The 72,089-nt window shown below is 34.1% G+C and overlaps 7 protein-coding genes and 1 pseudogene across 11 annotated transcripts in view; 5 read left to right on the top strand and 3 right to left on the bottom strand.

Moving 5' to 3' along the window:
• The window catches only part of LOC108327387 (protein MAIN-LIKE 1-like), a 2,614-nt gene extending 1,287 nt beyond the window's left edge, over positions 1-1,327 (top strand). The window contains exons 3-6 of the mRNA XM_052872558.1: positions 1-233; positions 354-477; positions 565-1,146; positions 1,226-1,327. The exon at positions 1-233 is cut by the window's left edge and continues 186 nt beyond it. Coding sequence (XP_052728518.1) covers positions 1-233; positions 354-477; positions 565-1,146; positions 1,226-1,327 — 1,041 coding nt within the window. The remainder of the gene's footprint in view (positions 234-353; positions 478-564; positions 1,147-1,225) is intronic.
• Positions 1,328-13,687: 12,360 nt separating this feature from the next.
• LOC108327385 (probable mitochondrial-processing peptidase subunit beta, mitochondrial) lies at positions 13,688-19,087 on the top strand. Its single transcript, XM_052872299.1, has 9 exons — positions 13,688-14,587; positions 14,930-15,094; positions 15,225-15,362; positions 15,459-15,610; positions 15,730-15,838; positions 16,210-16,308; positions 17,341-17,406; positions 18,560-18,667; positions 18,765-19,087. Exons 1-9 carry the CDS (start codon positions 13,928-13,930, stop codon positions 18,849-18,851), a joined length of 1,584 nt encoding a protein of 527 aa, XP_052728259.1. The 5' UTR covers positions 13,688-13,927; the 3' UTR covers positions 18,852-19,087.
• A 5,962-nt stretch (positions 19,088-25,049) lies between these two features.
• On the bottom strand, positions 25,050-29,648 carry LOC108327384 (uncharacterized). Its single transcript, XM_052872557.1, has 6 exons — positions 28,253-29,648; positions 27,891-28,159; positions 26,850-27,815; positions 26,306-26,750; positions 26,017-26,165; positions 25,050-25,904 (listed from the first exon to the last, which is right to left on the bottom strand). Exons 1-6 carry the CDS (start codon positions 29,646-29,648, stop codon positions 25,050-25,052), a joined length of 4,080 nt encoding a protein of 1,359 aa, XP_052728517.1.
• Positions 29,649-34,257: 4,609 nt separating this feature from the next.
• Positions 34,258-39,111, top strand: LOC108327122 (uncharacterized). The gene is made up of 6 exons (XM_017560858.2): positions 34,258-34,452; positions 34,551-34,577; positions 34,678-34,740; positions 38,491-38,569; positions 38,650-38,695; positions 38,786-39,111. The coding sequence occupies exons 1-6, from the start codon at positions 34,411-34,413 to the stop codon at positions 38,793-38,795; spliced, it is 267 nt and encodes an 88-aa protein (XP_017416347.1). The 5' UTR covers positions 34,258-34,410; the 3' UTR covers positions 38,796-39,111.
• Positions 39,112-44,754: 5,643 nt separating this feature from the next.
• Positions 44,755-45,648, top strand: LOC108328479 (uncharacterized). The gene has a single exon (XM_017562352.2). It carries the CDS (start codon positions 44,755-44,757, stop codon positions 45,646-45,648), a length of 894 nt encoding a protein of 297 aa, XP_017417841.2.
• A 6,797-nt stretch (positions 45,649-52,445) lies between these two features.
• On the top strand, positions 52,446-53,642 carry LOC108327383 (CBL-interacting serine/threonine-protein kinase 5-like; annotated as a pseudogene).
• An 8,859-nt stretch (positions 53,643-62,501) lies between these two features.
• LOC108328053 (jasmonate-induced oxygenase 2) lies at positions 62,502-64,022 on the bottom strand. The gene is made up of 3 exons (XM_017561835.2): positions 63,459-64,022; positions 63,053-63,383; positions 62,502-62,906 (listed from the first exon to the last, which is right to left on the bottom strand). Exons 1-3 carry the CDS (start codon positions 63,926-63,928, stop codon positions 62,649-62,651), a joined length of 1,059 nt encoding a protein of 352 aa, XP_017417324.1. The 5' UTR covers positions 63,929-64,022; the 3' UTR covers positions 62,502-62,648.
• A 1,980-nt stretch (positions 64,023-66,002) lies between these two features.
• LOC108329582 (signal recognition particle 9 kDa protein) overlaps positions 66,003-72,089 on the bottom strand; it is a 9,185-nt gene continuing 3,098 nt past the window's right edge. For all 5 annotated transcript variants that reach the window (XM_052872774.1, XM_052872773.1, XM_017563851.2 and 2 more), the window contains 2 exons: positions 66,540-66,633; positions 66,003-66,315 (listed from right to left, as the gene is read on the bottom strand). In XM_052872774.1, the coding sequence (XP_052728734.1) occupies positions 66,239-66,315; positions 66,540-66,633 (171 nt within the window). In that variant the 3' untranslated portion in view covers positions 66,003-66,238. The remainder of the gene's footprint in view (positions 66,316-66,539; positions 66,634-72,089) is intronic.

Below are 72,089 nucleotides of genomic sequence, written 5' to 3'. Positions count from 1 at the left end.
AGTTTCCATCTCCCTATAGGGGAGATGTCGATTACTCTTGATGACGTCTCGACATTACTTCACCTGCCCGTGATGGGACAAATGTGTGATTTGGAGGAGTTGGAGTTTGAGGAGGCTCGTACAGCCCTTGTGCAACAGCTCGGCGTTGATGGTGGCATAGCAGGTGCTGAGATGGAGGATACACGTGGTCCGAAAGTCAGACTCAGTTGGCTTAGAGAGATATATGTTCAGAGGTGTGAGTCGTAGCATTGGGACTATGCTGCTAGAGCATATTTGTTGCATCTAGTAGGATGCACGATTTTTACAAATAAGAGTGCTAGTTCTATACGCGTGTCTTACTTATTGTTATTTAGAGATGTACACGCGTGTGACAGATATGCCTGGGGTGTTGCTGCACTCGCCTATTTGTACGAGCAGCTCGGGGATGCGAGTCTCGCCTCCACGAAGCAGATGGCTGGATATTTGACTCTATTTCAGGTACAGTTATAACTTTGACATTTATTTCATGTATTTATTTCCATGTTCAAAGATGGATGTAATTTAATTAAATAATTATTTTTTTAGAGTTGGATATACGAACATTTCCCTAGCATGGGGAGGAGGCGGTTAGTGACTTCTTACGATGATACCACACCACGTGCCATGAGGTGGCAGAGCCCTAGGCAGAGTTCCACTCTTGCAGAGATTCGGTCACAGTTGGATGCGCTGACATACAGTGGAGTTGTATGGCATCCGTATGAGGGGCATCGGGGCATTCGGCCATTCTCCGGCATCTGTATGTATTCTGGATGGATTCGGATTGGTGACACCCTTTGTCATCATTTGCCTGAGCGTGTGCTGAGCCAATTTAGGTTTCAGCAAGACATTCCACGATCACCGACTACAGTTCCAGATGCAGAAGTAGTGGCCATTGATCATGTTTGGTTGCACTTCAGAGCTCACGTTGTGAGTAATGTCAGACATGCAGCATCCCCTTCTGAATTTGTCGATGGGTACATTCAGTGGTTTAGGAGGGTTTCACATCCTTATATTATTGTTGCTGCAGATGACGCGCGACCGGCTCTTGCGCCTAGACAGTGCCCCGATGTTCCACAAGAGGCACGACCCCATCGTAGATCATCTCCACCTTCACCATCTGGCGCCCTGGTATGTTATTTTTCATTGCTTATATTATTAAATTTTGATCACCTTGTTTATTTAATTGTTTGATATAATTATAATGCAGGCTAGATTTAGGCGAATGGCGAGAATGTTACAGTCCTTGATATCGTGTCGTCATGTGACCGAGGGTACTGTTGCACATCAGGTGTCAATGGACCTGCTTTAGATTGCTAATGAGGACATCGACGAATATTCCCCGACTAGGAGAGGGCAGAGGCATGTGCGTGGTAGATGATCGACGTCTAATTGATAGGACTTTGTATTTCATTTTTTCATTATGTATTACAGGACTTTATATTTCCTTTTTCTCATTATGTATTATTTGACATCATATTTTCTTTGTATTTGTAATAGACATTTATAATTTCTTATAATTTCAATGTTTTCATTTTGAGTTACATGTTCTTTTATATTGGTTATATAGATGATCAAATATTTATATGTTTAAGTGGAAAAAAATAAGAACTTAATTAACAACAACTAATATAAATATCACGAATACTGATAATATAAATATTTTCATACATAAATAAATACTACATAAATATCACGAATAATAATAATATAAATATCACGAATACTGACAATAAGTACTTAAATAACAAAATATAATAGTGTATTTTTACATATCTTCATACATAATATAAATATCACGAATCACCTAAGTCAACATAAGATGTTGTTATGTCCATCAACTGTTCAAATGCGTGCATCCTACTAGTATAAATAGATGACCACGCTCATGCCTTAGGATAACAGTGGGTTGAGGACATGATATTCACCATGGGCAACGGACAACCTTCTTGTAGCTTAACCTACATTATACAAATTACAATAATTAATTGAGTGATAAGTAATTTTAAAATGAAATCATAAAAAAATGCACTTACCTGCACAAAATGACATCCATGAACATGTCCTATACAAATTAAGCGATGTTGAGTTATATCAAAAGGTGGCGTGGAACGTAGTGGGAAGATAGTATAATTTTGAGAGTATGACAAACACACTAAGATAACGTTATATTGGTTAGCAATTGCATAACCAATGTCTGGTAATGTCATCCACTTATTCATGTTAGCCTGTTATGAATAAAAGAAGTTGTTAGAAAAAAAACAAATGTAATAAATAAACTACATAAAACGGGAAACACTTACCGCCGATAGTGATTGCACCAACAAAGAGTTCCTCAGTTCTTCTAGTCTATCATAGCCTCCTACTAGGCTTGCATATTCATCATGCCATGCACTGAGTTCTTTGACCAACTCATTCCTGATAACGGGCCATGAATCTTCTCCGAGTCCCAACAACGCAGCAATGCATCTATACCCACAGTGACCATCAGCCACAACATCAACAACATCCACAATGAAGGGGTAAGTAGTAGAATGAAACTGGTCTATCATTGGAACTCTCTTTTTCTTCATTGCTTTTGGCTTTGATTGTAATTTACTTCTCAGAGATGAAGATTCTATGGTTGAATGAAAGGCGTCGACATACTCAAAATATGATGGATCCCGCGTAGTAGACCTTTCACTTCGTTTAACTTTACTTTTTTGTGCACCCTTTGTCTTGACTTTATGTAATGGAGGGACCATTGATGTCAATGTAGGAAAAACAATCTCAAGTAACTTCTGCTTGATGGTGACTTTACCGCCAATGTCAACCTCATTGAATCGTTCTTCTACTTGTTTCAACTCATCTTTAATGGATAACTGAGGCTCAGTTTCATTTAATTCAACATTTGAGAAATGCAACCTTCGCCACATGATATGAAATTCACCTATAGGGATCATCCTAGGATCATACCGTGCTAATTCACATGCACATGGGACACCAAATGTACGTCTCAATACGCATCCACACTTTGAGGAGTCCAATCCTATCTGCTGCACTATTTTCAATTCCTTAGCAATGAGATCCAATGTGATGGAAGAAGGAATTGGCTGATTCGGGTGGAGGAACAAATCAACCAAGCTCACCTCTGACTTGGACCATAGAAGCACCCAACAATGGAAGAGGTGCTTCGACAATGCAGCGGAATGGGTTGAAGATGATTGGAGGAAATAGAAAAGTGTTGAAGCCACTCTAAAGAGGTGTTCGGTGGTTGGATTGGAGAAGATGTAATGACTCAGTGATGAAGATAAGGTTGGAATGAAACAGTGGTTCGGTGAAGGAGAAACTGAAGCACAATTTCAAACGGTGGTGTTCTGTGAATTGGGAAGTGAAATGGAGGCAGAGATTTGGGTGCTGAAATGTGATGCGGATGGGTGGAGATATGCTAGTAATGGAGCCTAGCTAGGGAGAGAGGCTAGAGGAAACTCTCAAGCTCTCTCTCGGTGACCTTCAATAAGAAGAAAGTTCTGGACAACATCAACAGAAAACAATTCTTCATTCAAATCAAAGGTCTCGTTACAAGCAATGGAGCAAGGTATTTAAAGGAGAAACAAAGCTCCTGGTTCACGCCTACACTTAGCTACGTTAGCTATGATGCAAGGGCCAGCTGTGCAAGTGGAAAGAAAACGTGAGTAGCTACGTGGCCTATCAAACAAGAAGCTGGTGAAGAAACGTGAGTGGCAACTGGTGCATTTGTTGACGCTGGGCACAAACCCTCATCTGCTGAGCACTAGGCTTTCTTCAACTTCAACCAAGTTGCTGGTTGGAATGTGACTCATGTGGGCTTCCAAAGCAGCTTACTATGCATCCAAGTGAAGATTCCAACATTCCTCTAAATGAAGATTTGGCTTGCTTCTTCATTCTTGATGTTTCCTTGCTTCTTGATTTATCAAGTTTCTTGGCTAGTTGATCCATGATCTCCTAGCTTTATTAGACCCTACAAAACACATATAAACATACTAAAGAGAATCCTACTAAGCCTTAGAGAAAGAAAATTAAGAAAGAGTCTTTAATAGTTCTTCTTCACTTCCCTTTCTTAGCCTTAACTTAAGTTGATACTCCTTTGAATGGACTATCCTAAATGGGTTTCCATCACAATGCATATCGAGACACACGCCCAATAAGTTCTCTATATCTATAGCCTTTAAAATGGTCACTCGTGAGCAACAAACTACTTTCAAATGACGCCTTAATCTTGTTGTGTTGTAGGATAATGACGTTATGAATATTATCCCAACAAGAACACAAATCACCCATATTATTGCCCAGAACTTTCTTCAGGCTCCAATGAGCAGATTCAGCCTTGAAACAAAAAAAAAACCTTCAACAAGTGCAAATAAATATTTATCTACAAAACAAATAAATAAAATAACATTACAACATACCTATTTGTGGTTGTGTTCCCTAAATGCATTACTTTATTCGTCCAGAACTTTACAAAGTATGTGTTGTACGGAATAATCCAAGTCTGATTCACATATTCAAAGAACAAAGGCCATGAACTGCTTGCATATTGAAAACCATTCACATACTCAGCAAACAAGCTTTCATCAGCACAATCCATCACATTTTCCCATGTATCCATCAACACTTCCCAAACCTCAGTAGAATGAACTAACATTTTACATTTAGCTTTAACATTTTTAAGGATGTGGAACCGACATAACATCTTATATGACTCAAGGAATACATTTGCAATGGAATTCATCAAAGCCAAGTCTCTGTCAGTGACAATGACTTTAGGACCACCCTCAGATGTTAAAAATAAACCTTTCAGCTTTTCCAAAGCCCATGTGAAATTACTCTACCTTTCAGTAAACAAGAAAGCAAATGCTACTGAGAAGGTTAACCCTGTAGACGTCATACCCACAATCTCAAGCAACGAAAGTCTATATCTATTTGTTTTATATGTGGAATCCATCAAAAATACAACATTAAATGAGTTTAACAATTTGACCGCATCAGGATGTGTCCAAAACAAGTCAGTAACAACCTCTGAATCATCAGCACACCTACTCTAGTGAATGTACTTATCCCGATCCAACAACATCATAAGTTGTTGTAGTTCAGTTCTGGACCCTCTTAATGATCGTTTATACGCATGCCTTGCGTTGTAGATTTGTTTAATCGTTTTGACATTTCGATCATTATTTTGTTTGAGTGTTAATAAAATATTTGCAGGTGTAACTTTACTCCTTGTCATATCAACCAGTAATGACTTCTCACTTGTATTTAACCTGCCAGCATAAGGGTGACCAACTAAAGTTTCAGCCAACTCATGGTTGTGATGTCCACACATCACCTTCAACACCCATCTGGCCCCATCTGAACATGGTTTACCCTTTAATCTAAACGAACATTCACATTTACGAGTGTCGTATACACTAGCCACTACATCAGCTTTGTATTTCCTATATTTTCCCCATCTTTCACATCCAAGTATGACGAACGTTTTTCTTCCCCGTACACCAGTAGCAATGTCAGATCTTACTATTACCACAACAAATCCTAAATCATAAGTCATCCCTCTTACCCATTGAATTAAGTGCTCCCATGAACGAAATATTTCATTTGTTGTAAATTTAATTGTTAAATCTCTCTCTACAACTTTGCCAATTGATGAAGACAAATCAGATTTCAAACTACAACCAATTTGAGAATCCATATGAAGATATTCATCCATTTTAAATAATAATCACCTACAAAATTATAATGAGCCTTATTAACATAATTAATAATTAATCAAACAAATATAAAAATATTAATATAATTAAATTATATATTTGATATAAATAAAGTAATAAGTAATTTTTTATATAATTATAAAATTGTTAAAGAATTAAAGATACAATCATGTATAAAAAATATATATTTTACAAAATTATTACGTTTAAAAACTAATTATATATAACATCCAAAATTAAAAATTTAAATATAAAGTAATATAAATATACATTATTAAAATACATTAAAAATATATTCAAAAATAATAAATCAAAATATTTAAATTAAATTATTAAAATATCTAATAAAATAATAAAAACGAAATCTTTAACGGATGACATCCTTCAACAGATGTCAACATCCGTTTAAGGTTTCGTTTTTATTTTAGGGTTTTAATTGAAGGTTTATTGGAGTACTTGGAGGAAGCACCACACACGCAATGCACCACTTCACGCAATGCACCACTCCACGCACTACACTACTAGAGCAACACTATACCACCACAAGAGAAAGATTGCTTGATAATTCTTTCCACCACCACCAACCTTTGCAACTTGTAATATCTCACACCAGAGAGAGGAATAAGTATAATGTTAAAATGAAAGAAAAATATTTTACTCATGCAAGGGACTACATAGGTTATTAGTGAAATAGGCTATAAATAAGTAAAATTAAAAAATAATAACCCTAAAAATAAAATTTTACTAAGGGGCAAAATAGTAAAGGGGAGGTGGAGGGAGAAATGTGTGGTGGTGGAGGGAGCAACACCCTTAATGTAGAATCACATTTTACTCTTACACAATATCATTATTTTTTTTTTACTTTTTACTTTCTATACATACTAGGGCTAAGAGGGTTACTCCCTACACCACCCCACTTTGCTCCCTGCACCACCACATTTTTTCTAAATTCCAAAACTATCCTTTATATTTTAAAATATCCTACACCCCTATCTCTTTTCTTCAACGGATGTCAACATCCGTTGAAGAAAAAATTATTCAACGAATGTGGCGACATCCGTTGAGTTTCCTTTTTTTTTTTTTAATTTTTAGTTTTTTAATTTATTGTATTTTAAATTAATATATAAATATTATTTAATTTTTTTAAAATTATTACTTAATAATTTATAAATTTATTTTATTTTATTTCATAAAATAATTATTATTAATTTAATTTATATATTATTATTTAAATAATAATTAAAATATTTTTTATACATATATATTAAAACGAATGTATCACATCCGTTCGTTGAATTTTTTTTTTAAGTTTTTAATTTTTTAATTTTTTATTTTAAATTAATATATAAATATTATTTAATTATTTTAAAATTATTACTTAATTATTTATAAATTATTTTTATTTTATTTAATAAAATAATTATTATTAATTTTAATTTATTTATTATTATTTAAATAATAATTAAAATATTTTTTATACATATATATTAAAACAGATGTGCCACATCCGTTAACGGATGTGGTGACATCAGTTGAGTTTTTTTTTTAAGTTTTTAGTTTTTTTATTTTCTTATTTTAAATTAGGTTTAATTCCTATTTTGGTCCCACTTTTCGTAAGGTCTGTTCAAATTGGTCCTACTTTTTTTCAAAAGTTCACTAAGATCCCACTTTTCGCAAAAACGGTGCAAGTTAGTCCTTTTTGGTTACGGCGTTAAAAAACTAACGGCACAACTGCCCAGCTGGAAGAAAACTGATGAGCTGTACATTTTTTTGTTGATGTGGCACTGTGAATTGGTGATTCATCCTGAGAGCAGAGGATTCATGGCTGTTTTACCCAAATTGAAAAGCAAAGTTAGGGTTCTGAAATCTAAAAGCAGGAGGTTTCAGCAAAGTTAGGGTTCTGAAATTTAAAAGCAGAGGTTTAGGGTTAGGGATGAATTCATCACAGAGTTGTTCTTCCTGTTCGAAGGCAACCTCCAAAGGATTTTCGCAATCCTCACACGGTGTTGTTTCCAGGGGAGTTGGGATAACCCCTATTTGCCACTGTGGTGATATTGCTGTAATGAAAGTTGCTAGAACTTCAAGGAATGCTGGGAGGAAATTTTGGGGATGTCGCCATTACAAGGTGTTTTGAATAGCGTACTGTCCACTTCCATGTGTTTTGGATTTTATTTGTTACTGTAATACATATTAAGGATACCTGGCAAAAAACAGATATAATTACATAATATCACTACTTCCAAATATCACAACATAATATCAGTACAACTATAATAAGATATTTAATTAAAGTGCTTAATAAGAATTCAACATAGACAATGAAAGTGCTTAATAAGAATTCAACACACAATTAAAGTACTTAATAAGAGTACAAAATACATCCAAATACATCCAAATTAATGGTAATTAATGGGAAGGAGTTGATCAAATTCTGAGTGGGGAGATGAGTGTTGGTCATTGATGTAAACGCAAGAAGTGTGGAGTGACCCGTGATGAGTAGAGGGACGAAGTAGTGCAAGGGATGAGTCAGAGTGTTGAAAAAATGGTCTGGTAATCGTTTACAGAATCCTGGTAAACGATTACCCGAGAGAAAATTGGATTTTGTACATAAAGTCCAACATAGGTAGTCATCCAGGTGAACAGGGGTCACCATTGGAAAAAAAGCTTAGTTTTAGGCAGTTGTGCACCTGTCTGAGGCTGGTCCAGGTGTTTCAGTGGTGGGAGAGGGTGGTTGGTGATGTGATGTGAGTCCAATGAGTGTGGGGTGACCCCTCATTAGTTGGAGGAGCAAGCTCTGCAAGGGATGACTAAGAGTGTTCAAAAAAGGGCTTGGTAATCGTTTACAGCATCCGTGTAAACGATTACCCGAGAGAAAACTGGATTTTGTACAGAAAGTCCAACACAGGTACTCAGTCAGGTGAACTAGGGTCACCATTGGCCAAAAAGGTGAGTTTTAAGCACTTTTGCACTTTTCTTAGGGTGGTCCTGGTGTTTCAATGGTGGGAAGTGATGTTTTGGCACCCCATGATGGAGGAAAAAAACAATGTTTATGAGATGAGAAACTTGGGTGAGATAACATGCTGTCAACTTTGACCTTTGCTGGCTATTTTACTGATAACTTTTCCCACCGACCTCCAAATGATGTGATTCTTTTTTTATTAGAAACTAGACTCAAAAATCTTTCCAATGACTACTAATTTGTATTTTTTGGACATCTGAGTTGGTACAGTTTATTCTTTCAAGTTAGCGTTTCATATATTTTTGCCAACTCTGACCTTTGCTTGTTCTTTTGCTCATAACTTTCTCCACCGAACTCCAAATGAGTTGATTCTTGTTTTGTTGGAATCTATACTCAAAGACCTTTCGAATTATGCCTTAGAAATCAAGTTTACACCTTTTTTGACACTGTAATCGATTACAAGGACACTGTAAACGATTACCCGAGAGAAAACTGGATTTTGTACAGAAAGTCCAACACAGGTACTCAGTCAGGTGAACTAGGGTCACCATTGGCCAAAAAGGTGAGTTTTAAGCACTTTTGCACTTTTCTTAGGCTGGTCCTGGTGTTTCAATGGTGGGAAGTGATGTTTTGGCACCCCATGATGGAGGAAAAAAACAATGTTTATGAGATGAGCAACTTGGGTGAGATAACATGCTGTCAACTTTGACCTTTGCTGGCTATTTTACTGATAACTTTTCCCACCGACCTCCAAATGATGTGATTCTTTTTTTATTAGAAACTAGACTCAAAAATCTTTCCAATGACTACTAATTTGTATTTTTTGGACATATGAGTTGGTACAGTTTATTCTTTCAAGTTAGCGTTTCATATATTTTTGCCAACTCTGACCTTTGCTTGTTCTTTTGCTCATAACTTTCTCCACCGAACTCCAAATGAGTTGATTCTTGTTTTGTTGGAATCTATACTCAAAGACCTTTCGAATTATGCCTTAGAAATCAAGTTTACACCTTTTTTGACACTGTAATCGATTACAAGGACACTGTAAACGATTACCCGAGAGAAAACTAGATTTTGTACAGAAAGTCCAACACAGGTACTCAGTCAGGTGAACTGGGGTCACCATTGGCCAAAAAGGTGAGTTTTAAGCACTTTTGCACTTTTCTTAGGCTGGTCCTGGTGTTTCAATGGTGGGAAGTGATGTTTTGGCACCCCATGATGGAGGAAAAAAACAATGTTTATGAGATGAGCAACTTGGGTGAGATAACATGCTGTCAACTTTGACCTTTGCTGGCTATTTTACTGATAACTTTTCCCACCGACCTCCAAATGATGTGATTCTTTTTTTATTAGAAACTAGACTCAAAAATCTTTCCAATGACTACTAATTTGTATTTTTTGGACATATGAGTTGGTACAGTTTATTCTTTCAAGTTAGCGTTTCATATATTTTTGCCAACTCTGACCTTTGCTTGTTCTTTTGCTCATAACTTTCTCCACCGAACTCCAAATGAGTTGATTCTTGTTTTGTTGGAATCTATACTCAAAGACCTTTCGAATTATGCCTTAGAAATCAAGTTTACACCTTTTTTGACACTGTAATCGATTACAAGGACACTGTAAACGATTACCCGAGAGAAAACTGGATTTTGTACAGAAAGTCCAACACAGGTACTCAGTCAGGTGAACGGGGGTCACCATTGGCCAAAAAGGTGAGTTTTAAGCACTTTTGCACTTTTCTTAGGCTGGTCCTGGTGTTTCAATGGTGGGAAGTGATGTTTTGGCACCCCATGATGGAGGAAAAAAACAATGTTTATGAGATGAGCAACTTGGGTGAGATAACATGCTGTCAACTTTGACCTTTGCTGGCTATTTTACTGATAACTTTTCCCACCGACCTCCAAATGATGTGATTCTTTTTTTATTAGAAACTAGACTCAAAAATCTTTCCAATGACTACTAATTTGTATTTTTTGGACATCTGAGTTGGTACAGTTTATTCTTTCAAGTTAGCGTTTCACATATTTTTGCCAACTCTGACCTTTGCTTGTTCTTTTGCTCATAACTTTCTCCACCGAACTCCAAATGAGTTGATTCTTGTTTTGTTGGAATCTATACTCAAAGACCTTTCGAATTATGCCTTAGAAATCAAGTTTACACCTTTTTTGACACTGTAATCGATTACAAGGACACTGTAAACGATTACCCGAGAGAAAACTAGATTTTGTACAGAAAGTCCAACACAGGTACTCAGTCAGGTGAACTGGGGTCACCATTGGCCAAAAAGGTGAGTTTTAAGCACTTTTTGCACTTTTCTTAGGCTGGTCCTGGTGTTTCAATGGTGGGAAGTGATGTTTTGGCACCCCATGATGAAGGAAAAAATAAGGGTTATGGATGTAATATGAGTGAACAATCTGAGTTCGTGTAATGAAGTTCGTTTTAGTCCCCCCTTTGATTTAAAAATGTTAATTGTGGTCCCCCTTTGCTTTTGAATTTGTTCACGATGGTCCCTTTTTCCTTTAAAAATTGTTCAAATTGGTCCCTTACTATATTACTATAATACATATTAAGGATACCTGGCAAAAAACATATATAATGACATAATATCACTACTTCCAAATATCACAACATAATATCAGTGCAACATATTTAATTAAAGTGCTTAATAAGAATTCAACATACAGAATGAAAGTGTTTGATAAGAATTCAACACAGACAATGAAAGTGCTTAATACATCCACAATTAAAGTAGTTAAGAAGAGTACATATTAATACATCCAAATTTTCAACTAAATCTATGGATCTTTTCTTCTAATGTTTAACTTCTGCCTTTGTATTGGCTCACTTAAATCTCGGATGGAATCTTGACTTGGTTGTGGTGGTTGAGGAGATTGGGGACTTGATGGCTGTGAAGGTGCAATGGGTTGTGAACTTTGTGCCTGTGTTAATTGTGTTGGTTGGATGATGGCTGGATTTAAAGGGCACATTTTTTTGTTGTGCCCCAGTTCACGGCAGATACTACATCTCTTTCGCTGCCCACCAACACTCATCTTGTAATGGCGACATCCCCAAAATTTCCTCCCAGCATTCCTTGAAGTTCTAGCAACTTTCATTACAGCAATATCACCATAGTGGCAAATAGGGGTTATCCCAACTCCCCTGGAAACAACACCGTGTGAGGATTGCGAAAATCCTTTGGAGGTTGCCTTCGAACAGGAAGAACAACTCTGTGATGAATTCATCCCTAACCCTAAACCTCTGCTTTTAAATTTCAGAACCCTAACTTTGCTGAAACCTCCTGCTTTTAGATTTCAGAACCCTAACTTTGCTTTTCAATTTGGGTAAAACAGCCATGAATCCTCTGCTCTCAGGATGAATCACCAATTCACAGTGCCACGTCAACAAAAAAATGTACAGCTCATCAGTTTTCTTCCAGCTGGGCAGCTGTGCCGTTAGTTTTTTAACGCCGTAACCAAAAAGGACTAACTTGCACCGTTTTTGCGAAAAGTGGGATCTTAGTGAACTTTTGAAAAAAAGTAGGACCAATTTGAACAGACCCTACGAAAAGTGGGACCAAAATAGGAATTAAACCTTTAAATTAATATATAAATATTATTTAATTATTTTAAAATTAATACTTAATTATTTATAAATTAATTTATTTTATTTAATAAAATAATTATTATTAATTTTAATTTATTTATTGTTATTTAAATAATAATTAAAATATTTTATATATATATATATATATATATATATATATATTAAAATGGATGTGACGAATTTTTTTTTAAGTTTTTAGTTTTTTTATTTTTTTTATTTTAAATTAATATATAAATATTATTTAATTATTTTAAAATTATTACTTAATTATTTATAAATTAATTTTATTTTATTTGATAAAATAATTATTATTAATTTTAATTTATTTATTATTATTTAAATAATAATTAAAATATTTTTTATACACATATATATAAGAATGTGCGTTAGTTGAATTTTTTTTTTTTTAAGTAAACAGATGTCAACATCCGTTGAAGGTGAAACGGATGTTGACATCCGTTTTATAGAAGGGTAAATTAGGCATAGAGTGGTGCAAGGAGAGGTTGGTGGTGGTGAAGGGAGCAACTCTCTAGGACTAATTGATCAGTCCAAGAATAAATATTGTTGAGCCCAACACTTAAAACCAAACTATGAGTACAAATTAAGATTATTAAAATTATGTCAATGAGTAGTAATTAGACCTTTCAAAAGGTAAAAACTCTTTAAAAACAATATAGCATGTAAGTCATTGCACACTTTTGAATTATATGCATTTATCACATCTATTAAGTTCAAACGTTGACTTAAACTTTAAAGTATCTTTCACAACTCCCTAACTAGACAATTTTATACAAAATATCAAACAAGAAACGACACAAACAATAAGAAAAGATAAAAGAATTAAAAATTATGAAATAAGAAAAGATAAAAGAATTAAAAATTATGAAATTAAAAAACATATTCAATTTTATAAAAACACTTAATAAATAACAAACATAAAATTGATCACATGTGAGAAAAAACATTTAAGGGCATCACGTAAACTTATATTTTTTTATGATAAAATCGTAAGGAAGAAGTTGTGAAGAATTTATCATAAATATTAAGAAAACTACACTTGAGACATTTCTCATTAATTTTCATTAATGTAATTTACAATAATAATAAAAAATAATAATAGTAATAATTATTATTATTATTATTAACAGTATTGCTTATAATAAAATAAAACTTATGTAGTAACATTGTAAAATTACACTCTCATTCAATTATAAATCTTGAATCATAAACAATATTGGTATGTTTTTCAAAATAATTGTAAAAATGAATATATTAACAGTACATAGAAATTTATAAACTATTTTATATTAATATTAATTAATATACAATACAATTTTAAAAAAATCCAATAACAAAAAGTAAAACAAAACAAAACAGCCATGTGAAAACATATTTAGCTTTCTAAATACAGTGAAGAAGAATTTTCATAGAGAAAAAAAAAAGAAGAGTAAAAATCTTGCTCCTCTCCCTAGTGCCAAATGACAGATGTCCCCAATTCTCTCACATAGTAGAATACTTGTTCAACACCTTACTTCTATTTCTCTTTCTCGTACTCTTTCTCGTACTCTTTCATTCATTGGCCATTCTTTTCTCACCGTGAAACCCTAGATTCCAGCGCGGATCCATGTCCCTCAACCGCCTCCTCTCCGCGGCCCGCCGCTCAGACCGGCGGGCCTCCGCACTCTCCTCCTTCCGATCTCTCTCCGCGTCCCCCGCTCTCGCCCCCTCCGCCGCCTCCCCTCCCGCTCCACCGCCCCCCACCGCCATGGTCTACGACCGCGCTGCCGAGGCCATCAAGTCCAAGCTCCGCCAGCTCGAGAACCCAGACCCTCGCTTCCTCAAACACGGCAGCCCCCGCCCCACGCTCTCCGATCACACTCGCATCCTCGCTGCCCCTGAGACGCGCGTTACCACGCTCCCTAATGGCCTCCGCGTCGCCACCGAATCTTCCCTCGCCGCCCGAACCGCCACCGTCGGCGTCTGGATCGACGCCGGCTCGCGCTTTGAGACCGAGGAGACCAACGGCACCGCGCACTTCCTGGAGCACATGATCTTCAAGGGCACAGAGCGCCGCAACGCGCGTGAGCTTGAGGAAGAGATCGAAAACATGGGAGGGCATCTCAACGCGTACACCTCACGCGAACAGACCACATATTACGCTAAGGTTACCGATAGCGATGTCCCCCAAGCCCTCGACATCCTCGCCGACATTCTTCAGAATTCTCGATTTGAGGAAAATCGCATCAGCCGCGAACGTGATGTTATTCTCCGTGAAATGGAGGAGGTAAAGCAAACCTCTTTTCTCTGTTTCTAGTTTAGATTTCAATTATCTCTTTCTTTGCACTATTAATTAGAAATCATCAACATATTTTCATTCATTATCATATTCTGTGATTGAATATTGAACTGAGTTCTCAGGATTTATCTTATATCCACATTATATTAGTAAATAAAATGACATGATAAAGGGACCACATTTAATTGGGACAAAAGTATTTTGTACTGATGGTGTTTGTAAGTAAACCTTTTCCTTTGCATGTTGATTTTGTGGAAATTTATTGGGATGAGGCCGTTGTTGATGATGATGATGTGATATTAAGGGTTTATTTAATGAAACTGCTTGTAGGTTGAGGGTCAAACTGAGGAAGTGATCTTTGACCACCTACACGCAACTGCATTCCAATACACTCCTCTTGGAAGGACCATTCTTGGACCTGCTCAGAACATTAAGACAATCACCAAAGCTCATCTGCAGAGCTACATTCAGACACATTACACGGCTCCTAGGATGGTACGTGGAAAATTAATATGGTCATTTAATGTGTGTTCTTGTCAGTGATGGCTGCCCTACATATTGTTTATGTTTAACTCCAAAGACAGTCATTTTGTGACTTGTGTTCTGCGTGGGTTTGCTTTCAAAGGTAATAGCTGCATCTGGAGCTGTAAAGCATGAGGATATTGTTGAGCAAGTGAAAAAGTTGTTTACTAAGTTGTCGACAGATGCCACTACCACAGCTCAATTGGTTGCTAAAGAGCCAGCTATTTTTACTGGTTCCGAGGTAAGAACATTTGTGTTAGCTACGTTGGAAGACTTGGAACCTGTCTTGTTGGTATATTTAATTACCATTTTTGTCTACCTTTTGCCTGGAAAACAGGTTAGAATGCTTGATGATGATATTCCCCTTGCACAATTTGCGGTGGCTTTTGAGGGGGCATCGTGGAAGGACCCAGACTCAATTGCTCTCATGGTCATGCAAGCTATGTTGGGCTCTTGGAATAAGACTGCAGGAGGTGGTAAACACATGGGGTATGTGATTTGAACCATCCCCATTCTCCCTTTTATATATCTATATAATAAAAATAAAAGAAATAGAAATATGCCTCTCTCGATTCTCACTTGTTTGAATCCATTTTGACTGTGAACAGTTCTGAGTTAGCTCAACGGGTTGGTATTAATGAAGTTGCAGAGAGCATTATGGCTTTCAATACCAATTACAAGGACACAGGTCTTTTTGGTGTTTATGCAGTTGCTAAGGTAAGATGTAGTGTAGTTTTTCTTATGAAAATTTTCTTTTAAGACTTATCTGAGTTGAGTATCAGACTTTGTTTACTTTATATGAACTCCCACATCTCTCCGCGCCCCCACCCACACCCATTATTCATGAATGTAATGCTGTTTTACTTTATATCTTTTGAGGATTTTCTTTAGTATTGAAAATATAATGATTATTTGTGTCTCAGGAATGTGATGGATGATTTTATTGTCTGATATTTGCAAGAGTAGTTTATTAGGTTGTGTTATACCATGTATTTCTCTAGCTTTTCTAGTTTCATTACCATTGTATCCATATCTTCAATCATTTCTTTGATAAAACTTTTTTTCCTCTCGATTTATTGTGCTTTCAGCCTGATAGCTTGGATGATTTGTCATATGCAATAATGAATGAGACAACCAAGTTGGCTTATCGTGTTTCAGAAGATGATGTTACACGTGCTTGTAATCAGGTGGGTTTCTGTCTATTGATTCCCTTGTTTGTTAGTATAACATAGAATTTGGCTTATACTTTGTTTTTTTTGTCTTTTTTTATGTTAAACTTCACCTATGATGACCGCATTCATTGTCCAAGATAGAGTAGGAATTATAAGTTATTTTTACACAATTCTGTTACATACAATTTTATTCGGGATAACTTGTATTCAACTGAAATTTGTCATGTCATTTGTCTAATTCTTGAGGTAGTTTCCTTTTCAAAACTAAAATATTCAATTTTATATATTGTAATGAATTGAATTTAAATTATGTAATGACAACTGGTACATATTTTAAATGTTGAAAATTTCAGGTAAATGGATCTTATTATAGTATTTGTTCTGTCGCTCTGGATCTTTTCTTTTGATGCCATATTGTGTGCTCTTCATTGAACACCTTCTGTGTCCATATTAAAATAATGTATGAAAGATGTGTTAGTTTTTTAAACTTTCTGGATTATATGAAAGCAAATTTGTAAGTTACTAGTGTATGTCATACAGAATGAAAAAAGTGAAAGATGGGAATGTGTTACAGCTGAACAGCATTTTACTCTTCCATGGCCTTTCTATTTTTTATGTCATGTCGTGTTTTTCTGTTTTGTGAACTTTAAAATTGCTTTCTAATGTAAGGAGATAATGCTTACCATGTATCTTTCCTTGTGTGCAATATGTTAAGTTCAGTTTGCATGACAGTGCTGATATTTTCTTTTCAACTTTATGATAGTTAATATTTTCTTACCCTCTAAAAACATGCATTAAGAATTGTGAGTCCAATGTTAGTTTTTGCTCACATTGCTTCCATTCCAACAAAATAATTTTGGCTCACGTAATGCATATTTCCTTTGGCATGGATTGCTAAATGTGACATTCACCATCCTGAAATTTTTTGTTGCTCTCTAGTTGTACTTCCTTTCATCTTTATCATAAATTATGTTAGTGATGCATTAATTTTAGTATTTTTTTTTCTCGCTGTTATTACTGTTGTATTCACTTGTGTGTGTTTTGCAGTTGAAATCTTCGTTGCTACTACACATTGATGGAACAAGTCCAGTGGCTGAAGATATTGGCCGTCAGGTACAATAGATTTTACACATAACCCCGTGAAGAGTAGAGGGACATGGGAGAATGTTTTATTTAACTTCATTCTTTCCTATACTTGTCATTGAGCTCAAGCTGAAATGAGATAAGATGATAGAAAAATACTTCTCTTGATAGACAAAACTCTTAGTTTTGTTTGGATTAGTGATAGAAAATGGAAAAGAATAGATGAAAATAGTTTGGAATGAAACGAATAAAAATGTTATTCCATTGTTTGGATATTTTATAATAGGGTGAAGTGAGGATTTCCATTTTTATTTTGAAAAAAAACATTGTTAAGAACTTCTTTCTTTACTTTACTATTCCTCATTGAGCTCAAGCTGAATTGACACAACATAGATGCTAGCAAAATACTTGTATTGATAGACAAATTCTTGGTTTTGTTTGGATTAGTGATAGAAAATGCGAAGGAAGAGATAAATGAATAAAAATGTTATTTCATTGTTGGATATTTTATAATAGGATGGAGTGAGAATTTCCTTTTCTCTTGAAAAAAACATTGTAATTACTCATGTACACATTATTCTTATTTATTATTATGCTTCTTAGACTATTAAGGTTAAAATATTTTCGAAGCTAAAATAGTCATTTTCTAATCTGAAAGTTTGGTTCCATCAAGTGCATATGAAATTTAGAGTTAACCAATGAAATGAAATGAATCGCAACCTATCTTCTTGTCAGGTTTCGTTCATATTTTTACAAACCAAACAATCAAAACTTCTTTCACTCCTACTCTCCCCATTCTACCCGCTATCCACGAATTTAAACATAATCTCAGAAAATGACACTTTCATAGCATGGTTACTTATTTAAAGTTAGTATACGCATGTTGATTAGAACCATTCTGTATTAATGTAGTCATGAATTGAATGTGTTAGGAATTTTTAAAATGCAATGGTATTCACTTTCGTTCTACTATTATATGGGCAATGTCAATGGAGAGAATGACATCCTCATTGGCTACAATATTTTGACCTGATTCTATATATAAATTTATAGCTTTATATGCTGCGGTGTCAACCATTGGTGAATGCAATGGTAACACAGCGTTGAATAATTAACCTTTTTTATTATATTATACTTGGCCTCGTCTTTGCACTCTTTTATCCATGTTCGTCTTTTGTTTCAGCTGCTTACCTATGGTAGGAGAATCCCGTTTGCTGAATTGTTTGCTAGAATTGATGCGGTTGATGCCAGTACAATTAAACGGGTTGCAAACAGGTTTATTTATGACAAGGTAATAATTGAAACATATTTAGTGGTAGAGTCACCAATTTTATTCCTTGTATAGTTTACCATGGTGTCATGTCATTGTATTGTATGTTTCTCTGCAGGATGTAGCTATTGCTGCCATGGGTCCTATTCAGCGTTTGCCCGACTACAACTGGTTCAGACGCAGAACCTACTGGAACAGATATTAGTTTCAGTTCTTTTTTGTGTTTTTTGCTTCATCTCAACTTCATCAGGGAGGTTCGACATATGTTTTGATCAAATTTATGACATGCCTATGAATGACGGCTACCGCTGTTATTTTTTATTTAATTACGAGCCTCTGTTTTGTATCATTTTTGCAATAATAAGTATGCTGCTGTCACTGATGCAATTGACATCATGTTACTCATTCTTGTTGAAAATGGTATTGCTGAAAGTTGCCTTAGTTTTTCTTGCACTTCATATATTATATCGAGAAAATTATAAGATAAATGAATGTGACAGACACCAAAGTAGACGGGAGTTGATGAAATTAGATAAATTGAAGGATATTTAAAGAAAAGTAGGTTAAATCTGATTTTAAGTATGGTTGGAAATTGTTGATTTAATCTGACTAAATTTAATTGATAAATGATGGAACAAAAAGTTGGAATATAGACTTGTCTCTTGTGAAAACAATTGTTCTATGGTTTTTTAAATTTAGAATTTTGTAATTTGGAAAAATTGTGCATTTTTTTATGTTTTGTTGCAATAATAAATATATTATTTAATTGGAGAGAAAGATTAATGTCATTAATCTTCTAAGATGTTATTATACCTTGACTCATCTTATATGGTTGAGTTTTTTGAATTTAAAAACTTTATCATCTAATGCTTTTATTAGCATTTTCCCCATATGGTACTTAATTTTTTTTATTTTTATGAATGAATGATTTTTTGTGGGTTTGAATAAGACCTTTGGGTTATTAACTTAACATGGTTATTAACTTAACATGAGTTAATAGGTCTGGTATGCTCTAAGTTGGCTTGTGGGTTGACTATGTAACATTCCAAAAATTTCAAAAATATAGCTGCAAACTATATTGAAGAGTACTTATATTTATAATAAAATATAATAGTTATAGGAAATAAAGTTTTACTTATAGTTATCCTAAAATAACTATAAATTAAAAACTTTATATAAATCTACACTGATACGAATAATAAAAATAGATCGATCGGTCAAATAAGAGGATTATCAATCGAACGGTCCTACAACGATATATTACATCGAACGGTCTTATACTAAAAAAATAAAAACAAGCACAAGATCGAACGATCTTACTCTTAGCGGAATCTCTACTCTCCTACCAGCGCCTACTCCAGAATATCTTTTGCACACTCTGCTCACACCCAAAGAGTGATCATTGTAAGGACAAGGATGACCGAATGGACGACATGACAAGACAGGAAAATAAGGGTAAGCTAGTGTAATTTAATTAACTATGCAAACAGATAACTCACATAAATAGGATATAAATCAATAAATCCATTATGCAACAACCAATCATACATTGTCAACCATAACCATACAACAATGCATGCAATGACTGTTCACTTTACTCTGACTGTCCGAACTGTGTGAATTATGTAGCTACGACGTTCTTACACTCGTGGAAAGGTAATCTGGAAAATCATCAGAATTACCATAGTTGGAAACCCAAGCCACCACACGAGGTTAGCCCTTCATCCCTCACTGTAGCTGGAAACCCAAGTCTACACATGAGTTTAGTCCGATAGCTGGAACCCCAAGCTATACACAACCAGGCCTCCTACTATTCTCACCACATGCGCCACCATTCTCTACTTGAGACTCGATGACCATTAGAATGTCAGGATGAACGATAGCTTAGTCTGACCATATTCATACTTTACAATTCCATAACCATTTCTGAGATATTCCTCCTTGGAACACTTGTTCATATCCATATAATACAAATCACATCATACTTCTTCATATTCATACTATTCCATTCATATCACATTTTAAATACCATACCTCATTAACAAAAATATTTCCTCATCCATAACACCTTTAAATAACTTCAAACCGCACATTAAAACAACATCAACATTGAGCATAACTGACGTGGAAAATACCAACACTTATTATGAACAAAACCTAACGGTAGAACACCTCCTATCTGCGAACATGACCGTACGGGATATGGTTTCCCTATGGTGAACATGACCGATCGGGATATTATTTCTCTATGGTGAACATGATCGAACGGGATATTATTTCCCTATGGTAAACATGGCCGAACGGGATATTATTTCCCTATGGTGAACATGACTGAATGGGATATTATTTCCCTATTGTGAACATGGCCAAATGGGATATTATTTCCCTATTGTGAACATGGCCAAATGGGACATTATTTCCCTATGGTGAACATGACCGAACGGGATATTATTTCCCTATGATGAACATGGTCGAACGGGATATTATTTTCCTATGGTGAATATGGCCGAACGAGATATTATTTTTCTATGGTGAACATGACCGAACGGGATATTATTTACTAGACAAAATCCAAAAGATTTGACTGAATACTATTGAACATCTATAATTAGACATAAACAAATACTGAAGCTCATAACCAAAATCTAAGAGCCTAGACCGAACACTACAAGCTTAGTCTGAATCCTCTTAGTTACAATTTCAATTACATAATTTGGTAATATGATGACACCGAGTGCTTAGTACATCACCGAGCATTACTGAGACCGAGTGCTGGCATCTGGCCGAGCACTACCAAGACAGTTCAAGACCGAACGGTCAATAACAGTTATAACCTATGACGGACTGAACGCTGTTTACAACAAAAGTTATGTCTAGATCGAATGCTACATAATTTAAAATCAACACTAAACCGAACGGTCATTATCTGAAAATCCACAATACCAGAACTCAATTAAGACCAAGCACCAGATAAAAGCCAAACGGTCAATTAAAGACCTTCAACAACTACATAATTTTGTAGAATAACTACATAATTAAGATCGACACCAACCTTACCAATTTCACTTGACCATTGTTCCATAATCATACAAATACACAATCATCATAAACACAACATCAATATTCCACACCAACAACACTGAACACCCAATTCATCCAATTTTTACACTCATACAGCTTTATCCAAATCAATTTCATACACATGCATAATTATCAAACAACATATCCATACATCAAAACCAAGTAATTAAATTATCTAGCTTCCCTTACCTCTTAACCGGACCGAACAGCTCTACCATTTCAGAAATTTGCTCCTAACACCAGAATTCTTAAGAACCTACAATTCACTGATTTTTCGGTAACGGACCAACCCAAAATACTAGAAAAGTGATCAAAAATCAAAAGAAGAAGCTGATGAACACATGCAACCAGAAATGTGACTTGCATGTGTTAACAGTTTCAAAATCCTACAAAAACCCAAAGATTGAGACTTACTCGTTCTAAACGTTAATGTTGTGCTGTTAAAATGTGACTTGCATGTGTTACCAGTGATCAAAAATTAATGTAATTAAATGTGTGCTGTTAGAAGTAAACTAAAAATATAAGATAAATCGTGAGAAAAAAATGTAGATATATGCTATTAAATATGTTATTGTTAAAATTGCATGGTGAAAAAAATATAGATTTTTTATATTAAAAAAATGATAAGGGAATATATTTAATTATATTTAGCATAAAAACATTAATGTAAAAAATTAAAATTAAAATAATATAAAAGAAAATTTAATGCAGATCGTTTAGTGTGGATAGAGATAGTGACAAATCAGGTTTAGATTATTATGCATATCTACTTTGCGCTTCGTCTAAAAATAATCGTCTGAACAAAATATTTGTAAATTTGTTTTAATTTATGCACAGATACTTTTATATATTTTTATGTTTTATGTAACATCCCAAAATTTATACAGTCATCAACTATATACTTAGAATAATCACATATATTAATAATTCAAAACAGTTTTAAAGCAAAGGGAACGACAAAGACGAAAGTGGCCGAACGGCCGTTAATGTACATAATTCAACGAGCGTTCACAAAATAAAAGAGGACGAACGGTTTACAAAAACTACTACCGAACGTCCTAATATTACGCAATTAAAAAGAGCGCTCGCTCACAGCCGCTCGCTATTCTAACTACTATATCTAAAAACCGAACGCCCTCACGGTTCGGCCTTCACTTCTACCTCTACGAGGTTGGCGTCCTCCAAATTTTCTTCTTCCAGTGTTTCTTCAAGTAACGCCTCTCCGTCTGCTCACATCCACATGGATGATCATTGCATAGACAAAACGAAAGTTCATGGACGAACGACAACACAAGGAAATAACACAGGGTAAGCTTATTGAATTTAATTCAAGCCAAAACATACATTTCATACATATCACATATATCAAGTGAATCATAATACATACATTCAATTCATCCATAACTCAATTAAAATCCTGATACTAGACCGACTGTCCGGACTGTATGAATTCTGTGTAGCTACGACGTCCGTGCACCCAGGTGGGATAGCTGTAATACTCGTCAGCAACCACCTGAGGTAAGTCCGTTCTGTCCAAGTTACAGTTATGGACTAAGACCTCCTGCCATTCCCACGCATGACATACTCCTCTCTACTTGAGAACGAGCACTCACGGAATATCAGGATGACCCGCCAGCTAAGCTTGCCACATTCATACTTTACAATCTCAATTTCCAACCAAGAGTCGTTCCTCCCTGGAACGCTCGTTCAAATTTAATAATCATAATTTCCTCTCTTACACCATTCGCACATCTTACTCTTTCATTCTTATTCACACTTTCATTCTTAGTTCCACTTCCATAAAAAGACGAACGTCCAGTCCTCTTTGTAATAGAGAACAAACGTCAATAGATCGATTGGACGAACGCTATTTAAATCAGGACGGACGCTATTTCAATTCAGGACGGACGCTGTTTCGATTCAGGACGGACGCTGTTTAGATTCAGGACGGACGCTGTTTCGAATCAGGACGAACGCTATTACCGCTCGTTTGAGAATTACGGAAAGAACGAGCGTTCGGTGTAAGACCGAGCGCTACTTATTATTTACACTTTTTGGACGAGCGTTCGGTCTGAGACCGAGCGCCACTTAGAACGTACGCTTTTTGGTCGAGGTTATCCACTGATTCAAAATCATAGAAAATTTGGATTTATATAAGATGAGATACTTCAAGTTTATGTTCTAATAATTTGATCAAGAGTTCAAAGGTATAATTTCAGGCTTTTCAAATTCTCACAAACACTCCTGATGTTCACGTTTGGCCGAACGCTCAAACGTAAAGCTAAATAAAAGAGGGCGTTCGTCCTAACAAGGAAATCCTTTCCAAATGAAAGGGTTCGACTACCTCAATGAATTTACTATGAATACCGAACGGTCAATGACCGTTTCGCTAATGAATGTTCATTTTTCATATGATTCAAATCTTATAATTTATCTCCGCCATAAATCTCATACATTACAGAATTCATATTATCATACATCAGTTCATACTTTATACCTCATATCAAAATATCGAATTACATACTTTATAAAATCCTCATCAATCATTCACACCAAGCAACCATCAGCATACGAATGAACCAATGCATACCATATTCATTCATTGTAACAGCGATCGTTCATAACTAATACATCCGCATACATCTCATGCATACAATCCATATCAAACATGCATACAACACACATTATACATTAAATCACAATAAGCTTCCCTTACCCGGATTGTGCGTTCGTTCTACGGAAGGAAAACCAGATTCCAGTACACTCTTCTACACTTAACGTTCAGCCCCAAAAACTCCTTAAGCTAAAATACAGAAAACTAATATCGGTTCAGGGAAAGTGCATGCAAATTCAGAACGAGGCTTGCATGTAGCTAAGGAAGAACAATGAAGAGTATGGAACTTACCCGTTTCAGAATCCAAAACCGATCGGTTCCAGATGAAGCTCACGTTGCAGGGATCGTTCTCACGGTGCTGAAACGTGAACGGAGCAGAGAATGGTGAGTTGTGGAAGAGAGAAGGAGAAGAGTTCTAGAGAGAAGGTGGAGAATTTGAGATTCAGAAATCCTGGGGGAGAAGATGAATCGTGTAGAGAAAGGGGGAGAGTTTTCCAGAAATTAAGTTTCTCTTCCCAGGCAGGACGTGCGTCCATTCTTTGACTGCCACCCGTCTTCCATTAACGTTTTGGAACGTTCCAAAAATGACATCTGGCCGTCGCATGCAAGAGTACGTGCGTGTCGTTAATGGCACTGAACACGTGTCCCAGGCGTTAATGGAAGCAAAGTGGTGATTCAGCAGTGAATTTAATGGACGTGACAATCCCCCTAACTACAAAAATTTTCGTCCTCGAAAATTGAAGACTTACCAGGAAATAGATGAGGGTATAAGTCTCTCATGGCATCCTCAACTTCCCACGTAGAGTCGCCAGTCTTGTCGTCCCACACTACTTTCACCAGTCGAACGTCCTTCCTTTTGTATAACTTAGTACGAACGTCTTCAATGCGAACCGGCTTCATCTCCAGCGTTCGGTCTTGTCGAAAACGAACGTCCTCTAGCTCCAATATGTGTGAGGGATCCGATATGTATTTCCGGAGTTGAGAAACGTGAAACACCGGATGAAGGTTGGACAATTGTGGAGGCAAAGCCATTTCGCCTGCAACTGGTCCAATCTTCCTTGTGATCTGGTACGGCCCCACGAACTTGGGAGATAATTTCTTTGATCGTAACGTTCTGCCTACTCCAGTAGTTGGATTAATCCTTAGAAAAACGTGATCGCCAGCTTTGAACTCCAAGGGTCGTCTTCTCTTATCGGCATATGACTTCTGCCTGCTTCTGGACGTCTTCAATCTCTCTTGTATTAATTTCACCTTTTCAGTCGTTTGTTGAACGAGTTCTGGTCCAGTCAATATGCTTTCTCCTTCTTGAAACCAGCAAAGTGGTGTGCGGCATTTACGTCCGTAAAGAGCTTCGAAGGGAGCCATTCCAATGCTGGACTGGAAGCTGTTGTTGTAGGTGAACTCCACTAACGGCAATACTTCATCCCAAACGCCCATGTGATCGAGTACGCACGTCCGTAATAAATCCTCGAGCGTTTGGATTGTTCTCTCGGATTGACCGTCCGTCTGAGGATGGTACGCTGAACTCATTTGGAGTTTGCTGCCCAGTTCGCTTTGCAACGACTGCCAAAACCGAGAGGTGAATCTTGTGTCTCGGTCAGAGATGATGCTGGACGGCACTCCATGCAGACGAACGATCTCTTTAATGTAGAGCTTGGCCAAGTTGGTCATGGACATCTTCAAGTTGACAGCTAGGAAGTGGGCACTCTTTGTAAGACGATCCACTATCACCCAAATGGAATCGTGATTCTTGACCGTGCGAGGCAAATGAGTCATGAAGTCCATTGAAATGCTGTCCCACTTCCATTCTGGAATTTCCAGCTGCTGAAGTAATCCGCCAGGTCTTTGGTGTTCAGCCTTTGCACGTTGACAAGTCAAGCATGAAGCCACAAAACGAGCGACATCACTCTTCAATCCAGGCCACCAGAACGAACGTCGAAGATCTTGATACATCTTAGTCATACCAGGGTGTATGCTAAGACGACTATGGTGTCCTTCCTCCAAGATAATCCTCTTCAGGTCGCCATCATTAGGAACGCACGTCCGACCCATGTAACGTAACATGCCGTCCGTTCCAGTGTTGAAATGTTTGGCCTGATCCGTACCGAGCGCGCTTAAAATCTTCACCAAATCTTCATCCTCTCGTTGTTTCGTCTTGATACGGTCAAACACGTTGCTAGAAATTCTAAGGTTACAGCATTTAATAACATTCGCTCCTAATTCGAACTGTAACCTTAGGTCTCGGAAACTCTCCACCAAACTTAGCTCTTTAACCATCATTACCGAGACATGAACTGCCTTCCTGCTTAGAGCATCCGCCACAACGTTCGCTTTACCAGGGTGATAAAGCAACTCGAAATCATAATCCTTTAGGAATTCAAGCCACCTCCGCTGCCTCATATTCAACTCCTTTTGATCAAAGAGGTACTTGAGGCTCTTATGATCACTAAAGACTTGGAAAACGGATCCATACAAGTAGTGCCTCCAAATCTTCAGGGCAAAGACGACCGCTGCCAGCTCTAGGTCGTGCGTTGGATAATTCCTCTCATGTATCTTCAATTGCCGAGAGGCGTACGCCACTGCTCGTTTCTCTTGCATAAGAACGCACCCCAAACCTTGGTGTGATGCGTCACAGTAAACTTTGAAAGGTTTGGCAGTGTCCGGAATTACCAAAACTGGAGCGCTCGTCAACTTCCGCTTCAGCTCTTGAAAACTAGATTCACACCGATCGGTCCAAGCGAACGGGTGATCCTTCCTGGTCAGTTGCGTTAACGGTGCTACTATCTTAGAGAATCCTTCTATGAAACGCCTATAGTAGCCCGCGAGTCCCACAAAGCTCCTAACTTCAGTGACCGAGCGTGGACTTTCCCATTCCAAGACCGCTCGTACTTTGGCTGGATCGACTGAAATTCCATCAGCAGATACGACGTGACCAAAGAATTGCACTTCCTTCATCCAGAATTCGCACTTGGTAAACTTAGCGTACAACTCATTTTCTCTCAACACTCCAAGTACTAATCTCAAGTGCTCTTCATGCTCTTCACAACTCTTGGAGTAGATGAGAATATCGTCAATGAACACCACCACAAATCTGTCCAAGTACGGCCTGAAGATCCTATTCATGTAGTCCATGAAGACTGCTGGAGCGTTCGTCACACCGAACGGCATGACTACGTACTCATAATGTCCATATCGAGATCTAAAGGCCGTCTTCTGAATATCTCCTTCCTTAACAGGAATTTGGTGGTAGCCCGATCTCAAATCTATCTTGGAGAAGACGCTCGCTCCATGCAATTGATCCAGGAGATCGTCAATGCGAGGCAGTGGGTATCTGTTCTTGATGGTCAGCTTATTCAATTGACGATAGTCAATGCATAGCCGAGAGCTGCCATCCTTCTTCTTTACCAATAACATAGGCGCTCCCCAAGGTGACACGCTTGGACGGATGAACCTCTTGTCCATCAGTTCTTCAATCTGCTTTTAAAGCTCAACTAATTCAGCGGGTGCCATTCTATATGGTTGAACGGATATGGGAGCCGCGGTCGTTACCAAATCAATGGTAAACTCAACTTCACGAACGGGAGGCAATCCAGGCACCTCATCCGGGAAGACGTCCGGGAATTCGTCCACAACCGTTCGTCCTTCAGTGTACTTGTTGGACGAACGTTCAAAACTCTTATCCGTAACCTCTCTGTCTTCATGCGTCATGATCAAGAAACAACTAGCGCCTTCCATTATATCTTCCTTAATTTGACTGAGCGTCACACCCAACTCTTCTTCATATTCCTCAGGAAAAATTAACTCCTTAGCTCCACAATCTATGAGAATGCGATTGGTATTCAACCAATCCATTCCCAAAATTACTTCTAAATCTTTGAGAGGCAAACATATGAGGTTCACCTTGTACCTACGCCCTTCTACCTCAATAGGACATCTAGCGCACACAGTAGATGTCCTAATCTCTCCAGCTGCTGGGGTTGACACCACCAAGTCAAACTGCATGTCACTCTCAACTATCCCCATCTTATCAACGCACGCCTTCGAGATGAAGGAGTGTGTCGCCCCCGAGTCAAACAGCACACAACATTGCTTTCCATGAATTAAGCAGGTACTGGTGATGAGCGTACCTGAGCTCGCAGCTTCCGCTCCAGTGATCGCATACACACGCCCAACAGCTTGGGCTCGTCCACCTCTCCCTTGCTGATTCCTTCCAGCGTTCGGCGGTCTCATCAATGTACGTCCCCCCATATTACATTCGTTCTCTAGGTGGCCATGTCTTCTACAACGAGTGCAATATTTTACTCCTGCCAGTTGAGGACAAGCTGACTTGAAATGAGGTCCTCCACATTGAAAACACCTTACTGCCCCTGATTGTCCGGTCTGTCCAGCCACTACCACTGCTTGCGATCCACTTGACTGTCCTGGACACGCGTATGGAGTACTATTCCGAGTCAGATTTGGTCTTGTTAATATCGGCCCCCTGGAAGTCTGTTGCTTCTTATGCTGCTCAGCTTCAGCCATGTTCTTCTCCAATACCTTTGCTCGCTCAACCATTGCCGGAAATGAACGGATACACAGGCTGGAGATTAACACCTTTAGATCGCTCCTCAAACCATTCTCAAATTTCCTACACTGCCATTCCGCACTGGTTGCCATGGTATTAAAACGAACTAAGTGCTTAAACTTGTTCGTATACTCAGAAACAGTCATCCCTCCTTGTGTCAACTGTAGAAATTCCACCTCTTTGGCGAAACGGACGCTATCTGGAAAATATTCTTCATAGAATTTGCTCCTGAAAACTTCCCAAGTAATAGGACTGTGAGCGTCCGTTAATATGGCCCTCACGCTCGCCCACCAGTGGCTCGCTTCTCCCGTTAGAAGGTATTCTGTGAAGGCTAAACGGTTCTCATCTGGGTACATCTTAGCGTTGTAAATTCTCTCCATGTCACGCAGCCATTGGTCTGCCTCATCAGGAAGACACGTCCCACTAAACTTGGCTGGACGGTGTTGAAGAAAGCTTTCCAAACTCCACTCAACATGTGGTGCAGCATTAGAAGAGGACGCCCCCGGCGTGCCCCTGGTTGCAGCAAGAATTTCCATCAGTTGCCGCAGTGTAGTCTCAGAGCTGGCACGAGCGGCCTCCAAGCTCTGCATGGCGTTCTGATTCTGTTGCATCAGCGTGGCATTCTGCTCCATTAAAGTGGTATTTTGCTGCTGCAGTCTATCAATCACAGCCTCCATCAATCTTGCGCTGTTGGACGTATCGGGCTCGTTAGGCTGAGGAGGAGGAGGAAGTCTAGGCGCCATGTATTCTCTGGACCAGAGAAAACGTACGTTAGTTATGCTCAAGAGTTAAAAATAATAACTCATTAAACACACAATAAGCATACAGCTGAAACGCAGTGCAATCCTAACCTACAGTGTCCTTTAAGAGAACAAAACTGCTCTGATACCAATAATGTAACATCCCAAAATTTATACAGTCATCAACTATATACTTAGAATAATCACATATATTAATAATTCAAAACAGTTTTAAAGCAAAGGGAACGACAAAGACGAAAGTGGCCGAACGGCCGTTAATGTACATAATTCAACGAGCGTTCACAAAATAAAAGAGGACGAACGGTTTACAAAAACTACTACCGAACGTCCTAATATTACGCAATTAAAAAGAGCGCTCGCTCACAGCCGCTCGCTATTCTAACTACTATATCTAAAAACCGAACGCCCTCACGGTTCGGCCTTCACTTCTACCTCTACGAGGTTGGTGTCCTCCAAATTTTCTTCTTCCAGTGTTTCTTCAAGTAACGCCTCTCCGTCTGCTCACATCCACATGGATGATCATTGCATAGACAAAACGAAAGTTCATGGACGAACGACAACACAAGGAAATAACACAGGGTAAGCTTATTGAATTTAATTCAAGCCAAAACATACATTTCATACATATCACATATATCAAGTGAATCATAATACATACATTCAATTCATCCATAACTCAATTAAAATCCTGATACTAGACCGACTGTCCGGACTGTATGAATTCTGTGTAGCTACGACGTCCGTGCACCCAGGTGGGATAGCTGTAATACTCGTCAGCAACCACCTGAGGTAAGTCCGTTCTGTCCAAGTTACAGTTATGGACTAAGACCTCCTGCCATTCCCACGCATGACATACTCCTCTCTACTTGAGAACGAGCACTCACGGAATATCAGGATGACCCGCCAGCTAAGCTTGCCACATTCATACTTTACAATCTCAATTTCCAACCAAGAGTCGTTCCTCCCTGGAACGCTCGTTCAAATTTAATAATCATAATTTCCTCTCTTACACCATTCGCACATCTTACTCTTTCATTCTTATTCACACTTTCATTCTTAGTTCCACTTCCATAAAAAGATGAACGTCCAGTCCTCTTTGTAATAGAGAACGAACGTCAATAGATCGATTGGACGAACGCTATTTAAATCAGGACGAACGCTATTTCAATTCAGGACGGACGCTGTTTCGATTCAGGACGGACGCTGTTTCGATTCAGGACGGACGCTGTTTCGATTCAGGACGAACGCTATTACCGCTCGTTTGAGAATTACGGAAAGAACGAGCGTTCGGTGTAAGACCGAGCGCTACTTATTATTTACACTTTTTGGACGAGCGTTCGGTCTGAGACCGAGCGCCACTTAGAACGTACGCTTTTTGGTCGAGGTTATCCACTGATTCAAAATCATAGAAAATTTGGATTTATATAAGATGAGATACTTCAAGTTTATGTTCTAATAATTTGATCAAGAGATCAAAGGTATAATTTCAGGCTTTTCAAATTCTCACAAACACTCCTGATGTTCACGTTTGGCCGAACGCTCAAACGTAAAGCTAAATAAAAGAGGGCGTTCGTCCTAACAAAGAAATCCTTTCCAAATGAAAGGGTTCGACTACCTCAATGAATTTACTATGAATACCGAACGGTCAATGACCGTTTCGCTAATGAATGTTCATTTTTCATATGATTCAAATCTTATAATTTATCTCCGCCATAAATCTCATACATTACAGAATTCATATTATCATACATCAGTTCATACTTTATACCTCATATCAAAATATCGAATTACATACTTTATAAAATCCTCATCAATCATTCACACCAAGCAACCATCAGCATACGAATGAACCAATGCATACCATATTCATTCATTGTAACAGCGATCGTTCATAACTAATACATCCGCATACATACAATCCATATCAAACATGCATACAACACACAGTATACATTAAATCACAATAAGCTTCCCTTACCCGGATTGTGCGTTCGTTCTACGGAAGGAAAACCAGATTCCAGTACACTCTTCTACACTTAACGTTCAGCCCCAAAAACTCCTTAAGCTAAAATACAGAAAACTAATATCGGTTCAGGGAAAGTGCATGCAAATTCAGAACGAGGCTTGCATGTAGCTAAGGAAGAACAATGAAGAGTCTGGAACTTACCCGTTTCAGAATCCAAAACCGATCGGTTCCAGATGAAGCTCACGTTGCAGGGATCGTTCTCACGGTGCTGAAACGTGAACGGAACAGAGAATGGTGAGTTGTGGAAGAGAGAAGGAGAAGAGTTCTAGAGAGAAGGTGGAGAATTTGAGATTCAGAAATCCTGGGGGAGAAGATGAATCGTGTAGAGAAAGGGGGAGAGTTTTCCAGAAATTAAGTTTCTCTTCCCAGGCAGGACGTGCGTCCATTCTTTGACTGCCACCCGTCTTCCATTAACGTTTTGGAACGTTCCAAAAATGACATCTGGCCGTCGCATGCAAGAGTACGTGCGTGTCGTTAATGGCACTGAACACGTGTTCCGGGCGTTAATGGAAGCAGAGTGGTGATTCAGCAGTGAATTTAATTTAATGGACGTGACATTTTATTTTTTAATTTTAAATAAAATTATATAAAAACAAATATTTAGAATATAAAACTTAAATAAAAGATAAATTAAAATATAATTCTAATAAAATCATTCAATAAAATATTAATACAAATAAATTTAGTCTTTTTAAACATAAAATTCAAATCAGCTGTAGTAAAATACAAATTTAAAAAAAATAAAAAGAACTTTAATTTTATAAAGAAATAAAAATGGATGAAGTTATTTTAAATAATCATTTGCTGATTAATATTTTTTTATTAATAATTTTATTTTGATCACTTGATTTTAAAAAATTATTTAAATATAATTAACTAATAATTATTAGTAAGAAATAAATATTATCGAACACTATGATATTCGTACTCATTCTACCAGTAAGGGAGATAATTAAATACTAATACTAATAATGCATGATTATTAATTAAAAATATTCATTATATCCATCATAAATTTTACTATGTGTATGTATGAATATTTTTACTATCTTTTTTAAGTATGGAGTAGTATTGCTTTGTAGCTTTCTGAGTGAAAAAAAATTGTGTTCTTACTTATTTTTATCATAATTACTACTATTCCAATCAAATCGGTATAGGTGTCTTTTCCTATGTTTGAATTCCATATATTTTTGTCCCAAAAATCAAATTGGTCATATATTTGGTGTTTTAAGATTTAAATGTTGTGGTGTTTTTGAAGTTTTGGGATGGTGTGAAAATAATAATAATGATAATTAGGAGGAGATGTTAGAATTTGATTTTGTTGTCAAAATTAAGATATAATTTTCTTATAAAAAAATAAAATCAGAATTAATTTGGCTTAGTGACGATTATGGTGCATAGGGATTGTAACATCCTAAAAACAATAATGATACACTAATTTTAGATAGTTACTTGATTGATAATAGAGTTAATTAATATGTGTCTGTTTATTTATAATTACACTACATTACAAGTAATTCCAAATAACATTTTAGTGCAACAAGAAATATTTTTATAAAAAATTGAACTTACTCAGTTTAAGTTCATAATCTTCAACTAACTCATTGTATACATCATTAAGCAAATTCATTCATAGAAAACAATTCATTTCATTTCTAAAAAATCATTCAAAACCATTCATCACCTATATCAATCAAAATTTAAAATAAAAAACAAAACAATCAATTCTACATAATTACTCAGCTCAAAACAACTTTATATTACTACACAAGTATAAACATACATGTATCTAAGGTTGGGAAATAAACTACATTGTAAAAAACTATAGTGAACCAAAAAGTAAGTTTCTTGAACTAATACTTTTTAAATTTAATTTTAAAATTTTATATTTTAAAATAAATATTTTTAAAATGAAATTTTATCTTAAATTAAAAATTCAATTATTTTATCTAAAAAAGAGAATTGAAATGTAAAATACTTTAATTATTTTATTCAAGCAAATTATTTAAAAAATAAAGAGAATTCAATTATAAATAATTTATAAATATTTCAATTCTTTTAGAATTGTGGAAATATTTTATCCAAACACAATGTTAGGTAAATTTATATTCATTTTCTTCGAGTTTCATTTGTTTTTAAATATAAATAAATATATGAGTGAGTTTTTATGAAAAAAATAGGAGATTTTGAGTGTTTTATTTTAAGTGGTTTTTTGAGTTTGACTGAACATTGACTTTAAATTGTAGTATTAGGAGGTTAAGGTAAAGAAACCCAATCTTGTTTTAACTTTTTTAATTTATGTTATAATAATGGAGTTTAGCAATTTGTATCGTTGTTTAGTGATAAAACAAAATTTTGTTTTAACTTTTATCAGATAAAAGTAACTAAAATTTATACGAAAATTAAAATTAAATTTAACTTAATTCATAGATTAAAAATAAATTTAAATTTATTTTCTGTATTTAATAGAAATATGAAATTTTAGGTTTTATTAAAACAAAATATGCAGATATGTATATTTACAATTTTGATTAAGTAAACATAAATAACTTTTTTAAGGTGGAAGAAAAAGAAAAATACATGAGCCTGAAGAGATTGTGGCCTTATTCGTTCCTACAATCTTCACTCTCACAAAGAAGTTGCAATTTAGGGTTTTAACTGTGTTCTCACTCGTCTCCTGCAATCTTTTCCGACATTCGTTCCTCCATCTTCGTAACCATGGCGAGCACCAAAGTTCAGAGGGTTATGACTCAGCCCATAGTACCGTCCTCATTCCACACTCTTTTTTTCTTTTTCCCTTTTCTTTTGCTCTAACTCTAACCTAACTTCATTCATTCATTCCTTCTTTCTTTTTTCAGAACTTGATTTTCAGGTTTCTACAAAGCGTAAGTTTCCACCCACTCTCATTCTAGTTCATAATTGTTTCTGGGGGTTTGCCCCAATTTCCCCTGTTCCTTTGCTCTAACTATTTTGTAATTTACGCAGAAAGCACGCATTCAGATTTGGCTTTTTGAGCAAAAAGATTTGAGGATTGAAGGCCGAATCATTGTGAGTCTTGGTTTTTATGCTTGGTGTTTGACTTTATATGTATGTTATTATTATCGGTATATTGGATTGTGGGGGAATTTAGTTTAATGGTGGTGTTCTGTTGGTCCTTCAAAAAAGATGCTAAAGTTTTCTAGTCATACTGTCTAAAATGTGTATGTATTTTAGTCCATTGCAATATGGGTTTATATGCTCATATGTAAAATAGCGTGATCTAAATTTTGTTGGCTTCAAAATATTTTGTAAACCTTTTTGGTTCTGGGAGAGGAGAGGGGAGATGGGGATGAATGGTGGTACTTGTTGTAGACATTATACCCTTGTTAAGATATTGATCATTTGAACGATTATTGTTGATATAATAAAACTAGGTATATAATTAATCTTTTTTTTTTGTATAAAACACACATAGAGTAATATATTTATAACGAAGAATGGTACAAGGATATATGAAATCCAAACAAAATTGTGGTAAATAGAAGATATTGTTAAAAACAATATCTACCAATATCAAACAATAGCAAAAGTTTACATTTTCCTAATTAACATGAATCCCAATATGTCTAACACTCTCCCTCAAGCCGGTGCATATAAATCGTACGTACCAAACTTGTTACAAATATAATCAATTCTTGGTCCTTTTAAAGATTTAGTGAAAATATCTCCTAACTGATTATTTGAGTTAATGATGTCTCAAGATACAATCTTTTCTCGAAAGAAATTACAGTCAATCTCAATGTGTTTGGTCTTTTCATGAAAGACAAGATTAGAACTTATATAAAGAACTGTCTGATTGTCACATATAAATGTCATTTGAGTGACATCTCCAAATTGTAACTCTCTAAGCAATTTCTTAAGTCAAAGAAGTTTACAAGTAGCTAAGGCCATAGCTCTATATTATGCTTCTGCACTAGATCTTATAACAAAACTTTGTTTCTTGCTTTTTTAAGAAATCAAGTTACCACCAATGGAGACACAATACCTAGAGGTAGATCTTCTATCAAAAGGAGATCCTGCCCAATCAACATCCGAATAGCAAACAACTTTTGTATGATTATTGGAACCATATAACAAACATTTTCCAGGAGATCCTTTAATGTACTTTAATATACAGATGACTGCATTCTAATAATCTTCACATGGAAATTGAGAAATTGGCTCACCACATTGATTACAAAGGAAATGTCCAGATGAGTAACTGTAAGGTAATTTAATTTCCCAATCAATCTTCTATACTACTTAGAATCTGAAATAGGCTTCCCCTTATTTGGTAGGAGTTTGGTATTAGAATCCATGAGTGTGTCAATAGGTTTTGAATTCATCAATTGGATTTCTCCAAAATATCCAATGCATACTTCCTTTGTGATATAACAATACCATCATTGGATTGTGTTATTTCAATACCCAAGAAGTATTGAGTTTGTCAAGATCTTTGGTTTGAAATGGTGGCAAAGGTGTTGTTTCATTTGGTAGATGTCGTGGTGGTCACTGCCTATAAGAACAATGTCATCAACATATACTATCACATAGACACATCCAGCACTTGAGTGGCGGTAAAAGACTTAATGGTTTGCCTCATTTCGAATCATACCAAATTATTGAACCATTGCTAAATTTGCCAACCAAGTGCTAGGAGACTGTTTTAAGTCATATAAAGATTTGCAAAAACGATATATAAATCTGGAAGACTCTCCTGAGCAACAAATCTAAGAGGTTGCTCCATATAAATTTCTTCCTACAAATCTCCATTGAGGAAAACATTTTTGACATTGAGTTGATAAAGAGGTCATTGTTGAAGAGTAGCCATAGAAATAAATGGATAAAAGTCATCTTTGCTATTGGATAAAAAGTATCTCCATAATCCAATCCAAAAATTTGTGTAGCCTTTGGCTACAAGTCAAGCTTTGAAGATCAATAGTACCATCAGGACCAACTTTGATAGCAAAAATCCACTTGCAACCAACAACAGATTTCTTAGATGGTAATGGGACGAGCTCCCAAGTTTCACTATCATGAAGAGCACATAGTTCATCTATCATGGCTTGACGTCAACCAGGATGGGTTAAGGCATCCTTGACAGATTTAAGAATAGACATAGAAGAAATAGACGAAAGACATGTATAAAAAGGTGAAGACAATCTATGGTAACTCAAAGTAATATAATATGGAGAGGGATTATGAGTAGAATGTATATCTTTACAGAGGGCAATTGGAAGGTCAAACTTAGTTGTCAGAGTCGGAGGAGACAAAATAGTTGGCACTTGAAGTGAGTCACTTAGCGGTTGTTGGGAACAATGTCTTCGACTATAAACTTGAAGGGGAGGTGGAAGAGGAGAATTTGACGGTGGACTAGGCACAATTGGAGTCACATACAACAGGAATGTTAATTGTAGTAGACAGAGACATATAAGAAGAAGGACAATTAAAATAAAAAGAAGACTCATTGAAGGTTGACATATGCGAAAATAAAATAGCAATTAAGAGAAGGAGAGAAACACTTGTATCCTTTTTGTGATTGAGTAAATCCTAAAAGAACACATTTGTGTCATCTAGGAGATAACTTATCAAGACCAGGACTAAAATTATGAACAAAACATGTAGATCCAAAAAATTTAATAGGTAAAGAATGTAGAGGTGCATGAGAAAATAAAATAGGATGAGGAATTTTGTTATTTGAAATCGAAGATGGCTGCGGTTAATAAGATAACATGTAGTTTGAATAACATCACCCAAAAACCCTCACCATGAATTAAAAGTGTGCAAGTTGTTTCAACAAGATTCTATTCTTGTGCTCAACCAATATATCTCTCCCAAACTTTGGTCTTGTAAACAAACAAAATTTTTTGGAAAAAGAAATAACACAATCAAGAGAACAAGTTAGATGACTAATGGATAATAAGTTAAAGGATATTATCAATGGTTAAAGATGGAAAAATATTAACAGTACTAACTCCATGAGATAAGACTCTAGACCCATCAGCCATTGTAACCGTAGGTAAATTATCCAGAGAGGATAAAGAAGCAAACAAAGATTTATTACCAGTAATGTGATCCATGGCACTTGAGTCAAGAACCCAAGGTCCAAGAGAAGAAGGTTGAGTTAGGCCAACAAAAGATATACTTGTGCATGTAACAAAAGCACAAGAACTAGAGTTCTGACAATCCTCGTACCATTTGAGAAATTCATTAAAAAGAGAAAATTGGCCTGCACTATCAAAAGAAGCATCAGAAGATGCCATATAGAGAGAAAAATCCTAAAGCACCAAGGTTCTCCAATCAAGGCAACAAGCACAAATCTTGAAAGAGGAGAAAGAAGCGACTTCAGCATAGTTGATAAGTCACAATCTAGCAAATTGATAAGTCAATAAAGATTTGCCACAAAAATCTCAATCTTTTATAAGAACCAGTGTTCTATGACAACAACCAAGAAAATCCTTTCTCAATGAAGTCAAAATTCAATTATTGACCATCAAAAGCTTTAGATTCTAGATATCATGTTGAATATAGCAAAAGTAGGTATATGATTAATCGCGAGTCTAAAACACACATAGGATAATATATTTATAATGAAGAATGATGCAAGTACATATAGCAACCAAACATAAATATGGTAAATCGAAGATAGTGTTAAAAACAATATCAACAATATCTACCAATATCAAACAATAGCAAAAGTCTACGTTTCCTTAATTAATATAAAACGCAATATATCTAACAATAATCAAGGATAATGTGATTTTGTTCATTTCCAAACAGGGTTTTGATGAATACATGAATTTAGTTCTTGATGATGCTGAAGAAGTGAACATCAAAAAGAAAAGCAAAAAGACATTAGGTATGCTACCGTTTGTCAAATTTTGTTCTATTTATCTTAGCCACTTGTGCATTTTCTGAAGAATTTCATTTTTTGATCAGGGAGAATCCTTCTTAAAGGAGACAACATAACCTTAATGATGAGCACGTAAGTGAAATTAAATTGTACTTAATTTTGAGCACATAACCTTAATAAGTGAAGTTTATGAGACAACGAATTTTCTTCTCTAAATTTCAGGGGGAAATGATGAACAAGCAGGACATATGTGGACAATGCTCCTATCCTACAAGAAAGTAAAATTCTATTTCCCTTTTCAGTTTACTTCTTGTTTGGGTCGTTAACTTGTTGAATATGTTATCAGAGAAATATGATCTTGTATGAACACTAGATATATTTTTTAGTTTGGCAGCTTAACATGATGGTTAGTTAGTTTTCTTAATTTTGCCTTCAGTTTGCCTCTATTAACCCAATTCCTACCTGGAAGTGGATGATTTGATGATGTATGACACTGATATTATAACCCTCCCCTCATTCATTGGAATTCTCCTTTTATTATTTCTTTATATCATAATCAACATCTTACAGTATTCAATCCTTTATAGGAATTTGTCAGATTGATTTCTTTGGGATGCCATTTGTTTATATTTGCTAAGGTTTTACAAAAGGCAAATGCCTATTATGCAGGTTGTGAAATAGACTTTTGCAAGATTCACATTTAGATATATTGAATGGGACTGCTTTCAAATACTATGACACTAGCTTCAAGTGATTTAGTTATTTTGAACGGATAACCTTTTTGGTTTTTTCGATTTTCTGGCGCTTTGACATCATAGAGTTGGTGTTTTCTGTGAAAAATAAATATTTTAATTTACTTTAAACTTAAAACAAATGTAAATGCTAATATTTTATTTAGACTGGTAATCTTTAGGTTTTCAATTTAAATGAATTTAGTTGCCATATTTGATTAAATAATTTTGAAAAATAGTCAAATTTAGGTTAACAATCAATTTTGAAAGAGCATTTTTATGTTTATTTCTAAAAGGATCTAGTTTTCCGAATTAAACATATAAAGTTGTACAAGATGATCAAGAAACCTTCATGAAAATAAAATGCCCATTTGAAAATCTAAAATTTAAATTCTTAAGAAAGTTCGAACTTAAATTAAACTTACAACTTGAAATCTTAAAATTAGAACTGAAAGTAACGATATACGAGATAAATTTGCAAGAAAAAAAAATTGAAGGATGTAAAGATGTAAGTCCAAGAAAATTATATGAATTCAGTTCATAATGAATGGTTAAAGCTCCAATACGATTTATGCTATACTAAAATTCGGTGTAAACACAGAAGAATGGATATAGGACAAAACAAAAACACTGTAATCATTCAGAAAATTAAGAACTCAGATCAGAAAACTTATGTGGTTGATGCCTCCATCCCCAACCACAATCGCGAATGTGAGTTGCATCACGAATTAGAGATGCGAACAGTAACTGAACTCGATCAACTGATCAAGCTGAAAACGGATCCATTAATCTGAGTGTATTATACACCACGACACTGGAACAAGAACAGAAAAAGAGAAGTGAGTGTAAGTAAATATATAGCTGAAAAAGAGAAATAATAAACCAGAAGAATTTGAATACTTGATGTTTTTTACTAGTCTTTCTTATTTGATCTTGCAAATTTATTGATATTTTATATCAATTTTTGTCACACCTAATTATGTACATATATTTTCTTAGGATACTTCTTTATGACAAGACCCATGTATACAAGACTAGATTTTATACAAAGACACATGTTTATAAAGGAGGTTCGGCCTTTTAACCTTGTTTTGACTACCGTAACTTTCATTTCAATTAGATTTGTTAACGGAGAGTTGAATCCACCATGTCTCTTCCTCTTCTTTTCAAACCCTTCAAATCAACCATCTCATTCATTAACGTCTACTCAAATAGTTTGAAACATCTCACTTTATTTATGTTTCTCAATTTTTATTTTGGATATAGTATAATATTAAATACTGTTTGGTATTTTAAGTTGGAGGTTTCTTTCAGCATCCTCTAATAATTTTCACTTTCTCCATAAAAAGATATTTTTCAAATTGTGTAATTTAAGTTTTTTTTATGGACCTTCATTATTTCTATACAGCATGATAAAATAGTAGTGACAAAAAAAGTATTTATGATTTACGGAAACATAAATTATAAGAAAACTGATAAAATCATTTTTATTAGGAAAAAATATTTATTCTTATGTCAACATAAAAAAAACGTATTGATGATGAACAAATAATTAATTAAATCTCTCAACATCACCCAAAATTAGTAAAAAAAAAAAAACTATATGGAGACTAAGGTTCAAATACCTGGGGACTTAGATAAACTTCTGCAATGGAAAGTTAACATAATTGTTCACATCACTTTTAGTAAGAAAAAAATATTCATTCTCATATTAATGCACAAATAATTCATTTATTGTGATAATAATAATCACATAATTAACTAAATTTGTCAACATCATCCAAAATTTGTAAAAATAAAACTGCATGATTAGGTGGGTCGGGAGAGGTGAAAATAACTGGGAACCTAGAGATAAACTTCTGCACACGAAGGTTTACACAATTGTTGACATTATTTTTAGTAGGAAAAGATATTCATTCTCATGTTAGTTCACAAAAAAATTATTAATTTAACTAAATTTGTCAACATCATCCAAAATCAGTAAAAAAACTGCACAATTGGGTCGGGGCTAAGGTTCAAATAATTGGGGACATAGAGATAAACTTTTGTGCAAAAAGGTCAACGAAAATGTTGACATAATTTTTAGTAGGATAAAATATTCATTCTCATATTAATGCACAAACAATTCATCTATGATGACAATAATGACCACATAATTAATCAAATCTATCAACATCATCCAAAATCAATAAAAAATTGCACAATTGAGTGGGGACTAAGGTTCAAATAACTATTAAACCATATTTTGAAAAAACCATATTCATTTGCATGTTTAAGTAAAGGTACTATCCTCAGGCAGACGTTGTAGGCTGCTAACACTTTTTTTACGGAGTTGGTTTTCGTAGACCATGTCTTATTTTACGATTTTTTATAGTTTTTCTAAAATAAATTATGATAGCGACTCCAAAATCTCTTTTGAAACTTCATTCTTTTTGGTTCATCGTTCCGTCACGATTTTGATTGTGACAATGACAACAACATAAAAAAGAGTAGGGGCTAGGATCTGCAAGGTAGCTCCAAAGCGTTGAACTCCTTATTCTAGAAGTGAAGAACAATAGTAAACATGTTGAAGTTAAGATAGGAGAGGTTTTATTTTGACAACTCAATCAAATCGAAGATGTCAATTTTCACCTAGTGGGTCTTGTAAGAAGTATTAACCTTATCTAACCATTTTAAATGATTCCATGGAAGACAAAGTGTTTAGGGGACCACCAAAGCATAAGCAATGTTGTCAATAGTGTAAGGAATGAGTACTTGAGTCTCGCAAATCTTCTTGGACTTTTCTTCGAGACAAAAAACTAGAGCGAAGAGTTGTCATTGATTTTGACCATGCCAATGGATGAGAGGGGCAAAAGAAGTATTCTTGGAGGAGGAAGCCATAAAGCAATAAAGAAAGAAGTGTTTAGTTTGTTGAAAGAAAGGAATGTAGGGAAGATTATAAAGCAAGAGAGCAAGGCACAAACATTGAGCCCGAAAAGAGAAAGAAGAATATTAGAAAAACTTATAAGACTCAAAGACATTACAATTGAAATAATAACGAGCCCAAGCCCATTAAAGGAGAATATAATATTATCCTTGTAACAATCTGATAGTTATACTCAAGTAGGCGTTAGTGATGCATTAAATGCGAAGATTTTGAAGAGACAAGTGACAGTTTTAGCAATCAATACATAAGTGTGCAAGGCAAAATAATGTAGAGAGCCATGAGATTTAAGACTTCGGTGGAACATCAAGAGAATACTTGTTCATGAGAAGTGATGAAGCAATATTCTCTTAGGGGGCATTTGTAAGGGCATTGAGAAGTGAATTGAATCAAAGTGAGAGAAAAGGTCAACACAAGGAGATTAAAGAGAGTGAGATGATGAAGGAAGAGAGGAATGTATCAAGACACTAAAGATTGAGAAAGGGAATCAAAAGAAAATGCTACAAAGATCTGTTACCAATGAGAAGCATTGAAGCCTTAAAAGATTTTGATGATGATCACTTCAAGACTTAAAGGATAACTTACAATCTATGTTAAATAATTTTTGTTGTAGATTTCATTGTAGTAGGCTTAACTTTCATTTGTAATATAAAAAGATCTTGTATTTAATTTTTAAGTGTAGAAAGCTTGCGGCAATAATCAATTATCTCTTAGGATAATCGATTATCATATCAAAATTAGGAAAACACTTCTATTCAGCAATAATCGATTATCTCTCAGGATAATTGCTTATCACTTTAGATAATCTATTATCATTGACAGTTGAAAGTTGTCTATTCAGCTTTTGACTTAGCTCGAACCTTGGATTATATATATATATATATATATATATATATATATATATATATATATTATTTCATAGTTCTTAAAAGGTTTCTTAAATCAATACAAAGTACAGAGAAGTGTTTGAGGAAAACTTGAGGTTGGGTGCTTGAAGAAGGAAAAGCTAGTACTTAGGGTGTTTAAGTTGGAAGTGCTTCTTTGCTAAAAAGAATCAAGCTGTTCATTCCCTTGTGTGTCGATGGAAGGTGTTTTGTCATCTCTTATCAGTTAAGAGAGGTGTTTTCTGATCTTGTATTCATTGTTATATTGTATCTTGATTTTCATTTTGTTAAAAAGTTAATCATTCTTTTCAAGAAGGATTAACAATTGGACGTAGAATCTTTTTATTTGAATCAGTATAAAAATTACATGTGTGAATCTTCTCATCTTACTTTACTTATTTTCATCGAAAAAATTTCAAAAAAAAAATCGATTTTTTAATTAGAATCAAAAGTGTAATCAAGACAATAAATAAATCTAGATAAAGAGCTGTTATTCATAATAATTGTCGCATAATGTAAGAAGGATGGACACACCTAGCATACAATTTTAGAGTTGTTATTTTATTAATTTAATTTTTCTTTTCTTTTATCTTTAATTTAACTGTCAGAAAAGAGAAAATTATAGTTACAATTCAATCACTTTCAAAACCCACGAACAGGAGAAATGGAAAATCTAGTGATAAATATAGTAAGTTGGATGATTACTTTCATAAATTTCCTTTACCAGTTCCTCTTTTATCCTTAATAAATGTTTATAATATATATGTAATTGCCGAAAAAACGCAACAAGAGTACCTTATTGAAATACATATTATAAAAGACTTCAATAATTTAAAAATATTGAAAAATTAATTCATAACATAAGTGAATTGTATATCAAATTCGTGTTGATAATAAAGTTATAAATATGAATACCCTCTAATTCAAATTAAAAGTTATTAATTTACTAATCCATTAATAAAAGAATCCACTTAATTTATAAACACTTTAAGGATAAAGCAATGAGTGATTATTGGAAAGTGTTTATCCATTATTTTGGAGATCCTTCACCGTCTTTAGTTTCTTAGTACCACACTTATATATTTTAATAGTGTGGATATTTTTTTTATCAATTTTTTGTTATTTATTTGTCATTTAAAATTAAGTTAGGTAGGAGGTGCCACTTAAGTGAAAATATTTGTGTCTTTGAACGATACAGATTTATCACATTATTGATATTTGAGTTGGTTTTGAGAAATATTAAAAAAAAAACTTCACTGAATAGATTTATATAGTTCGGCATGTTTATTTTTTCTAAGAGCACTGGTATATTAATAACAGTTACACTTATTTATACTATTTTTTTAATAAAAAATAAAAATTAAAAAAAAAAACTTTTTTCTTCTTTTCCTGAACCTGTACTGCTTATCTGCCAATTGTACTTCGATATTAAATAGGATATGCCAACTTTTTGAAGCATATTATAAATTAATTTTTAATTAAAAATGGCATCACCAAAGTGAAAACTAGTTTCCACGAATATTCTCCAGGAAATTCTCTATTTTCCATTATTTCATTTCTCTTTCCCCTCTGTTCAAAACCACCACCTTTCTCTCACCACTCACCTCAAAACCCACTTCAAAAAATTCTCCCTTTCTCTCTCAAACTAATCCAATGCGCACTTTCCTAAGAAAGAAGCGAGTCACTGACCCCTTCGACGATCAGGCTCGAGCCCGACTCGTTGGTGCCGATCACTGGAATTTTAACTCCAGCAGTACCCAGTGTTCCGGTGATAGCGACTCTCTCTCCCTGTCTAATCTCGTCCACGGTTTCTTTGAAGAAGACACTAACGGCTGTAGCGAGGATAAACAGTTCGATGACTCCGACTGTGACCGAGTTGACTCAGTCAAAGACACCGATTCTGCAAGTAACTCAGCCAGTCTTGCAATCTCACTCTACAATGGGGACGCTTACCGAAACTTACTTATCGCGCATGTTTCTGAAGCAGTTGAAAAGTTTGCAATTCTGAAAGAACAAAACGCAACGCTCTTCCGTGGGAACGTGGCAGGGTTTCTCCGGGACAGACGGCACAACGCCGTGGTATGCGAGACCATACCGGACCCCTCTGGTGGGAGCCATGAGTTCATTGACGTGGTCCAGTCTGGAAGCACCACGTGGCGATACTTCGTGGACCTTGACTTCCACGCACAGTTTGAGATCGCGAGGCCGACGCAACTGTTCTCGGAGGTACTGACTGCCGTTCCCTGCATCTTTGTTGGATGTGCGGAGGAGCTGAAACAAACAGTTTCCAAGCTGTGTGAGGCATTGAGACAGTGTTTCAGGAGCAAGGGTCTTCCGGTTCCACCGTGGAGGAAGAATCTGTACATGCAGAATAAGTGGTTTGGTCCATGTCGCAGATCCGCAGAACCGGTTCGGATGGCTGCAGACCCGGTTCGGATGGCTGCGAATGGCGTTAGTTGCAGGTTGGTGGGGTTCGACAACACCGTCTTTGAAGCTGGAAGTGGTGCGCTGTTTGGACAAGATGATCCAAGTAGAAGTGTTTATTAGATTATGATTATTATAATTTAATAAAATAATCAGTTTTGTTTCTGCTATTCAGGGAAGAATCTATTTTGCAAAATTGTAGTGTAAAAGTTAAATTAGAACTTCCAGTTTATCCATTTTAGTACCATCATTCTATATAGTTTGAGTTTAATTTTTAAAGACTATGTTAATTATTTTTTTCTGCTAATATTGCTTCTTCAGTTGCGTTATGATGTTTTTTTTATATTATTATTATTATTATATATTAAAATGTTTAATTAACTAAAGGTAATGTAAGAAAACGGATAAGAAAGTGATAGTGTCATTGTAAATTTTGAAAATTATAAATAAATAAGACTTGTAAAAAATATATACTTGAAAAGAAAACAATGGAGTACTATTCTTTAAGGTGTTGTGATAAATTGACATGATAAACTTCTGGATCAAGTTGGTGAACTATCATATCTATTTTTTCAATTTATGAAAATAATATAATAGCAACAGTTGAATTTATAAAATAGAAGTAATATCTTTGACTTAAGAGAATGTTATTTATCATATAAGAATAATATTTGAATAATTTTATGTCGCTGTTTAAATACTCAGTAAAAAGATGCTTAATGCACAGAAATGCGGCGAATGAACGTTGTTGTATTCTGAGTACTGGATGGAATATTCGGAGGAACAAATATCACGTGTGAGCACAGCAGGTTCAATGTCGTATGTTCATATATTTCTTAAATTTTCTAAATAAGAGATGTGAATTAAAAAATAAGTTAAGAAAATAATTAAGACTACTGTTTTCTATTAAAAGTTCTAGAAGTATCATAATTTTTTTTAAAGAATATGTTAAGTGATAATTAGTTTATTCAATAACTAAAATAATAAAAATTATTTTCTTTCTTTCATTATATCAATATCCCAGATCTTATCTATTTTGAAGACACAAAAATTAAACATACTTAATAATTTTATTCATTATTAATTTTGTAATAAACAAAATCATGGGATGATGAAAAAAATAAAAAGATCTAAAAATATAATATTGAGAATAGTTATTATAGTTTATTTTTAAAAACTATGAAAAACAAAAAAAAACATGTATAAAAATATATGAAAATTTGGTTAAACATTATTTTTATTGTAATTAAAAATTGAAATTAATTTGTAAATATAAATTATTTAAGTAATAATACTATTACATATTTGTATTTTAAAAAAATAATATAAAAAAGTTAATGTTTTAAATTATTTTTTATTATGATTCTTAATTTAAAAATATATTATTAGACTAGCTCCCTTCAATTCTCTTTTTAGTCTTGTTAATTTGACGAGTTAAATTTTGATAAATTTATAAGTCATGACTTTGTCATTTCTAATTTAAAAATTAAAAATATATTTAATTATATATATACATATAGATTTTAAAAAATTAAAAAACATTTAAAAAAAAAGTTAGCTATCACCTTTATTAATTTTTGAGAAGTTGAATCACAACTTTTTAACTAGGGCAAGTAAATTCAACTCGTTTCAATTTTACAGGTCAAACTCAACCAAAACAAATCAAATTAATTCATCTATCACTATTATAAATAATATCTTTTCTTAATATCATTTACAAAAACCAAATCATCTATAATACAAACATACGTTAGAAAAATATTTACTTAATTATCTTTACTTTTCATATTATTATTTTAAATTCTCATGAATTTGAGAGTGAAATAATATTAGTATTAGTATTTGTCTTCAAAATAATTCAACAAAAAAAAATCCTTTCATTTTATAATTATTTGAACAAAGATATTTTTTTTTACTAAAAACAAATTCATTTCATTCCTCACCAACGGAATCTTAAAATACGTATTTTTTAAAATACATTATTGACTCAGTTCTCATAGCCTTATTGATTTAATCTACTTAATTATTGTTCAACATATCCATAATATATATATATATAACATAAGCCAAGGTACGTCATTTGGTGGTCCACTTTGAAGACCTTTCCATTAAAGTAATGATTTCAACATTTTATCTACGTACACTCGTCATAACAGTAATAGTCAAATTTGAATAATGAGATATGAGAAGTGTTGGTAACATTTTTTCAATGTACATTTTTTATGTATAAAAAGACTGTTTAATAGGATTTCTCAAACTCTTTCCTATGTACTCCTAATTATTTTATGGTTAATGTTCTCAAAGTGATTCAATATATTAGCCAGTTTTCATATCTAAATGCAAACATTAATAAATGTATTGACGCCACCAGAACATTTTTCCAAAGTTTATTTATTTGTTTTGTATTTTTAACATAATTTAAACAAAATATAGTAACATATACGGGAGTTTACTAACCACATCAATTATGTAGATATTGTCAATAGTTTAACAACAAGAAAAACTAATATCAATTATTATATTTTAATAAAATTTTTAAATAGTGAGAAACATGCAGAGAAAATTCTTAAGAGCAGAAAGACATCAAAGTTTAGTTCATAATGTTAACATGATGTCGACATGAGTGTTTTCCAGATTCTTGGTTTGATTTGAGTGTTCTGGAAAGCAAGTTACTTTTCTTCAATGATTTGGATTTTCTTTTGAAATCCACAAGCATTATGCTTTTCTTTTAGTATTGGACAGATTTAAAAATACTTCTTTTAAAATTACACTAATTTTAAACTAGTTAAGATATTGAGATATGATTTATTAATACAATGGAACTAAGTACTAATTAAATAACATTTTAATATTCTGTCATGTATAAATACATCAATACAGAAATAAAAATCAACTTTAATTTAAAATCCTATATAGTTAATATAATGAAAATAATTCATAATGATAGTAATAATAATAATTTTAAGACCAAGGCTTTTTTATTTTGCTTAAAATTAATTTTAAATATTTAAAATATCAAAGTTAAGGTTGAAAATAGCATCAATAAAATCAAATTAGTAATAGTAGAAGTGGATTTAAAATTTTAAAACTTATCTTGTATATAGTTCCAAATTTAATAGAACTACTCTAAAGTCGTAAGACTATATTTTTTATAGATTCCGTTAGTAGAGAATAATTGTTTATTACAAAAATCAAAGAAAGAAGATAATGTTATATGCTATCTTCTTTTCGTATCAAATGAAGGTTTTGTAAAGGATATATAAAATAAAATAATAAAAAAAACAATAATATTTAGGTTTAATCCTTTTCGACATCCCTATTTATGTACGAATGTCTCAATTGGGTCCTCGTTTTCTAAAGTGTATCAAAATGGTCCCTAATTTTGAAAATTGATATCAATTGAGTCTTTTCCGTTAAGTTGGCTGGACGGCGTTAAAAAAATTGATGAGTGGATACTGAGATGACGAATGAACGCTCGTCCACCAGCGAACGAACGCTCGTCCATCAGCGAACGAACGCTCGTCCATCAGCGAACGAACGCTCGTCGACCACCGAACGAACGCTCGTCCATCAGCGAACGAACGCTCGTCGACCACCGAACGAACGCTCGTCCAGTGTGGAACGAACGGTCGTCCAGCAGTAAGAGGTCGACGAGCGTTCGTTCTCTGGTGAACGAGCGTTCGTTCGCTGGTGGACGAGCGTTCGTTCGCTGGTGGACGAGCGTTCGTTCGTCATCTCAGCATCCACTCATCAATTTTTTTAACGCCGTCCAACCAACTTAACGGAAAGGACTCAATTGATATTAATTTTCAAAATTAGGGACCATTTTGATACACTTTAAAAAACGAGGACCCAATTGAGACATTCGTACATAAATAGGGATGTCGAAAAGGATTAAACCTAATATTTATATAGAGACCTTATTTGTAACATTCCAAATTATAACACATAACATTCCAAATTATTGCACTTAACCAAAAAAAAAGTAATAAGGTCTTTAATAAATAAGATAATATTGAAACCAAACTTTCTATTCTACACCTTAGCTTCATCGTTTCCTAGTACCTGCTCATTCTTGATATCATCTAAGCTCACACCATTAAGATGGTCATTGCAAAAAATAAAACAAACACATAAACAAACAAAAACAACAAAAGTAAACTAATATGAAAAGAATAAAACATAGAATTCACAAAATAACATATAATATTTTCACTTTCAAACTAAGCACAACATTTAAACATATTATAACATCTGGACTCAAACATCCGGATACATGTATTATTGTCAAGCTATGGTGGGTTGTGCACTTGTGGTGCGTCTACTACTCTACAAGTCATTGTCAATAGGTTTCATCCTACTACACACAAGGTTAGTCTGTTAAACGCCTTAGGCCCTAAAGCCTCTAGACTAGGACCTCATGCTATTTTCACCACATGTCTCACCCCTCTCTACTTGAGAATGAATATCCATTAGAATTTCAGGATAACCCCCAAGACTGAGCTCCTACAATAATACATACACTACTTGAAACAACCATCAAAATTTTTCCTTAAAAACTCTTTTCAAACCATACTTTAATACATACATAACCTCATGCATAAACCATAATGTAATTCAATAGATATTACTAAACCAACATTAAAGTATAAAAACATTTCCATTCATAAGAACCAAACCTTTATACAGGGCGCCCAACGCTAGAATCCTTGCGCTCAACACTAGAATCCTCGCGCTCAGCACCAGAATCATGGCACTCAACACCAGACCATGCTCACCCAGCGAGCTCACCTAGCACCGAGCGAGAGTGCAAACAAAGAGTTCTCCGAACCTAACAAGAAATTTCGCTCAACACCTGAAACATATAGTTATCCTTCACTATTAACTTGCCCAACGATCCTACCCTCACCTAGTGCTCAAAACCCATAGTAAAAATGTCGCTCAGCGCCAAAATGGAGTGCTTAGTGCCCCTGTGTTAAGACAAAATCGTCTATAAGACTCATATGTCTAAACACTTTCATGTTATGAAGTTTAATAAAATAACATTAAATGAGACAAGAATCTAAAAACATTTAAACCAGAAGAATAAGATACATAGAAACATAAGTGCTAGAAACAAGATTTCCAAATCATCCATTAACATAGGAAAACCTTAGGAAAACAACTAGGTTAAAAGCTTCCAAATGCAACGCTAAACGACTTACAAGTCAAAGTGTCTAATAGCGTTATGCTAAATGCGTAAGCTATTCTGTACTCAATGGTAATAAGTTGACCTCTTAAGAAGCAAAAAGGTGTCGAGACAATGTCTTTGATCACTAGTGCAAAAACATCGTATAACGTAGGAAACATTTAAACCAGAAGAATCTAAAAACATAAGTGCTAGAAACATTAAATAAGATTAATAAAATAACATTAAATGAGACAAGAATCTAAAAACATTTAAACCAGAAGAATAAGATACACAAAAACATAAGTGCTAGAAACAAGATTTCCAAATCATCCATTAACATAGGAAAACCTTAGGAAAACAACTAGGTTAAAAGCTTCCAAATGCAACGCTAAACGACTTACAAGTCAAAGTGTCTAATAGCGTTATGCTAAATGCGTAAGCTATTCTGTACTCAATGGTAATAAGTTGACCTCCTAAGAAGCAAAAAGGTGTCGAGACAATGTCTTTGCTCCAATAAAGAAAAATCTCTAGGCACAAAGAGATTAAATGTTCTATTAGGAAATATAGAGTTTATTATATGACTTCTTATATTCCATAATTATATAACTCATAATATTTCATAATTATATGATCCTAATATTTTATAATTATGACTCCTAATATTCTATAAGTTTGCATCTTAATTAACTCCACACCAAACTCTCCATATTAAAATGCAGACTTAAGTGAGTATATATTAATTATACTAGGCTTCACGTTTACATCGTTATTGGTAGTCTCCACATCGCTCGTGGTTTCGTTCGTCAATCATTCCTCCACCCTAGTCAAGTTCGTCATGTGTGCCTATGATGTTTTCCTTCTTTTGTGCCTCCCTCCTTGTTGGTGCTAGTCTCCCTCTCGACACTCTTTTCCATACAATTATGCATTCCTTTGTACCTACATTCTGGGTTAGATATTAAATATTGTTTATTTTTAAATTTAATTAATATTATTTATTTTTAAACTTTAGATGGTTTTTAATTTTAAAATGTATTTTATTTAGTCATTTAGATTATGGTGTAAGAATTTAGAAATATTCACTTCATTCAAACCGTGTTGTCAGCCTTTTGTTAACTTATTATAAATATTTGGTTAAACTCTTTCGGAAGCCCCTATTTATGTGTTGTCAGCCTTTTGTTAACTTATTATAAATATTTGGTTAAACCCCTTCGGAAGCCCCTATTTATGTGGGCTTTTCCCAGTTCGATCTCCGTTTTATTAGAATCTCCAATTTAGTCTTAAAAAATGCTAATTTGAGTCAATTAGACCCCCTGTTGTTAAATTGGCTTAACGAGGTTAAGTTTTTTATGAAGTGGGAGGTTGACGTGACAAGTTTTTTAAACATGACATTCATAGAGCTCTACGTGGAATTTACAAACATTTTAACATTTTGATTAAATTTTTTTAAAAAAAGTCGTATTCCATTACAGTCAAGCACCACCCAGAACCATCATAGAGAAGCTAATCGCGCCTCAAAACCACCATCATCTTCCTCGTGTACCATCAACCTGCAATCAAGTAACCACAAAATCAAAATCGTGACTCCGCCATGTTCGCTTTAATTCATCTCCTTCCATCCAGCACTCAAGCTCTTCTCGTTGCAACCGAACTCATCATGATCTATTTTCTTCTCCATTAAACCATTTGATACCTGTAAAGAGAAAACATAATCACAAATTTGAAAACCCCCAAAATTAGCCATGAACCCTAAATCGCGCTGGACACAAAACGCGTCACCCACCGTGATTTGAAGCTGGAGAATCTGCTCCTCGACGAGAACGAAGACCTGAAAGTGTCAGACTTCGGCTTGTCTGCGCTACCTGATCAGTGCAGATCTGACGGGATGCTCGTGACGCTGGAGGTTCTGAAAAAGAAGGGCAACGATGGGTCGAAGGCTGATATATGGTCGTGTGGGGTGATCCTCTTCGCGCTTCTTTCTGGGTATTTTCCCTTTTAGTGTGAGAATGTGATGAGGATTTACAGTAAGTCTTTCAAAGCTGATTATGCATTCCCTAAATGGATTTCACTCGAGGCGAGATGCTTGATCTCTAATTTGCTGGTTGTAGACCCAGAGAAGAGGTATTCCATTCCTGACATCATGAAGGATCATTGGTTCCAAGTTGGGTTCATGTGCCCCATTGCGTTATCCATGAAGGAGACAGTTGTGGAGGATAACATCAACTTCAACGGGGATAATGTCGGTGGCAGTGGAAACGTCAACGACAATGAAGATGGTAACAGCAGAGGCAACCATTCTGGGGAACTGATCGGGTCCAAGCCGGCTCGTCCGTCTTACAATGCTTTCGAGATAATATCCTCATTGTCGCACATGTTTGATCTGAGTAATCTGTTCGAGACGAGGAAGTGGTTGCCATCGATGTTCATATCGAAGCACTCAGCGTCGTCGGTGATGGTGAAGCTGGAGGTGGTGGTGAAGAAGCTAAACTTTAGGGTGACAGGGAAGAAGCAGTTCACGGTAAGAATGCAAGGAGCGACGAAAGGGAGGAAGGGGAAGCTGGGGATGACAATGGAGGTGTTCGAGGTGCGCGGCGGTGATGGAGTTTTCGAAACCCAATTTTTAAAATGTTTTTTTTATCAAATGTCACGTATAATGGTCTCTCAATGCCACATTTAAAAACTGTCCAAGTCAATATCACAGGTCATAAAAAATTTAACTCCGTTAAACCAATTTAACTGCAATGGCTCAATTGAGTCAATTTTTCATTATAAATGATTAAATTGGTGAAACCGATAAGAAGGGGATCTAACTGAGAAAAACTCACATAAATAGGAACTTTTGAAGGGGTTTAACCTAAATATTTTTATTAAGTTTTGTTTAGAATATGGTAAAATGTTGTCATGGTTGAAAAATGGATTTTGAAAATTTATGTAGGAAGTGTGGCTTTAAAAAAATAAATCTGAAATTAAAAAGAAAACACTTATAACATCGTTTATACTTTTAAGAACGGTTCTTTATAGCAATCTTTGTCGTTTATCCAATTAAAATATTTATATATTTTTTTTCATGTTTTTCACAACGATTCTCATTTACTGTTATTGTTTTAAGTTTTGATGATAGCTTTAAAAATCGTTATCATTTGTTTGAAGTTTTAACGATGACTAAAACAACAATAATTTAAAAATCATTGTTATAGACCTATTTTAAGTGTCATTGATAAACAATATACATTAGTGTGATTTTGATCGCACACATATGACAACTTCACTAAGATAATATCTTTACTGTGTAATTTTACACACTAAAGTTTTAAGAGAGATAAAGAAGTTTTACTTTTGCTTTCTTTATTATTTGGATAACATATACTTATTATCTTTTAGATTTTAGTTACATAATTTCGACCAAACACACTGCATAGAGGATAAATCAAATATTTGGTTAGGTAAAAAAAAAAAAGCAAACATTGGAAATCCTACCTTTAATATTTTTTAATGTTTTTCTCTCTATTATAATTATTTAGATTACTAAAATTTCTTAGTTTAACCATATTTTATGAGATATGTAAACATTTTTGTAAAGTAGTAAAAATATTTTATTGTAAATTATAATATATATATATATATATATATATATATATATATATATATATATATATATATATATATATATGGGTTTGTTAACATGCGTAGTAAGTTTTTTTTCAGTTGGTACATTTTAGCAAAGTGTACCGGGTTTTAGTAGACAAAAATATCCTCATATATTATGAATTCTAAGTTTTAAGGTCAAGGGTAGTTGAATAATTTCCATTCTCAAAACTAAAAAAAAAAACAAGAAATCCATCAACCCTTACTCACATCTTTCTCTCTCATCTCTCATTCCTCTCAACCTTTTCTCTTTGATCTCTCTCACTCCAACGTTCTCTCTGTCATCCCTACCGTAGCTTCAACTGAAAAAATCAAAAACTCTCACTTAACCCTAATCCACCTTCCTTGCTTATCCAATTTGTTTCTCTTTCATCTCCATCCTCTCTCACATCCACACACAAGAACCCACGACACCGCAATTTGTTGCTTTTGATCTGTTTGTTCATTTTTTTTCCACTTTAATAACAAAATAATTGATTATGTTGATGTTGATTTTTGATTAGAGGGTTGTGTTATATCTTTTACCTTCTGATTGTTGTTAAATTTGTAAAAAACTAAAGTCTACAGTAATTTCAAAACTAAAAAAAAAATAAGAACCCCCCACGAAAAGATGTTAACATCAACCCATAATAGTTGCAAAACATTTAGTTTCTTAATACCAATTTTGATAAAATCATAGAAATGAAAGGAGTAGAAGTTAAACTATGAGCGTGATGGTAACAAATTTATTAAGTTTAAATTCCAATTTGAAATTCAGTGTGTTTTGTTTTTCTTAATTTCACTTCTATGACAAATGATAAATAAGAATGACAACATCATGTTTATAATTGATAAATCATAGAAATGAAAAGAGTAGAAGTTAAACTATGAGCATGATGATAACAAATTTATTAAGATTAAATTCCAATTTGAAATTCAGTGCACTTTTGTTTTTCTTAATTTCACTTCTGCGACAAATGATAAATCAGAATGACAACATCATGTTTATATTGACCAAACAAGTTGGAGATGTGAATTATTTAAATTAAAGGCTTAATATCCTATTTTGTCCCCAGTTTCGCTCGAAAATGTCAAATTAGTTCATCCTTTAAAAAGTGCATCAATTACGTCCTTACTTAATAAAATTTATATCAATGAAATCCCTTCTGTGACACACACACACACACACACACACACACACACACACACACACACACACACACACACACACACACACACACACACACACACACACACACACACACACACACACACACACACACACACACACACACACACACACACACACACACACACACACACACACACACACACACACACACACACACACACACACACACACACACACACACACACACACACACACACACACACACACACACACACACACACACACACACACACACACACACACACACACACACACACACACACACACACACACACAAAATCTGGATTTTGTTTAGAAACATTTTGTGCAAACCTTTTTCATTACTCTAACATAATTATGCATTAATTAATTGAATTTATAATTTTTTAATTAATTTAATATATAATATATTTTAAATAATTTTATTGTTTAAATTACATAAATCAATCAATTTTATTGTTTCAATTATATAACTTATTTAGAAATAGTTTATTTTAAATAATTTTACTGTTTAAATCATAAAATAATTTATATTAAGTAGTTTTATCGATTTAAATTATGGAAATTTAAAATTTTATAGCATTTATAGAGTATAGTTGAACACTATTCAATAAAAAAGGTAAAGAAGAAATTAACAATGTAAAGAACTAGAAAATAATAATTTAGAAATGGCAGTGGTTTAAAAATAACGAGACTAAATTATTTTAGTAATAAAAAGTTTTAATTATAAATAGATTTGTGAGTAACGAGTTTCATTATTTTTAAAACATACTATCTCTAGAAACTATTTTTCTAGAGTCATTTGACTTCTTTCTAAGGGTTGTCATTTCTTATTCATATGTTTGAAGAGCAGAGACCATTTGATGATCACAACAGCGAGATCTTCAAGTCTACCTGATCAGTTTCTTCAAAAGAGTACAAATAGAGTTCCTTGAGCTGGTGGAGTCGTTTTAGCTCTTATAGAATAGTTTGGTCCTCTATAAGATAAGAGAAACTAATATTTGTCTTAATTTTTCTTAAGAAGTATGAATTTATGTTTGCTAGGTTGTGAGAATGATGTTTGATTGAATATGTTATCATTTGAGATAATTATTTAGTAATAATTGTGTTTGATGAGTGAATTTAGACTATTGATAAATTTTGTTGTGAATAATTATGAATTAATACTTGTTTGAACTTTAAATGTTGCTGTTTTGGAGTCTTAGGACGTAAACATTTGTTTTAGAATTGAAAGTAGTGAAAAATGAGTGTTGCTAGGTTGATTTTCGATCTAAATGGAAGTTTTAGTAGGTGAATTTCTATAAGAGTGATTTTGGAGTTATAAATCATGTTTATGAGCTGCTTTTAGATAATTTCAAACTTGTCCAAACTTCAATTAACCATAAAATTTGATATTGAGTTGGTAAGTAGTTAATAGGTTGAGTTTAGGTTGTTTTTGGTCTTAGGGGTTTTAACAGGTGAAAATCTAAATGAGTTAGTTTATGATAAAACTGAAGGCTTAGGGTCTGTTTTGAACAATTGTGACTTGTTTAGACGCTTAGTTTGCTAAATTATGGTTTATAAATGTGTAGAATTGGTTATAGGTGTTTCAAGTGGTTGGGTTGATCTATAAACATGTTTTTGCATCAATCTTAGTGTCAAAGAAGTTAATTTGGTCATTTGGATGGTTTAAGGTGCATCTAAATCAGAACAAAAAGTTTTTATCATTTGGTATGGCGATAAGCGACCTTGTGTGACGCTCAGTGCTGCCAAATCAGTGAGCTTCTATGCTCCAGGGTGAAGTACCTGAAAAACACTAGAAAGGGGTTGGATAGTGTTAACGAAAAAACTTTTTGTAACCTTCCTTGTATACACTTTTGTCGAGTACAATATTTTTCAAGTAGTTGTTAAACGCTCGACCTTGTAAACGATTTTAATCAGTGACTTCTTTTCACATGCTATATAGATATTCATTGCAGTGTTTGTAAGAGCTTTCCTTTTAATAACTAGCATTTTAGTATAGAAAGCTCTTGTATTTGAAACTAAAATGCAACTGTAGGTTTTAATGATAAAAGCATTAAGACAAAGATAAACACTAAATGCACAAATATTTTTGTACTGGTTCATTCCAACTGAGCTACGTTCAATCTCCTTTATCCATAAAGGGTTCCACTATAATCTTCAACAAGATTACCACTAAGTATTCTCACCACTCCTAGTATCCCTAGGCACTCTTGGTATCCCCCGATATGCTGTCTAGTTGAGTTTCACTCACTCTTGGCTGTGTACTATTCTTCACCACTCCTGGTATCTCTAGTCAATGAATAACTTCTCGTTACCCTAGACTAGTTGAGTATTCGCACAACTCTTGGAACTAGACAAACCTGGTATCCTCTGATATGCTACCAAGATTTCCTTAACTCATCAAAGTTTCACAACAAGTGTTTTAATTCTCTTGAGAATTGCAATCAACCGATTGCTTACAAGTCTTTTTAGACTACTATTCTCGCAGAGAGGATATGTGTTCAATACAATACAGTCTATAGAGTTGTTGGGTGTTTCTCTCTTTTCTTGTTTCTCTCCTCTTACAAAAGTAAGCAAATATTACAATGACACTCGAGAGTATTGCTTGAGTTTTCTTTTTCTCTTCTAAGATATTCTTTTTTTGCTTGAGCTTCTCTATGCTTTTCTTCTAAACGCATTCGTAGGATTGATATTTTCTTTGTAAGTTATCCTCTTGATTCTTCCTTTGAATGATCTTCTATTTAAAAGCTTTTTAAAAATGTATCTGTTAAACTAAACTTTTGGCCTTGAATCTTGTGTCCTTTCTGTCTTGCGTGTGAAGCAACTGTTGGTTAAAGTCAACTTGTCAATGCAGGCTTGCTTTTTCAGTACTTTTCTCAAAGTAGGTTATACTATCTTTCAGACACGTCTTCTTATGAAGAGAATATTCCGTGAATGTCTTCTTTATCTCTAACATCCACTTCTGATATATTTTAAATAAAGCATGTGGATGTTTGTAGTAAGTTATCAGCATATAATAGAGTAGATTTTGCATGCAGTAGATATGTCTTATCTCTTATCACTTTTGTTGTTTTTGAACGTTAAGCATTTAATGACATTTAATGTTTGTTCATAACAACAAAGTGTTTTTGACATTTTCTACCGTTGAGGTAGCGTTTATCATTTAAGCTTTTCCTTAAGATACCATTCGTTGATTAAGAACTTCATCGTTTATCATTTAAGCTTATGGTATCGTATAGTCTGATGTAAACACGTTTTGGATATTGTCTTTTTATTGCTTGCGCATTTAGCACATTTCTTTTTCTATAAGCTTTGGATTTGTGATTAAGGCTTTTATAGGGTTTGGTCCACTAGTGCAAAAACACCGTATAACGTTAATGTTTTTCGGTCTTTCACGTCGAATTAAAGGTCGACGTCATATCGGGAGACGTCAAATTGACGTCGAACACAGAACAATTCGACGTTCATAGTAAACAAATTAACGTCGAATTTTGTCAATTTTCGACGTTAATCAACTTTTTTTTGTTTTTTTTAATTAATTGTGATCTTTTTTACAACTCTACGGGACCTGAAAAGCAGCAAAACAACAACTTTCATTTTTTGGTATTTTATAAAGTATGAACTATGAACGTATAATGTAGTATCAACAACAAACAACAATAACAAACAACAAACAAGTTCAATCAAACAACAACAACAAACAGGTTCAACCAAACAACAACAACAAACAAATTCAATAAAAAAAACAACAAACAAGTTTAACAAATAAGTTCTTCAAAATGAAAACGAAAATTAACCTTCAAAAGTTGGGTTCGTCGGAATAAATTGTTGTCACTAGTGAGAGAGAAAGCAGAATGCGCCTATGAAGGACAAGAACACGAAAATAATCGGTCAAAACAAACGAAAATCATACCTAAAATAGTTAATTAACATGCACATGTAACAAATGAAAGAAATATTACATGTGATGATCGTTAAACTTCGTTACAGAAAAGTTTGAACAAGGAAAAGGGTAAAGCGCATTAAGAAAAGTGAATGAATTTTCAATCTCCCGCTCAAATTTTTTATTGAATTCACTAATTTTTTAACGTTTAACGCTGGGACATTCGACGTTTTATATCCTTTTGACGTTTAATTCTAGGGAATTCGATGTCATACATAAATACATTTTCACCTTCGCGCCAAGCATTTTCGCAAAATTTACCCAATATAACAAATTGACGTCGAATTACAATTCCAAACGACGTTTAATAATTGCATTTATTTACAAAAATGTCACCGGTCATTTTTAACGTTGGTTATTCAGTGGTTGGACGTTGAACGCGTGACGTTATACGATGTTTTTGCACTAGTGATCAAAGACATTGTCTCGACACCTTTTTGCTTCTTAAGAGGTCAACTTATTACCATTGAGTACAGAATAGCTTACGCATTTAGCATAACGCTATTAGACACTTTGACTTGTAAGTCGTTTAGCGTTGCAAAGTATTGTCGAAACTTGATCTGAAACTTTTTCCTTTCGAAATACAGATTTAGGAAAGATGTGGACTTAAATTAGTTCAAACTTAAGTGAGTGTGTACTATAGTAGCGTGAATGTGAACCCTAACAATGACACAAATGCAAATCACAAGAACTAAGCAATAACAATGATTGAAGTGTATATACGATGACATGAGCAATTGTTGGGATAAACTTAAATTTTAGGAATTCATTAAAATCTTATTTTATTAGTTTTGGGTTTAGTAATATTTGATTTGATTTTGATAGAGATAAAATAGATATAGGTAGTTTTGATTTTTTTTTATTTAGGAGAGTATTATTTTATTTTATTAATATAAGATAGAGATAGATTAGATAGATTTTATTTTAAATAACTTGATATTCTATTGTTAGTTTTTATTATTTGTACTTGGCCCAAGACTCTATTTGCACCTATTTAAAGGTTGCTAATAAGGTTTAATGAAAAATAATTCCAGTAAATTGAAGAGTATTATTATTTATGTAGGTCACGTTTTTTCCAACAGTAATAATATTGGATTGAGCTATGACAACAATATGAAACAATGCAAAGATGGAAAAAGAGAGAAAAAAAATGCATCATGGGAAGAAAAAAAAATGACATATGAAAGGGTACATCAGAAATGAGTTGGTTTTGCATCCTAAATGAAATTAACATATTGGAAATATAGAGTTTAATGAAAAATAATTCCAGTAAATTGAAGAGTATTATTATTTATGTAGGTCACGTTCTTTCCAACAGTAATAATATTGGATTGAGCTATGACAACAATATGAAACAATGCAAAGATGGAAAAAGAGAGAAAAAAAATGCATCATGGGAAGAAAAAAAAATGACATATGAAAGGGTACATCAGAAATGAGTTGGTTTTGCATCCTAAATGAAATTAACATATAATGCACGTTGTATTTTTTTATTGGTAGTGGAATTTTTGAACGAGTATATATGAATTGATGCTTTTAATCAAGTTGCATGATATTTTTTTTATTCATCATAAGAGGAAAGAACGATTTTTATCTCGATATGGAATTGACGGATTACAATTTTATTTTTTATTCACGTTGTAAATTTGAGTTGAGCATGTTCAATAGATTTTGACAATCCTAAAAATTAAGTTATGCATGCATCATAAATGGAATTATTGCACCTTATTTTTTTTTTTTACAATCCAAATTTGAGAATGGTATATTTAAGTTTTCTTTTATAGTTTAGCTGTAAGATGAATTTCTTATTCATCTTTTGATGGTTTCTGGAGGAGAAATGGAATTGATAAATTAAATTAGAATTAATTTTTTATTGATGTTGTAAATGAGATATATGTGCATCCTAAATGAAATTGATGGAATGCAATTTGAAATTTTTGTTGATAGTAAAATTTACATAAGAGTATATCATCTTTATGCTTTCCATATTTGGCTCACACTGATCTCGCCTTCCCTTCTCTTTGGTTGAACATTGAATGGGCCTTTGTTGGACTTTTATTAGTTCCCTCATTCAGCCATTTGCTCCAATCCAATTGTGCACGTTGCTTTGGATCTATCCATATTCTAACCATCCAATAAAAATGTGAATATGCAGTCAAATGAATGCTACAATCAACCTCTTTTCTATTGTTCACTTTACTCTACTGTAATTTACTCTATTTCAATTACAAAAATAAAAATTAATAACAATAATTATAATTATAATTAATATTAATAATAACATATTTTAACAATTTCTATTTATAATTAATATTAATACTAACAATAATTAATATTAACAATAATTTTAATAATAATATAAAATAAACTATTTAACGTAATGTATTTAAAATTTATTCCTACACCCTTTTATAATTTTAATTTTATTTTTTCATATTATAAATAACATATTCAATTTCATTTTAATATAATTTCTACTACTTTATTTAAATTTATATCACATTTCTATGTAAAGATAAATTGGTAATAATTTTTATCAATTAAAACATTTTTTTAATCTATTATACCCATTACATCATTCACAAACTTTCACGGACATTTCTTTTTCTTCAAATCTCTTTATTCACCTTGTTAAATTTTTTAGAACATTTTTTAAGATGAATTTTAGGAAAGTAAGTAATGAATTTGATTGAATTTGGATGAATTTGAGCGAATGAATGTTGTTTATTTTAAAGGATTTGAAAGTAAAATGATGAGATTTGAGAATAAAATTTATAATTAAGTTGACTAATTTATAATAAATAAATAAAAAATTAATAGATTGAAAATTAGGAATTGTATCCATACAATTCAATTTGGAGGTTTTATGTGAAAGATAATTAGAAACACAAACAACTAAAAATAATTGCAAATGAAATTAAAGAAAAACGAAAATTCAATTCACATATTCAAGGTTTGTACAATTATTCTAATCATATTCTTCTAAGGTTTTATATTCAAGTTTAAATCGATTCAATTAATTACTATGGAAGAATGATATAAAAGCAGAAAATAAAACATATTAAAAGTATTTTGGCAGACAATATTACTTTATTTCTTCTTTTCTGTGGTTCAACTCTGGTAGAAAATGCACACTATGTCAAATTTAGCAACAAATATAATTAGCCCCACAAGCATATCAGAAACATTATTGTATCATGCTAATCTGTTATCCTTTAAGGTATCTTATAATGATAAATCTGAATGTTGTCTTCATTTTGTTTCTTGAAATTGCTTCCCTTTCTGTGAACAAGGAACTTGCCCCATTTGTATGCCCTATATTTGGAAGGGTTCTCCTCATTTGTCATCTCCTCCAAAGGCTTCACTTCTGTGTCCTGTGCAGGGTTGAAGAAAAATGGAATGGAAAACCTTTCTTTCTCAGAGTTAACCATCACTCTGTGTTCCACACTCTCATACAAATCATTGCTCCAAACCTGCATTAACTACCCAATTAATTCTCAAATACAACTATCACCTTCTAATGAAGGATTAACCTCGATCATATAAACCAAAACATCATCTAACACTTAAATTATTTCGAACAAGTATAATCTCCCTTGATATAGTTTGAGCAACCCACCTGAATAATATCACCAACATTGATTATGTAAGCATCTGGTGTAGGTTTGACTGGAACCCATTCTTGATCTGCTTTGCGTTTGACTTCAAGTCCTCCAACCTCATCTTGTGCAAGAATGGTTAAGGCTCCACCATCCTTGTGTCGACCAACACCAAGGGCTAGGTGAGGATAAGGGCATGGAGGATAGTGGTTGAAACGAATAAAGCTGGTTTGATCTTTCATGAAAAACTCTTCAAACCTCTTTGCCTCAAGGCCTAAGCTCAGAGCTATCAGCTCCATCAACTTAAAGGACAACTTTTCCATCTCTTCAATATACTCTTCTATTAAATCCCTGCTCATCGTTAACTAATTGTTCATCTGTAGTTCACAGTGTATAGTTATTGATTACAGAGTGAAGATGAATTACCTAAAGTTTGAAGGGTAATCGGGGGATGCATTAGTCCATTGAATGAGTCGATCATCGTGTTCATCAGAAGATGCAGGAATGAAAGTGGGGTCTTTGGCTAGAAAATCAAACACTTCTTTCCAGTCCCTGACGTTTTTGGTGAGTTCTGTGTCATAGTAACCGATTAGTGAAATCTCATCTCTGCTAACCTTCTTCTTCTTTTCCAGAGTTTGAGCAAAGAACATCCTTGAAGCATTTTCAAGCCTTTGCCTTAGAGTGAGGGAGACCCCATGGTTGATTACTTGGAAGAAGCCCCACTCTTTGCATGCACTCCCTATCTCCTTCACTAAGCTTTCAATGGAAGATAGATCTGAAACTGTTTGGTTGGTGATTGGAGAGAGATCAATTATGGGAATTCCTTCGACTTGGATGGAGGAGAGCTTTGGCCTGTGTTCTGGGTCTTGGATGAAAGCAGTGTCAACCTCTCCCATGGCTGTTGCTGATCAACAATGATTGAGTACTTTGCCAGAACGCAGACTCTTCTAATATACGTGAACTTGTTCACTTGTTTTGTTTCAATTTCACTACCTAATACCATTATCCCTTTTGGAAAATATCTTTTTAAAAATTCTTTTTTAACAATTTTTTGAGAACGCAGACGTGGTGGCTTATGATTGGTTCGTTTCAAATATTTTTCTGAAAACAAATTCAAACAGACCAATAAAGCAATGACACATGACCCATTGTCAAAAAATTGTTAAAATTTGTTGTTAAAATATCATGATCCATCCCTTTTTCCAATGAACAGTGATTATTTTGTGATATATATTTATGCACACAAAACTTAACAATAATATTCACGGAAAGCATTGAACCAATGAGATTATTACAACTCTGATCAATAATCAATGATAGAGAGGGAAGATTTTACCTAATATACTGAAAATTTTTGAACACCTACGTCACAATCTCTTTCTTGGAAAATGGATGCTACAAAAATCATTGATGTTTACGTGATGTTAGAAAATATATGTGGTGGTTGCGGGGAGAGTGTATCAAAGTTTATTATAGTCTCCGCGCACATACATTGAATCTGGACTCGTGCGTGTGCCTTGTCATGGTTTAACGTGAGAAGAAACAAAAGAAAAGTATACGTTGATAACGGAATTAAAAGAAATTTTGATAATACTTGCACTTGTAGTATTTAAATTTTTTGGTTTATATACACGCTTTAGCCCTATTCGAGCAATTGTAATTTTATATTATCAATTATTTTCTTAATTTTGATACCACTCCTTAATGAGATTCATGCCCATGCACCTTCATATGGATAACCCTTTCACCATATGATAAATATAAATCCAATTTATCTATACAAAAGTTATATTAGAGGACGCCGTGTTTTATGAAGTTGGAGAAAGTTCCCAACCTTAGTGGTAAAAACAATGATGATAAAGAAATTTGGGAGTGGTGATAACCGTGGAGAGTAGGATGTTTTCACTATGGTGGACCATATTTGATGAAGGATTGTTTTCAACTTTCTTCAAAGAGGAAGTGTTTTGTGTGTTAGAAAGTAGGACAACTAGCGAAAGACTGTCTTAGTAAGAAAGAGACAACGTATACATGTGATTACTAGCGATGGAGAGGAGAGAGGGTAGCATGGTGCAAGGTTTTTCTTCTGTATCTGATAGAATTTTGAAAATGTAGTATATTTTAGGGCGAATAATTCATTTTAGTCATAGTCAGAGAGTTACCCTTTGAGTTTTCGGTTTGTTCAGAGCTTTCAATTGTTATAGAAGGACACATTTAAAGTCAACTTTTCTTTTGTCAGTGGCGTCTGGCGTTGGACCAATGTCTTACCGCATGACTTCAGCTGAAGATGACTCCACCTGTTAAAGTTGAAAAAGCGTTGAAAAGTTGCTAGAGAAAACAATTTACCAAGTATGTCTCTCTGAAAACATGATTACATTTCATAAGACGATGGTTTAACACATAACAAATTTTAAAAAACACAAGTGTTTCCTCTAACAAACAATACCTCACTGTCTAATTTTAGTTTACATGAGACAAAGCATAGGTGCTCCCATATGATACACTAACATAGAAGAGGTGAACTAATTTCATACGGAAAAATAAGTAACGCATAAAAGGTTTACGTTGCAAAGTCACATTAGAATGATCTCTTGAACAATGATTGAATAAAACCGTCAAGGGTTTGTGGTGGTCAAAGAATGATTGAATAAGGGTAAAATGAAATTTATAGTTTTATAACGGTGCAGGAAAAAAAAAAGGTGTTGGAAGCAGCAGTCAATCCCATACCATACCAATAACGTGTAATCAATGGGATCTAAAATTCCATACTCCTTGGGGGATGGCATCCAATATTCACTCCCAATGACTATGAACTATGAATCCTGCAAGTTGGCCTTAGCCTGTTGTAGCTTCAACAATTTGGCCACCAATCTCATTTAGATAGAAGCACACAACAATATTTTGTAATTGCTAAGTTAGTAAGAAAATTCTAGTTTGATGATGAACTGCTGACACAGTGGTTTGGCTGCACCATTGGATATAAAAGGATTCAATAACGGTAACGATGCACAGTAAATCTTGGTGGCATAACTAAATTCTGTAATACTCAAGACTTCCAAAAGATCAGAAATTCAGACTTCAAAACTTCAATATACAACCACTTTCATCATAGAATCTGAAGAAGTAATAATTAGATCGGGAAAAGTATAACTGTTCAAATTCTTAGAAAGTCCTCTGACTCAAAACCATCATGTCTCGCAAAGAGCAAGTTATTGCTTCCTTCCTCTTCCTTTCTTGCTTGGTTGAGCATCCATTTGCTCTTTTCCAGTGACTTCTGATAGATCAACTGCAGAATTACAAGTAATGGAGAATGTAAAAAGAAATCTCAGCACCAGACAAGAAAGAATATCCAAAACACAATCAATGTAAACCATAAAGGAATATTGCACTGAGTGGTTTCGTATTCTCAAAAGAATCTGTCTTTGACCATTTTTATAGATAACACGAATGTTGCACAGAAGTCTTTTTAGTTAAAACATCATCACATTAACAGCTTAGAGTAAGACATACCATCAGGACCACGGGCCATCAAAGCAAAGAACATATTGTTCAGTTTTTCCATCTTCTTAGCCTCTTGTGCTTGGTCTGTCTTGTACTTTAGACACTGTAAAAAGTACAACAATTGACAATTAGAAATTAAGATTACGAGGCTAATAATGTAAGAGGCAGTCAATCATAAAACAATGGAAAATGATGCTAATTGCTAGGAATATAATTATTGCAAATCATTGAATAACAGATTTTGTTCTGCTAATTAAAATGAGAGCTCATACGCGGCTAAATTAAATTTTCACCACCAACAATCATGAGAATTTTATTAGTATATTATTTTCTTTGTCATAATGTTAGAGTCATTATTAAGTCTAAGTAGGGAGTAGTGTGTTGGGAGCTGCTTCCTGTTGTACCTAGTTATGTCCCTAGGTATCTAGTAAACTTTTTTGATCTTTCATCTTCCCATTATATCAGATTTCTATCATTATAAATAGAAGATGATTGGAGGGGTCTTTCAAGCCCTCAAAAATATATTTCCTCTCTGTTTTAATCTTAAGCTTCTTTTATGCATATTATATTCTTCTTTAGAGAATCCGATAGAATAATTTTATTGGCAGAGTTATATACCACCTGAATTAAAAGGGGCAACCCAACTGAAACATTAATGGGTAACTTCACGTGTATTGCTGTAGTTAAAGAAGTAAGGAGTTACTTAAGATTAAAAACAGAGAATACACTTTTGGAGGGCTTAAAGGACCCTCTTATGGTCTTCTATTCATGACAATAAAGAGCTGATACACTAGGGAGATGAAAAATCAAAGGACTGTACTTGACTGCTAGGAACAGAACTAGGTATAGTTGGAAGAGATTTCCCAACAAACTACTCCCTACTTTAGACTTGGTGATTACACTAGCATACACAGATTTAATTATTATTCCAACAAAATTGATATTATATAATCAACATTATCTAGATTATATATGTATTATTAGGAATTTTTTTATTTATTTCCATATCACATATTTATTTTTAGAGGATATCAAATTTCATCTATTCATTGCATTCATTCCTTTTTCTAGATAGATATAATTGAAACACCCACGTTGTTTCATAAACACGGTCTTAGCTCAATGTTTCTTTCTTTTCTAAAGTTTATCATAATATCTAGTTTTTCGGAAATGTGTCCGGTAGACCCATTTGTCTTTGAAGGATTTTTATTTTTTTGCAAACCTTTCACAGGTTCCCTTTCACTATTTAGGCACAGCTTCCAATGAGTTTTTGACAACCACCACTCTTTGCAGCAAATATAGGGTTGTGATCGCATCGTGTCAATTCATCCACAAACATCATCCAAAATGCAAACCATGTTATGTCATCGCATTGGACATACAATTGATAGGTATTTGAAGCTAAATGGGAAAACCCCTCATTCACACAATATTGCCCAAGCATATATTGTTAAGTCACCTGTTGCTCCTACCTTATTGGTTGATTTATCTACACCAATGTTTAAACACTTTATGGTATGCAACATGCCAATCCTCCAGTAACACTGCTTTGGTGGCACACACTGTAATTCATTCACTGGTCTCTCTCAATCTCCCTCCCTTGGTCCTTGGGTCATTGACTATGGTGCAATTGATCATGTATCTAGTAATCCTTCTCTTTTCTCCTCCTTTACTACCGCTGTCAATTTTCCTTTTATAACTGCAATCAATGGTTCACAAACACAAGCCTGTAGCATAAGTACTACATAACCCTTCTCATACCTTACAGTTGACTTTGTTCTTATGCCCCTAATTGACCTCCTAATTTACTTTCTATTACCCATTTAACCAATTCCCATGATATTATCCTGAACTTTACTAAAAATAATGTTACCTTGAAGGATCGGATATCAAGCCAGACAATTGATGCTAGTTTTGAGTCACATGGCTTTTACTACCTCTCTCCATCACCATGGCTATGTGCTTCGCTGATCACTCAATGATGATTCATTAACAATTAAGACATCCCAGGTTGACAAAATTGCAAAAGGCAATGTCTATCTACTTTGAAATGTGAATCATGTTAATTAAGTAAACATATTCCTCAATCTTTTCTTGACTGTCTTAATAAACAAGTTGTCTCTTTTTCCTTTAATTCACTCTGATATTTGGCATCCTTCCCATACTATTACCCCTTTTTATTTTAAATATTGTTACTCTTATTGATGGTTATTCTACGTGTACTTGGATTTTATGGTTATTCTAGATATATTTGGACATGGTTACCGAATGATCGAAAGTGTTTTCTATATTTCAAACTTATATTTATGAAATCAAAAACACAATTTGATATATGCATAACTTTTTTTCGTGGTGGCAATGCTCATGTGCATATTTGTTGAACCAATTTCAGTAAGTTATCGAATAATATCATTCACCAGACTTCGTGTAATCATAATTTTCAACAAAATGGAGAAGCCAAAAACAAACATATATTTTATTCATACTATTTGGATATTCTTCATAGTCATCTTCACCAATTTTGGGGACATGTTATCCTTAGAGCATGCTATCTCATTAATTGGATGTCATCATCTGTCCTTAATGATTGGGTAGCCCGCTGTGTCCTTTTTTCCTTGTTCCCTCTATACAATCTTTATTGTACAAAACATCACAATTGGTTGAGATAAATTTTTCCTTGGTTATTTAAATGTGTCTTCATGGGATATCATCTCAATCAAAAATGGTATCGACTTTTCTCTTCTGATCTTCAGAGGTATAATGGAGGACATGCCTAATCCTTCCCCAACAACCTTTCTTGTACTAGATCTGGTCTCCTCTAAAAATGATTGGCCTATTTTTGTTCAGAAGGTATACATTCTATCATTAACCCTTCTCCGCACCATACAAACCTTAGTTATCATCAACTTTCCACCATACACTATGCTTGTATATCCTCATTATCTTCTATTAATTTTCCTAAGTCACAAGGTGAAACTCTATCCCAACCAGAGTAAAGACAACCAATGATTGAGGGAGATGTGTGCATTTCAAAGTAGTGGTACTTAGGTGTTGGTTCCTCTTCCAGCTAGAAAATCAATTGTTTGGTGATAATGGTTGTATACTCTTAAAACAAGACAAGATGGAACCATTGGTCGCTATAAAACTGGACTGGTTGCCAAAAGCTACACACAAATCTATGGCCAAGATTATATTGACACCTCCCCTCCTATTACCAAAATGACATCTATTTGACTTCTCTTTTCCATTACAGCCATTCACCATTAGATCGTTTTAGCTTGACGTCAAAAATGCCTTTTTACATGGTGATCTTTATTATGTCTACATGGAGCAACTTCCTGGATTTGTTGCTCATGAGAAGTCATTTATATGGTATGTAGTCTAGACATCTAGGATTATTTTCATTTGAGGGCTAGAATTTGTTTAAGATTTGGATTGTGTTAGGATATTTACCCTATTTATCATCATTATATTGTGTCAAGGGTTACCCTATTTATCATGATTATATTGTGTCTAGGGTTACCCTATTTATCATGATTATATTGTGTCTAGAGTTATCCTATTTATCATGTACTCTTGCATCAATTTATTCTTATAAATAGAAGATTAAGAGAGGGATCAATCAAACCCTCTAGAATTATTTTACAGATTAATTCTCAAGTGATTGCTATCTTACAAAAGTTCTTTTATTGGCAATAATAGAATTTTATTTTAAATGGTCTTTCCCTATTCCTCTTAATGCTTCAGTTTAATATAATCTAGTAGGTTCAAGATTCCTTGATACCACTTTCATTTAGGCCCCCATCAAAGAACATGTTGAACTCCATAACAACAATGTTCTTTCCACTCTAATGAATCTCCTCACAATTTCATCAATATCCAAGCTATAATTGGATTGGTGGTCTCAATTACTTGAAGGTTTTGAATGGTTAGATATCTCCAACATGTCACTCATGCAAGAGACCATTTGGACGAGTGCAGAGAATGCACAAACCCTTTTCATGTTGAACTCAAGTCAACATAGATATAAAAGGGTGCATGGAAGGGACTAACTTCAGACCATCAGGCTTAAAAGGCATAAGAACCAATTCTCCTAAAAGCTTATGCAACTAGATGTACACCTATAAATGGGTTTGTATCATTATAAAATTAATGAGACTCGTCATTGAGAGTTGAGATCCCATTATTTTTACCCAATTGTAGAGTGTAATGGAAATAATGTTAGTGCATTGCATGGTAGACAGAATCACATATGATTCTATAACTTTATCATGCCTTAACGAGTTTGTCCATGCTTAGAATAGATGTTGAGCAAAACAGGTAGAATTGTAAAAACGTGGAATTTGAGAGCTTTTAAGTTTGTGTGGATCTTGTTTGAGAGCCAACTTTTGGAACCGGATTAAGTTTCTTTTTCATTTTGGGCTCTTGTAAACCTAAGCCCATAAAACCCACTAGCAACAGAGAAAAACACCTTCATTGACCTGACATCACTACATCCTTCTCAAACTCTATTGCAACATGTGTCATCTCTTACCAGGCCCCCAAAATGCATTGCATGAACCACTGCAACTAGAGCTCTTTATTGTGTGCTTGAGGTTGCAGACTTTCTGTTTGGTTTCTCTACTTCTGCTACACGGCTTGCTTGGTCAATTGATTCTCTACTATGGAAGAAATAAGGATCTCTAGAGCAATTATGATTTCAATTTGGATGATCTATTTTAGAGGTCTAGTCTAAGAGTCCAAATGTTGTGTTTTGCTCTTGGAATAGTCACTTGGCACTACTACAGTCATTTTTATGCTGGTTTGTTATTTATGACTTGTGAAATGAGCTTTGTGTGGGGTTTAGCCACTGACTTTCATATGCTTATTAGTCTGTGATTATAAATTTAACCTTAATTAAATGTTACACGGGTTTTTCTCTCTTATATTATATGCATTTGTACGAATTTTATATATCTTATAGAACCTTATGCATCATGTTGTAGTTCCATGGTTTACAATTTTGTATCCCCTTTCCAAGTCTGAATAGAATCCCAAGTTGAATTCCTTGGTGGATTGCTAACATTTCTCTAAAATTATCTAAATTATATAATGGCAGAAGAGAACCGAACATTCAACAAAACATTAACTTAATGTCCAATTAGGCCATTGATCAGCCTTAAACTCATATTTCATTCCAAATTATTTGGAAACACAATCAGAATGGTCATGACATTGATGCTCGCCAAAAAAAAAACAAAAAAAACTAATTTAGTCTTTAAGCAAAACAGAATGAGGTGTTTATAGCCCTAGAAGAAGAGTAGTCCATTAATCCTCTATCCAAACCAAACAAGTTATAAAGTGAGATACTAATATAGTCAGATAGTAAATAATCACTAGATTACAAACCTCAACTTTCAAATCACATCAACAACAAAATAAATAGTAGAGTAAATTGCACTAACCACCTCTTAAAAATACAAAAAACATTCCTGAATTTTTCCATCCCTGCACACCTCCCTTAATTGTTTAAAAAACATTATACTAACATTCTTTATGCATTATAGTAACCACCCTAAT

This window comes from Vigna angularis, chromosome 2, assembly GCF_016808095.1.
Source record: "Vigna angularis cultivar LongXiaoDou No.4 chromosome 2, ASM1680809v1, whole genome shotgun sequence".
NCBI classification, from domain to species: domain Eukaryota; kingdom Viridiplantae; phylum Streptophyta; class Magnoliopsida; order Fabales; family Fabaceae; genus Vigna; species Vigna angularis.
The sequence above is the reverse complement of the archived record's forward strand: the minus strand, read 5'-3'. Positions and strand labels throughout refer to the sequence as shown.

Excerpts from the sequence above, each read along its gene's own strand:
- LOC108327122 (XM_017560858.2), top strand. The coding sequence starts at position 34,411 with ATGGCGAGCACCAAAGTTCAGAGGGTTATGACTCAGCCCATA. Across the intron at positions 34,453-34,550 it reads GGGTTATGACTCAGCCCATA|AACTTGATTTTCAGGTTTCT; the intron begins GTACCGTCCTCA and ends TTCTTTTTTCAG. Across the intron at positions 38,570-38,649 it reads GAAAAGCAAAAAGACATTAG|GGAGAATCCTTCTTAAAGGA; the intron begins GTATGCTACCGT and ends TTTTTTGATCAG.
- LOC108327384 (XM_052872557.1), bottom strand. The coding sequence starts at position 29,648 with ATGGCGCCTAGACTTCCTCCTCCTCCTCAGCCTAACGAGCCCGATACG. Across the intron at positions 26,751-26,849 it reads ACGACCTAGAGCTGGCAGCG|GAGTTGAATATGAGGCAGCG; the intron begins GTCGTCTTTGCC and ends TTTGATCAAAAG. Across the intron at positions 26,166-26,305 it reads TCGTCTTAGCATACACCCTG|CAGCTGGAAATTCCAGAATG; the intron begins GTATGACTAAGA and ends GGATTACTTCAG.
- LOC108328053 (XM_017561835.2), bottom strand. The coding sequence starts at position 63,928 with ATGGGAGAGGTTGACACTGCTTTCATCCAAGACCCAGAACACAGGCCA. Across the intron at positions 63,384-63,458 it reads GATTACCCTTCAAACTTTAG|GGATTTAATAGAAGAGTATA; the intron begins GTAATTCATCTT and ends AACGATGAGCAG. Across the intron at positions 62,907-63,052 it reads ATGTTGGTGATATTATTCAG|GTTTGGAGCAATGATTTGTA; the intron begins GTGGGTTGCTCA and ends TAGTTAATGCAG.
- LOC108327385 (XM_052872299.1), top strand. The coding sequence starts at position 13,928 with ATGTCCCTCAACCGCCTCCTCTCCGCGGCCCGCCGCTCAGACCGGCGG. Across the intron at positions 16,309-17,340 it reads TTACACGTGCTTGTAATCAG|TTGAAATCTTCGTTGCTACT; the intron begins GTGGGTTTCTGT and ends TGTGTTTTGCAG. Across the intron at positions 17,407-18,559 it reads CTGAAGATATTGGCCGTCAG|CTGCTTACCTATGGTAGGAG; the intron begins GTACAATAGATT and ends CTTTTGTTTCAG.
- LOC108328479 (XM_017562352.2), top strand. The coding sequence starts at position 44,755 with ATGCGCACTTTCCTAAGAAAGAAGCGAGTCACTGACCCCTTCGACGAT.